At 40.5% G+C, this 72,089-nt stretch overlaps 1 protein-coding gene and 2 long non-coding RNA genes across 5 annotated transcripts; 1 reads left to right on the top strand and 2 right to left on the bottom strand.

Moving 5' to 3' along the window:
- Nucleotides 1–24,581: 24,581 nt before the first annotated feature.
- Nucleotides 24,582–26,473, top strand: LOC122986030. The gene is made up of 2 exons (XR_006404224.1): nt 24,582–25,456; nt 26,167–26,473. It is a non-coding gene; the product is annotated as an uncharacterized LOC122986030 (long non-coding RNA).
- Nucleotides 26,474–33,588: 7,115 nt separating this feature from the next.
- On the bottom strand, nt 33,589–58,211 carry dnajc24 (DnaJ (Hsp40) homolog, subfamily C, member 24). Of its 2 annotated transcripts, XM_044356681.1 has the most exons (5): nt 58,107–58,211; nt 56,530–56,649; nt 41,474–41,609; nt 34,863–34,931; nt 33,589–34,330 (listed from the first exon to the last, which is right to left on the bottom strand). In XM_044356681.1, the coding sequence occupies exons 2-5, from the start codon at nt 56,629–56,631 to the stop codon at nt 34,113–34,115; spliced, it is 525 nt and encodes a 174-aa protein (XP_044212616.1). In that variant the 5' UTR covers nt 56,632–56,649; nt 58,107–58,211; the 3' UTR covers nt 33,589–34,112. The 2 variants fall into 2 exon arrangements, with proteins under 2 accessions (XP_044212616.1, XP_044212617.1); XM_044356682.1 differs by lacking the exon at nt 56,530–56,649 and having other exon boundaries at nt 58,107–58,188.
- A 46-nt stretch (nt 58,212–58,257) lies between these two features.
- LOC122985785 lies at nt 58,258–60,497 on the bottom strand. 2 transcript variants are annotated; one of them, XR_006404192.1, is made up of 4 exons: nt 59,962–60,497; nt 59,465–59,565; nt 59,020–59,281; nt 58,258–58,720 (listed from the first exon to the last, which is right to left on the bottom strand). It is a non-coding gene; the product is annotated as an uncharacterized LOC122985785 (long non-coding RNA). The 2 variants fall into 2 exon arrangements; XR_006404191.1 differs by lacking the exon at nt 58,258–58,720 and having other exon boundaries at nt 58,727–59,281.
- Between the last annotated feature and the right edge of the window lie 11,592 nt (nt 60,498–72,089).

The raw sequence follows: 72,089 nt of genomic DNA, 5'->3' as shown, positions 1-72,089 counted from the left end.
ACAGTTTAATTTGGTTAAATTACCGCTACTTGGTCTTATCTGAGGTATATGATTATTGGTTATTGAGTCATGAAGAAGTTTGATAGCACTTCTATGGTGTTACAGTTGAACATTAATATTCATGTGGCTGATTTTGTTATTCCTAAAAAAAGGGAAAGATGTACTGATACAGCGTAGCCTACAGGTGGCGCTGCAACACTACTATTTGGCAATGCACTGTGATGTATATAGGTGGATAAGAATAACAATAAACAAGGCTCTATGTGAAAGTCATCTAGCGTGAGTAGCAGTCATTACAGCTACCAAGCCAACTTACTGGCAGAGGATCTCTGACCCCCACTCTGTGTCCGTACCTTTTATACAGAACAATGTGGCCAGACAGAACAATGTGACAGAACAATAAGGTGCAGCGCCCACTTTGAACAGACTGTGTAAAATGGGCTACAGTGAGAGAGAAAGAGAGAGAGAGAAAGAGAGTGTGTGTGTGTATGTAATGTTAACATAGTTATTTGTGTGTAGGATTAGAATGGCGGTGCCTGTGTGACAGAGGAAAAGCTAGGTGTCTCTATATTTCTATATTCTATATTTTACCAACCCACTATTATTTTGGGTTAGTAAAAGTTGTACTTTCATGGTTGGCATGTTTGAGTTTACCAGCAACTCTGACTACACTTACGTTACTGTTCAATATAGATGGTCTACCCTTATTCAAGAGATCCAAACTTCAGTTTTGGCCCATACTTGCACGCCTCAAATCTAATTATATCAAGTCTCCATTCATTGTTGGTATCTTTTGTGGTATAAGTAAGCCAAGGTGTGTTTTTGAGTACCTACAAAAACTTGTCAAAGACTACTGGCTAATGGCATTATTCATAATGGCAAGCAATTTAAAGTACAGGTCTCTTCCTTTATTTGTGATGCTCCAGCTAGAGCTTTTATTAAGCAGACTAAGGCATATAATGGATATTCAGGGTGTGACAAATGTTTTCAGTCAGGTGTGTGGAGGAAGAAAATGACATATCCTGAAACAAATGTGAGACTCAGGACAATCTCAAGTTTCACTGATATGGTTGATGAGGAGCATCACCTAGGGAACACACTTAGCCCTAGTCATTTATCTGGGATAGTTAAAATGGTTTCTATGCTCCCAACTGATTACATGCATCTCTGTTGTCTCGGAGTAACAAGGAAACACAAATCTGGCGACAAGGCCCCCTTCCCAAACTGTAGCAACCATTTCAAGAAAACTGCTAACGCTATGTTCCTGCACGCCTTGTGAATTTAATTTTTAGCCAAGGGGACTGTGGGAGATCAATCGTTGGAAAGCCACTGAAATGCGATCCTTCATGTTGTATTGGGGCCCTGCTGTTCTGAAGGATTGCGTGCCCAATGAGATGTACAACAACTTCATGTTGTTTTCTGTTTGCATGTACCTCTTGCTGTCTACTGGTATTTCTGAGGAAATGTTAGCCTTTGCACACAAGCTGATGGTTTCTTTTGTTGAACACTTTGGGCAGTTGTATGGAAGGGATGAAATTGTGTTCAATGTACACCAACTTATTCATTTGGCCAAGGAATACAGGCAGTTTGGTCCATTAGACAATATCTAAGGATTCCCTTCTGAGAACTCTCTTGGGCATATTCAGCATCTTCTACGCAAACCACATCAGCCTCTACAGCAGGTAGTCAAAAGGTTGTCTGAAATTCCAGATGTTGGGGTACCATATCCAAGAAATGATCCAATGTTATATAACATCCCCACTGATGGCCCTGTTCCCCCACAGTTAATTTTGTCATAACAGTACAGGAAGGTCTCCACTAATCTGTTTACTTGGTCTACAAAGAATGGAGACAATTGTATTGAGGTGGTAGATGGATTTGCATTAGTGGAGAATATAGACCAGTCAGATATGTATGTAATTTACAGAGAGTTCAGACACAAACGGCCATACTACATATATCCCTGTGAGTCATCATGCATCAGTGCATACAAGGTCAGCAGGTTGCAAGAGAATATAGGTAAACTTTACTATATCAAGCACAAATGTCTTAGTTATACCACTTCTTCATATGCATACTTCTTCATAAGTAGAGTTTAGCTATGGACTAGCTAAAGGGTGGGGGGAGGGTGGCTTGGTAGGCATTTTCATTTTCACCCCTAGAAAATACATTGAACTTTAAAGATGGAAGGTGAGGTGGTGCTGTGACAGTTCTACAGTTGCCAAATGGTGGCACAGAAGTAGTTCTGGAGGGTTGGTTTAAAGCAAAAGAAAATACATTGTCAAGATCCCCCAAAAACATTAAAGTCTCAAACAGCCTTCGAGATAGAATGAAACCAGATGATAAATGGATCTCGTATGAGGATGTCCGCCTCCTAATTACCTGTGATGAATAATCAGTGCACCACATACGTGCATGCATGTACTTAAAATTATATTCGTAACTAAGTATATAAAAGTTTTACAAACAAATGCCTCATGTTATATTTCAACCCTGTCTCCTCAAAATTACTCTCCCGCACAACTAAACTGCATTCTCAATTACATTTTGATGGAAACGCATTTTGTCCCAGATTACGTTTGTAATGTATTACAAATACGTCTCTAATCAACATATCTTAGCTTTCCTAAAATGCCCTCGACCACTCGCAGAGCTATTATTAATTCAAACAATCTTTCACTGGTCTGTTATTTTTCTAGGAATATTTTTTTCTGAGATGAGAGGTGATTTACAGCAGGAACATTGGTGACAGGCCTATGCGGTTAAGTTTTACTAGTGACTTGAAATCATTAACAAACCCGGCTTTGTATTTTTTCCATGTCACGGTACTAATATTAATTAATGCATTCATTTATAATTGTCGTGTATCTTGTATCTCCACTGACATCTGATGTTTTGTGCATAATGGCCACTTTTTGAATAGCCACCTGCTATTGCTGTGAGGAATAAAACGAGAAAAAAATTTTACTATCTTAAATTTTCTGGCCAAAGTTGTCTAACCTCTGAGGTTTAGATACACACTATACTGCAAAAAGAAACAAATCATCATCACTGTGTCAATGAGAATTCCCATTGACATCATGTGTAATATGGCCCCCCCCTTTTGCTGGCACTGATGATTTTATACTCGTATAAAGAGGGGGCTACCCACTGTACCTGAAATGGTTATCCTGCTAGATTCATGTTGATCAAATCTGTTGGACTAAGTATGCTGGTTACTGGATAAATGATCTCAATAGTGTTTTTTGTTGTTTCACGTCATATCTACACACTTTTTGTGTCAGGCTACATGGAGGTTTTTATTCAAAACCATTCTAGCTACATGCCAGCGTGTTTTTATATTTTAGGAGGCAATAAAAGCTTGTGGTCTCTGAAGCCTGAGTGTAGCATTTGAACTGTTAACCACCTGAGGTGTCACATTCCCAGTTAACAGCTCATCATCATGGATGTATCTGTGGAACAATGAAAACACACTAAAGCACTGTATGTGGTATTAAATATACAACAACATTTGTCAGTATTTCATTACTATTTAAAAAGTCGGAAGCATGACTTCTTAAACCAATTTTATTTTATGTCATCCTTGGTTTGAGACACTGTGAAATATAGTCACTAGATACCGCCTGGCAAGAGATACTTGCCAGGCGGCAAGAGATAGTTGTTGACCAAAAAGTAGTCTGGCAAGTATCTCTTGCCAGACTACAGAGCAGCTCCCTTCCTCAAACCGTGAGACTCGTGAATTCATCCTCTGCACTCCAATTTAATGAGTTTTATTTTTATGACTTATTTTTTATTAATCCATTTATATTTTTTCTTCATTTTTCTTTATTATACAGTCTTGTGTTGTAAAATGATAATGAATTAATCTTGAATCTTGAATCTTGAATAATGTAGGTGGTATTATGTATATTGCACAGGTATCGTAAGTACTTGTTGCTCTGTTTTTTCAAGAGCAGCTAAATCATTACGGGATGCTTTATGGATACATAGTTATGCATGTGAAATGGTTGGCTTTCATTATATTCTGTGACCTGAGAAGAAATTTTAGTTGTTTTGACACTGCAAACCTTTTTATCATACTATATCCCAAACAAAATTTCGATAGGTAGGCCTATTCGCAAAAATGCCCCCATAGTATGTAGACAGGGTAACACAATTTGATTTTTGTTGACCAAAAAATGTCACCTATATTTTCAGATGTTATATATGAAAATGCTGAAAGCACAAACTTTAGAAACACTCTGGTCTTTTTCATATATTTGATCTTTTTTTCCACAATCTGCTGGGTCACATAATACAAAATACTGACTTTCCCTATTTCTGGAGGGCTTATTATTAAAAGATATTTATTTTAGTCATTCATGGTCATTTACCTCAGTTGCTGAACTCCAACAATTCAAGGCAGGAGAGGGGCTCCCTGTGTTCTTCCAATTTGTTCTGCTGGTTTAAAAGAGATGGGGATAAGACACAACTAAAACACACACTAATATTATGTTCTTACTTTGAGGTAACGGCCCAATTACATAATGCCCTGCCAAAATAAATGGGCTGTGAAAATCTGTATTTATAAAAAGAACAGAGCATCATGCATATATCTCAAAGGGAATATAAATCTATTTGAATTGCTTGCCAGTACCACATTTTACTGGTGCAATGATTAACATATGTAAGGGTGTCAACAAATATGTTTCAACAGCAAGAGTAAAATTTTATGAACCTGCTGTGAGAAGTTCCCATCACACAGTCACATGATCACACCTGAGGAAGGGTGGAGAGACAGAGTATTCCTGCCTGTAAAGGGACATACCCTGCCAAGCTGCAATCATTTTCTCATCAAGCATGCATTAGGCTATATAGGATTGCCTCCCTCTCATTGTTCTGTCTTTGAATCCATACTGTGTTTTGAGTGTCCTTTAAGTAAATTCCTAATCGTTCAATTTTGTTATAACAAATAATTTAGGTTTGTCTTCAATCTTGTCTATACTTACTATACCTTACTATACCTGTCTTTTGTTCTTTCACAGACCGTATACCACACACACTACAAAGGAAACCTACAAAGAAACCTGTGAAAGTAAACTGCTCTGCATTATGAAATTGGGCTCCTGCTCCATGTATAAATTCTTGAGGTGACAAGCCTATAAAAGGAAGCCAAACATTACACTATCTAATCTATAATGGTAGCCTGTCTAACACCTGTCTAACACTGTTACCAATGTTGACTATTTACCAAATCTTTCCTCTCATCGCAAATTTAGGTGGAACATTATTGGACATTTGCCATGTTCCGCAGGGACACCACTGAAGAAGTACCTGCAATACACACATTGTATAGGTGATGGTTGGCCTTTTATATGAGATTTTGTTTTAGCACTGCTATCACACATTTACATACAATGTAGACATTTTGATTTTAAAAATGCTATATATTTACAACAGCATCATACAGTCACAATGTGTAAGCATTAACAATCCAGTGAAACGGAAGCATATCAGCATCATAGCCTTGACTTTTTAGCATATAAAATTGTTTTTGGAAAAACTGGCAACATTTTGGTACCTGAATCAGAATTGTAATAGCATATATGTTGACTTCTGAGTCAAATAGGCAATTCGATTTTTATGAAGAGTTAAATACATTAATTTGTTTTTAAGCATTGACATGCCATTGCTTTTACCTAGGCCACAAGCCAAGTAGACCTTTGGCTGTGTAGCTCAAAGTACTTTTCAAATATGATATATTGTTTGTTCCAAGCAATGCCAGTGTTGAAATATTGACATTAAGTGGCATTCATTTCTTTTTGTTAATTACCTGTTTTTTCTAACAAAACTAACAAATGTGTATTTCAAAATAAACATGTTATGACATCAGTAGTATGGAACATCAGTAAAGGGCAATATCCAACAATGGAATACAATGTATGACACTGCAATATTAAGAGTTCTCACAGTCAGACTAGGCTTTTGAAAAGACCCAATATCTACCAAAGAGCATGGGGACAGATCATGTATGTGCATGTGTCGTTTATAAAATATACAAATATTAATCCACCTTTTTCAACCCCTGTGTCAGTTGAATAAATACATAGTCGAATTCTCAATTTTCTAAAAAAATATATTTAATTCAGGTGAAGCTGAACTAATAATTGATTCTCAAAACATACCTGTATTTTTATTTTTTATTTATTTATTTTATTTATTTCCTTTTTCTGCATTTCTTGGAGGTCTTGCTCCCATCCTTGTTGAAGCCTCCCAGAACCATGTTCAATTGTCCTAGATAGTGGCTTTCAGGGTAATTTGTGACAGCTACACCTGAAGGAGCAAAGTTTTGTAGAGTAGGCGTCAAAAATATATGTAGTATCATTCATTAAATGTAACTCCACAGTTACGTATTGTATTATCTAAGTAGATTTTAACAACTTCTTATGTAATATAGCCAAGCAGAAAAAGTGGTCTTAGCGCACTTGCATACAGACAGGCACGTAGGAGACTACAACACTAAAAAAGACTATTGCACACTGTCAACTCCCTAACAGTCAAGACTTAAGGTGAATTCCTAAGAAATTTTTTAAAATTTATTTACAAATTACCTTCATCAGGCATTTACCACGTTTGAAATTACCATAAAATCTTCAGAGAGTACTCTATAGAAGAAGTAATAGCATTGATCAGCAAGAACAGAAGAGAAAACATCATCTTTGGATATATTTTTCAAATCAAAACAACTAGCTAGCTGTCAATTACTAACTGCTAACTGCTGTTACCAATATTCCAAAGGAGATACAGCACTAAAGAAGCTAACAGATGAGTATTTTTTTTTTGAAAACACGAAGAAAACTTAAAGGATCCTTGCTGGTAATGTAATCCACGCATGCTGGAGCCTTGCTATGCACCCTGGACTCGAGGTGGTAGCATATGACTGGGGGTCACTCATTGTTATGGGGAGATGGTCAGCTCACCCCCCTGCCAACTCTGCTACCAGGCCAGTCCAGGTTTTCAAATGTAAACATCAGATTAAACATCAAGTAAGACCATCTGTACATCCTCAACATCAAAGGAAACGGTCCTGGCCACATAGATCTTCTGAGGTTCCTAACCGCCCGGATGGCGGCCTTCTCCCCCTGTTGAGGTCGAGAGGAGGTTCCGAGTGCACCGGGCCAGTGCTGAGGGGCTTAAGAGGAGCTTCTGCCCTCTGGCCACTGGGATCCTGGATGGGATTGCTACATAGGACTGTCATACGAAGCCATTTATCGTACCACAGAGCATGCCTGTCAAAAACTGCATCAAGTTCAAAGCAGTGTTTCTTCAGCAAAAACACCTGGGCTGTGTTTCATGGAGTGCTTTTTGGACTACTGTTGGTGCTCACTGCTGTATTGCCGGTACGTGTCTGTCTGGCCAGAGCAATCAACACTGATGGAAAACAACTGGGACACTGAGTGATTGAGCTTGGGACAAATGCTGGCTCATGGCGAGTTAACGCTCCTACAATGAGTCTTCATCATAACTTACTGGGATATTTTGCCATCTATTCCTCTGTCCTGCAGCACGGACGAGCCCAGGTGCCAAAGCGAATCACTGATCCGGTGGGCCGGTCATCTGCCACCCCATCTATCTGATGGGACCGGAAGCTGAAACCGAGGGGGCTATTCAGTGGACATTTTAACAGCAGAAGCATTACTGCAAAGAGCAATCAGGTAACTCCTCTTGTGTCTGACTCAAATCTGGACTTTCTCTGTCTGACTGAAACATGTTTGAAACAAACAACTACTGCAAGTGAGTTCACAGTGCCCGGATACCAATGTTTCAGAAGAGACAGATCTGATGGAAGAGGAGGAGGGATGCTTTTTTATGTGAGAGACAACATCAATTGTGAACATGTGGTTTATAATGCAGGTAACATGTTAGAATATGTTGGGATAAAAATAATGTTATCTCAGCAAATGTCTTTTAACATCATAGGTATCTATAGGCACCCTTCTGCAGATGACACTTTCTATGATCAACTCACAGAAGTCTTGGAAGAGTGCAATCTCAACAAAGAATTATTACTCATGGGTGATTTTAATGTGAACTGGGAGGATAAAATTAAGAGGAAAAAACTAAAAATGATCACAGAGAAATTGTAGCTAGAACAACTAGTAAAAGGCCCAGCTAGGATTGCAAAGTGCTCCAGTACACAAATTGATGTGATATTTACTAACAAACCAGAAAGAATAACTAAACGTTATAATTTAATCACTGGCTTATCAGATCACATCCTAACCCTATGTGCGAGAAAACTGACTAAAAGTAGATTTAAGACCACGGCAACTAAAACAATGTTCCTTCAATGCATACCCAGAGCTATGCAAGAAGAATTTACCAATGAAATTAACAGCTTGAACTGGGATGATGTACTGATCTGGACTGTGGCTGTGATACTTTTACTCACAGAATCAACTCTGTGAGGGAAAGATTTAATATGAGGATACAGATCAAATCTAAAAATAAAATCAATTTACCATGGTTTAATGAAAATTTGTGGAAACTGATGAAATCTAGAGATGCTGCACTAAGGAACGCAATTAAAACTAGAGGAGACACTGACATGCTCATTTATAAAGGTTTAAGGAACAAAGTTATCCAAGAGTTAAGAGAAGCTAAATCTCGTTTTTATCTCAATATTTTGAATGAGGCAAAAGGCAACAGTAAATTGATCTGGAAAAACATTGATAATCTCACAAGGAGGGGTCCAAAATTTTTAGGAGATTTTAAACTCAAAGTACAGGGAAAATTAATTGAAGACCATTTAACTGTTGCTCTTGTCTAATAATTTTTTTCTTGAGTCTGTAAATGAGTTAGGAAAAAAAATTACAAAAAAGAAACTGGATATTGTTCCTGTAGATGCTTACAGGTCAGGTTTTTCGAGTTGGTAGAGACTAATGAATTACAAGTAAACAAAATCATCAGCTCCATAAAAAGCTCCAAAAGTAAAGATGCTTTCCAATTTGACACTATGTTTGTCAAATCACACAAAGATATTTTAACTCCCCCTATTGCTCATTTAATTAACTAGTCTTTTAAACACACCTCCTTTCCTGATGACTGGAAATGTGCCATTGTCACGCCTATTTTTAAATCTGGAGACTGCCTTGAAGCCAGTAACTACAGACCAATAAGTATACTGCCAGTACTCTCAAAGGTTGCTGAGAAAGTTGTCATTAAACTGACAACATTTCTTAATACAAGCAATTTTGGTCTACATTTTATGCAATCTGGCTTTAGAGCAAATCATTCCACTGAAACTGCTACCCTGCACTTAATAGAGCAAATTAAATCAAGACTTGACAAAGCCGGAGTAGTTGGTGCTGTATTTTTAGATCTGCGTAAAGCAATCGATACAGTCAAACGTGATGTTTTAATATCAAAACTCTTCACAAGGGTCAGTGTTAGGTCCCCTATTATTTAGCCTATATATTAATGATCTTCCTCAACAGTGTCATGATGTAGAACTACAAATGTATGCAGATGACACCATTGTGTATACACATGCAAAAGCAGCTGAGTTAGCTGCTTCTAAACTAACAATTGCATTGGAAAAGATCACACATTGGCTTGATCAATCTTGTCTGAGTCTAAATGTAAACAAGACAAAAGGTATGTTTTTCTCTAAAACTATGGTACAACCTCCTAATGCTGATATTTTCATCACAGGTGAAAAAATTGACATAGTTACTGATTTTAAATATCTTGGTGTGGACGCATGCTATGATTCTTTCCCATATGTCTTATTGCATCACATGTTGGGGGCAGGCTGGAGAAACAGCCATGAAACCTCTTGAGTCCTTATACAAACAAACTCTAAAAACTCTGGACAAAAAGTCAATGTATTTCCATCACTGTAGGGTACTGGATAAATACAATTTACTAATACAATAATACAATTTATTATTCTCAAATTTGTGCCTAGTTTATAAAATTTTAAATGGTTTGGCCCCTTCTCCACTATGTGACTTTCTCTGTGAAAGCCACAACTCAGTGGAATGCCCCACCTGATGATATGAAGAACTGTAGTTCCATCAATACATTCAAGGCCAAATTAAAAAAACAACTAAAGACGAATCAGCTGTGTGACCACTGAGTCTAGTTTACATTATTAATTTTTAGTTGACATTGTGGGTGTATGTGATGTGCTGTTGTGTGTAGCTTTGTATTTTGTATGGTGTGTTCTGTGTGTTTTTTGTTGTTGTTTTTTTGTTTGCTTTGTACTGTTTGTTGTTCTGCTGTTGTATGTTTTGACTGTGGAGGACTACGGATGCAAATTAGCTTCGAGCTAACTCCAGTGCAGTGCATCTTTAATATTTAAAACTGCACACTGTCCCAATCAATAAATCAAAAAAAGAAAAAACAACAGTTTTTGAAACAGCTTCTGAGTCCTGACTAATAGAAAAAAAGTGCTGCAGGCACAAAAGATGTTCCAAATGATATACATTAGTTTGAAAGTCATGCTGAGTCTCAAGAAAAAATGGAAATTTCGTGTCCATGAACACAAATAGATTAAATTTCGTGACTATTTCACCAACTGCCATGATATTGGTTGATGTCCATAGCAACCACCACAGCAACCTGGCAAGACCTGAAAAAATCTTAATAACCATGAATAAGTCCATTTGTAGCTTTCGGTAATACTTGACTGCATGGGGAATTGGCCGGGTTACTTCTTGGAAATATTCCACATACGTTTATCAGAAGTAAGTATGTTTGGTAAAAATAATAGTTATAGTAAGTAGTAGTAAGTATTATTGGAGTCAAAAAGCTATACACGTTTCACATTAGTATCCTCTGTAATAGGGGCGTTGCTAAGCCTATTTTAGGGGGGCTTCAGCCCCCCCATAAACCTTCTTTAGCCCCCCTAAAATAAATGTACATTATTAGTTTAAATCATCAATGGTTTTTTCTCATTGATCAAATTGTGCCATTGCGTCTCCAAATTCACATTCTCCATCATCTGTAGCTTCCCCCAAGGAACGGTCCCCCAGAGGCCGGTCTGGTGGAGGCAAAGTGCAGGCTCCCCGACGGGCAGGCATCTTAGCTGGCTGGTCAGGATGACACCGATGAAAATCAGCAATGAGGTTGGAGTTGATGATGAAACAAGCAGGAACCCAAGATCTCTCTTCTGGGCCATACCCCTCCCAGTCCACCAAGTACTGAAGGCCTCTCCCCCGCCGGCGGGAGCGCATCAGGCGGTGCACCGTGTAGACCGGACCCCCGTCAACAATGCGTGGAGGAGGTGGTGGCGGTGCTGCAGGGACCAAGGGACTGTCATGGACCGGCTTCACCTTGGAGACATGGAAGGTTGGATGGACGGGCATAGAGTGCGGGAGCTTCAACCGTACTGCAATGGGATTGATGACTTTCTGTATAGTGAAGGTTCCAATGTGTTTAGGTGCCATCTTCCTGGATTCCACGCGGAGGGGCAGGTCTCAGGTGGAGAGCCACACTCGCTGACCCGCTTGGTAAGTAGGTGCAGGGGTGCGGCGGCGGTTGGCAGCGGCAGTGTAGCGGTCCACAGACCGAAGGAGGATGGAACGGGCCCGGAGCCAGGTTCTGCGGCAGCGGCGGATGAAGGCTTGTACAGACGGGCAGGAAACCTCCTTCTCCTGGGTGGGGAACAACGGTGGTTGATAGCCGTATGCACATTGGAAAGGAGAGAGGCTGGTGGCAGAGCAGATGAGGGAGTTGTGGGCATATTCTACCCACAACAGCTGTGAGGACCAGGAGGAGGGGTTCTGGGAGGCCATGCATTACGAGACCCAGGGCGGTAGGAGAGGGTGAAGTTGAACCGGGCAAAGAACAGGCACCAACGGGCTTAGCGGGAATTCAGTCTTTTAGCTGATCGGATGTACTCCAAGTTCTTGTGGTCAGTCCAGACCAGAAAAGGCTCCTTGGTACCCTCCAACCAATGCCGCCACTCTTCAAGAGCCATCTTCACCGCCAGCAACTCCCTGTTGCCAATATCATAATTCCTCTCAGCAGGCGACAAACGCCGAGAGAAGAAGGCACATGGGTGGAGCTTCTAGTCAGTGGCAGAGCGCTGGGACAGGACACCCCCTATCCCCACATCAGAGGCATCCACCTCCACAATGAACTGGCGATCAGGGTCGGGCATCTGAAGGATGGGTGCTGAGGTGAACCGTGTCTTGAGAGTTTGGAAGGCTTTGTCAGTGGAAGGTGACCACTGAAAAGGCACCTTGGAGGAGGTCAGGGCGGTGAGAGGAGCTGCCACGGAGCTGTAATTGCGGATGAAGCGGCGGTAGAAATTGGCAAAACCCAGGAAGCACTGAAGCTGTTTGCGGGACTCAGGAACAGGCCAGGAGGTGACGGCAGAGACTTTAGCTGGGTCCATCTGTAAACTGTCTTTTGCAACTATGTACCCCAGGAAGGACACTGAGGAGGCATGGAACTCACACTTCTCAGCTTTAACAAACAGGGAGTTCTCAAGGAGGCGCTGGAGGACAGCTTGGACATGGTGAATGTGTTCATCTCTGGACTGGGAGAAGATGAGAATGTCATCCAGGTAGACAAAGATGAACCGGTTGAGCATGTCTCGAAGAACGTCATTTACCAGGGCCTGGAAGACGGCGGGGGCATTGGTGAGGCCAAATGGCATGACGAGGTACTCGTAGTGCCCTGTCGGGGTGTTGAAGGCCGTCTTCCACTCGTCTCCCTCTCTGATGCGGACAAGGTGATAGGCGTTGCGCAGGTCGAGCTTGGTGAAAATGGTGGCCCCCTGGAGCAGCTCGAAGGCGGAGGAGATGAGTGGCAGCGGGTACCTGTTCTTGATAGTAATGTCATTTAGCCCTCGGTAGTCAATGCAGGGTCTCAGGGTCTTGTCCTTCTTCTCCATGAAGAAAAAACCCGCCCCGGCAGGAGAGGAAGAAGGACGGATGAGACCCGCAGCCAGAGAGTCATTGATATAAGTCTCCATGGCTTTTCTCTCAGGCTCAGACAAGGAGTACAGGCGCCCCTTGGGGGGTGAAGTCCCAGGCAAGAGGTCAATAGCGCAGTTGTAGGGACGGTGCGGAGGCAGAGATGTGGCTTTGGCTTTACTGAAGACTAGGCAGAAGTCATGGTACTCCGGCGGCACCCTGGAGAGATCGGGCGAGGAGCTGGGGCTGGGGGAGTGAAGTGGCAAGGAGGCTTGCTGCAGGCACCTGAGATGACAGGAGGGGCTCCACCCTTGAATGGCCCCCGTGACCCAGTCGATGTGAGGGTTGTGAAGACGGAGCCAAGGATACCCCAGGATGAGAGGCAGACGGAGTGAGCTCAGGATGTGAAACTGGATTGTTTCGTGGTGGTTGCCAGAGAGCAGCAGATGGACAGGGGAGGTTTGATGTGTGACGTTGCCCAAGATGTGTCCATCTAGGGCTCTAGCGGGAACCGGTTGTGTCAAAGGAACCCGCCCGAGCCCCAACTGAAGGGCCAGCTCCTCGTCAATAATGCAGGCATCAGCCCCAGAGTCAATGAAGGTAGCCATGGTGTGGGGACCGTCCGGAAGGAGGAGCCGGGCCTGGAGCAGAGCTCTTTCGGGACGGGGAGACACTAGGGAAGTTGGGCTCACCAGGATCTCCCCCATTACTGATGAGCCCTGGCTTTTCTTTGCTGGACATCTGGAGATGAAGTGCCCTGCTGCTCCACAGTAAAGGCAGAGGTTGGCCTTACGGCGATGCTCCTTCTCCTCTGGGGTGAGGGAGGTGCGTCCCAGCTGCATAGGCTCAGGATCCCCTGTCTGCAGAGCTGAAGAAGAGGCAGAGTTGGCTGCGACGGCACCCCCATGGGAGCGGGACGGCAGAGGGCGATGGCCTCCCCCTTGACGCTTCTCTCGTCGCCGGGCCTGGATGCGGAGGTCGATGCGGGTGGCCAACTCAACCACCCCATCCAACGTGGTGGGCAGGTCATGGGAAACCAGTTCATCCTTGATGTAGTCGGCCAACCCGTTGAGGAATGCGTCGCAGAGGGCCGAGTTGTTCCACTTGCTTCGGCTGGCTCTGGTGCGAAAGTCTATGGAATAGTCTGGCACTGTTCTCTCGCCCTGTTTCAGTCCAATCAGACCTCCGATTGCCTCAGGACCACAGGTATCCAAGCCAAACACTTTGCGAAGCTCTGTGGGAAACAGGTCAAAGGAAGCACAGGCTGGTGACTGTCTCTCCCACTCGGCTGTCCCCCATAACCGAGCTCTGCCCGTCAGATGGTTGATGACGAATGCAACCCTCGCTCCCTCAGTGGCGAAGGTGCGGGGCTGCAGAGCAAACAGGAGAGAGCAGTTGGTGAGGAAAGGGCCACAGGTCTCTCAGTCACCCTCGTAGCGCTCCGGGATTCCCACCCGGGGCTCAGGGGCATCCATGGGTGGCAAAGGGGCTGGAGCAAGTGCAGGAGCGGTAGCAGGCGGAGCAGGAGGAGAAGCAGCCCCAGAGGCTTGAGGGGCTTGGGTTAGCAGGGCTGTTAACTGCTGCAGCTGTCCAGCTAACATTGTTAGCGCCTGCTCGTGGGCTGCTGCTGCCTGTTTGGTTTCAGCCACAGCTGTTGTCATCATGGCCTCATGCTGTTGAAGGACGCCTTCAATCCTTTCAAGGCGACTCAGCGGTGAGGGTTCATGCGCTGGATCCATAATTGGTCAGATTGTACTGTAACGGGTATAGGATGGACCCAATAGCAGCACAAATGACACTGGTATAAACTTAGTAGTCTTTATTTCACACGATGTCAAGGCAATATAAGCACGGTCGGAGAAACACAGTTCTAAGGAGTATGACTCCACTGGAAATTGAACCCCGATCTTCCACTCCCACAGCAGACAAAGACCAGGGAACAGGCAGGCAGAACTCAGAGTCAGGGACAGAAGGCTGGTGGGTTTACCGGGGCAGAGACGAGGAGCAATGGTCGAAGACAAGCTGATCAGAAACCAGGAGGGCAGTCCAGTGAAGAAAGCAAGATGACTGAGCATAGTAGCGTAGACAATCTGACAAGAAGGGAGTGGGCCGTGGCAGCTTATATACAGGCTTGATTGCAGATGATGAGCAGGTGGGAGCGCCAGGTGAAGGTGGTTGAACTAATGAGGGGTGTGGCAGAGCAGAGAGTGAGACTGAATGATTGGATAATTCCCACAGCAACAGGTGAGGGGGAGAGCAGACTCTGACAAAATCTGAGTCTAATAAAATAACGTGTTTCTAAAAACAGGCAAAGAGAGGGAGAGAAGGAAGATGGAGGAGACTGACAGGGCTGAAGGAGCAGGAGGTTAGTGATCAAGAAGAAAGTGAGTGGGAGTTGTTTAAGCTTTCAATTAAAATTAATACAGAATTTTATGACATAGGCCTATTACTCATACTAGGCATAAACTAGCCTAAATGATTTTATGACATTTTTAGTTTTAGAGGTTCACACAACAAACATCAGACTATGTATGAATAACATACTTAAGACCTGCAACTTATAGAGAGGAGGAGCATTCCTTGACTTCAATACCTTTGCTTGATCTGTGCCTGTTGTAAGTGGAGGGATAGTATTTAAAGGTCCAGTGTGTAGTATTTAATAACATCTAAAAGAACACACTTGGTAAAAATTGAATAGATTATTTATAAGTATATCTTAATTTGTGTCTAATCAGCTGAAAATGATAATTGTTGTGTTTTTGTTACCTTAAGAATAAGCCCTTTATATCTACATGGGAGCAGGTCCCCCTCCACGGTGGCTGCCATGTTGCATCGCCATGTTTCTACAGTAGCGCAGAACAGACAAACCTAACACTGGCTCCAGTGAGGGCCTTACGCGTTTTAGATTCAGTGGGCGACTACCAGAAATGCACCAGTTTTAAAACGAAGAAGAATGGACCAAACATTTTGTATTGTGAGTTTTTGAAACCAAAATCTGATAAATGGAGGATTATACTTATTTAGAAAATAACAGGAGTGTGAATTGTCGTCGTCAAAGAAACGAAAACACGAAGAAGCTAAATGAAATCGGGACAAGCAACGGCATAAAACGAGGATAAACCCAGATGGAAATCCCTTATAAGAGAAATGTTTGCAAACTAACGCTGAAGTTTCCTGTTTTCTGCTGGACAGGTAAGAGTGTAATGTATATTTATTTTGCCCCACTGGTAATGGTTCAAAACCTAGATGATGCACAATGTTTACTAGCAGCACATTAGTTTCCCTGAAAAGAAACGCCACCACGTAACGTTAAATATTAGCACACTTTAGCCTCAGTTTGTGCCTCTCAGTTTGTGCCTCTCAGTTTTCTCACATTTTCTGTGGCAGTAAAACAACACTTAGCGCTGGTGATGTGCTAAAGACAGTAAGTCAGAGTAATGAGTTAGTGTGAAAGATAAACTGAGGAGAAGTCTGCTCATCACCCAGTTAATACATCCTGTGAATTTATATTTATATTTTTCACAGTGCTCCATGATTTCATTGTTTGCTCCTAATTTCTCATTTAGGAGCATATGTACACATTGGGGGGCAAAGTTAGCCTATAGTCCAACACAAGTAACATTTTCCCCGTTTCAATGTTGAAAAACATGTAATTGCTACCAGAGTTTTAATTTTACATTCATCAGTCAGAATTAGAATTTTTATTTATTTATTTTAGTATGTTTATCCAGGCCAGCCAAGGCTCCCAGCATCTTAGGACGTAACATAATGCATTACAAGGGTTTGTGACTGTGTCATAAAGCACTATTTTCTTGATGTTGCTGTTGTTTCTCCAGCTATGAGAGAGGTCCTGTAGCATCAATGCATGGTATTGCCTTTATCTTCATCCTAAAGTGACTGTGTAATTGGTCAGGGGTATGTCACCATGTGCCATTGATGGCTGGGAGTACGTTGGTTTTCATTACAACCAAAGAAAACAAAAGTTGTCACTGAATAGCTACTCGTCTCTGGCTGAAAGTGTGTTAATCAATTAAATAATCTGATCTAGTCTGTTGTTGGGATGAAAATCTGCATGGAATAAGGTTGAACAGTTTCTGGTGAGCACATTAGATAAATAGATGGATAGATGATTTATAATACTAAGTTCATTCATTTGTGCTGTTTTATTTTTCTCAGGCACTATGGGTTGGCATTATTCAACATGTCTTTGACATTCACACCCGCCATATCAGAAGTATTGCAGACCAAGTCAGGAGAGGTCTAAGTAAGTGATACACATTTGTTTGCCTATGTAGCATATTAACTTACCCTGTAAGTCCTACTCTTGGTTAAATAGCACTATTTTCACATGTACAACTGTATAAAATGTATGAAATAGTAAATTATCTCTCTGTGTAATGGTACTGTCTTCCACAGAAGCAGTCTTCCATGCAGCTGCTGCTCTACACACAGCTCCTGGAGCAGATGAGGGACAGTAGTGACAGTGAATCATGGGTGTTGTTCCTGCCATGAGAGCATCTTCATCCAGAGCAGTAAATTGAATACTTTTGGTGTGCTATTGGTCTGACCCTTGTCAGCTATTAAATGTGCCGCAATTTGACTGCTGGAAGGTGATCGGATAAGTTTAATCACACTGCTTTTAGTGTTCAAACAGACTAATGATTTGATAGATTATTCTGTCTTTATCAGAATCAACTCTGAAGAACACTGAATAAGCTGTCAAAATGTTTGTTTGAACAGTAAAAGCTGCATGTTTATGTTATTCTTTTATTGTCCAGATTGGAAAGGATGTCCAAAAATGTTTCTGTTAAATAAAAGATATTTTTATTACAAATATCATTATTCTTAGTGTTGTTTTTTTATATTTTTATTTTGTGGTTCAAACTAGTGAATTACAGTTAACATAATCTGAAGTGGCAATGAAAATTAATCCATAACATCTACTACAATGCTCTGTTCTGAGGATTAGTGGTATTCCAACTTCACTGCTGTTTTATATTGTTTTATAAATATAAATAATGACAATATAAATTAATGGTGGAAGTGGTAATGACAATATACTGGCTGCAGGGAAATACTGTCATTGTATAAGTATATATTAATATGTTTATCATTGCAATTATCACAGCACATCTGATGAATATCTTTTATTTGATAAACTTGCACATTTAAGTTGAACAAATGTGAATATATAAACAAAAAGGTTTTTTTATTTTTATTTTTACTGGTGATACTGTTGACAAGACATAGTGGAAAGGAAAAAAAAAAGACAAATCAAGCAAATAGACAAACAAACAAAAATAATGACAAACAACAGCAATGACAACGTCATATTACAATGAAATAGATAGTAAATGTAGAAAGCAACTAAGCAATATGGATTGATTGTGGGAAAGGGGAGGGGGGGTGAGTGAATGAAAGTGAGAAAAGAGAGAGAGAGGAGGGGAGGAAAGAAAAACTGAGAGCGTCAATAATTATTATAATAATAATGATAATAATAACAATACAGCAATATAATGTAATAATGATAATAGTCTTGTTTGATAGTATACTGTGGCGGCGGTAGCGGCAGAGGCAGCCACAATAACAGTGAAATGGGGTAAATAATTAGCTATTTATATTAATTTATATCAATTTATATCTATTTGAGTGTATATCAATTAAATTAATTTAATATGGCTATGGGGGGTGGAGCCAAACACACAGAGCCCAAGGAGGGGAGGCCACCATCACCCTCCCACACGACAGCCAGCCTCCCCAGCAACACAGCCACAGCCCAGGGACCAGACCAGCTGAGACCAGCTAAGGGGTATTCCTCCTGTAATATTTGTTTGTTTTGCTTCTTTCCCCTTTTCCCCTTCTCTGTCTTTTGTTGTTTGTTTGTTTGCCGTTCTGTTTTGGAGACGGTCCAAACAAAAAAAACAAAAAAAGACATAAACAAAAAGTTTAATAATTATCCAGAAAATATAGAAAATGTATAGAACAAGTATAAAATAAATAAAATATCAGAAATGTAACAAATAAATATGAGATGATTTGATGCCTTGATGATGAATAGGCAGGTGTGTGAGTACCTGAGATACTGTGTGGACGTTCCAGAGGACCTAGAGGGAAACTCAGTGGCCAGGTGTGAAACCAGTGTGATGTCTTTGGAGAACCAGGGAACTTGTCCCTGATCCTCCAAACAGCAACTGGGGATGGCAAGTCAGTTTCCCTGGCCTAAAGAGCCATGCTGTCAATAGATGAAATGTCTATAGGCAGCATAACGGTACTCCCAGTTGTCATCCCCAGGCTTCCTGGTTTGGCCAAATACCATAATGTCCTCCCAGTACCGCCTGTGAATGCATAAAAAGCATTTTCAAGACAGTACTGGGAGAAGTGCGGTATTATTATTACACAATCTGCAGGGTACTGGCCACAGCATTTCCTCTCCCGGTCCGTAGGCATGTCTGTACTACAAGTACACCATGGTACCCCTGGCACTCCAGCAAACGGTGGAACACCATGCCTGCACTGATGCATCATCAAGGCACAAACCACCCCTTACCATCCAGCCAGCAACGGGCAGTGCAAACAATTTAATAGGATGCTTCATGACCTATTGAGGACATTGCCAGGCTCCTGGAAGCGGGATTGGGTTTCTTGTCTTCTGCAAGTGTTGTTTTGCTATAACACTACGCCACATCAGAGTACAGTAGAGTCTCCTTTTTTTCTGATGTTTGGTCGTGAGCCTAGGCTCCCCATGGACTTTCTTTTGGGTCGGGTCCGGGACCCTGAGCCAGGGGAAGTACAGGACTGGATGACTGAGCATCAGGCGAGGCTCAAGGTGGCATTTGAGAATGCTCGTGCAAGGTTGTTGGCGGCTGCAGGCAGACGGAAAGAGCGGCACGATCAGCATGTTCGGGAGGCTCCTCTGCAGGTGGGCCAGCTGGTCTACCTCCGAGACCTTGGTGTTAGGGGTCGACACAAGCTCCATGACGAAGGCTCAGCAAGTGCACAGAGACATGCTGAAGGCTCAGATCAGCCCTGGTGCTCATCCTCCCAGGGCACTGCCTCCACCCGCTTCAGCAGCATTCACAGGCTCCTCTGCTTTGTCCGAGGATGGCGAGCTATGGTTGCTAGCCCATGGAACTTCTGCACCTGTTGCCACCGAGGCACCAGTCCAATCCTGCTCTACAGGCCTTGCAACTCCAGGGGATGCTCAGCCCAACCCACACCCAGGTTCAGAATCGGAGCATTCCCACTCAGTGGCTGCTTCCTCTAGTGGTCACACCAACCCCTCTCAGTCGACTTTGTGTCAAACTGGCCGGTCCACCGCCAGTCAACATTCCAATCAATTCAATCAATTTTTATTTATATAGCGCCAAATCACAACAAAAGTCATCTCAAGGCACTTTTCACATAGAGCAGGTCAAGACCGTACTCTTTCATTTACAGAGACCCAACAATTCCCCCATGAGCAAGCACTTGGCGACAGCGGTAAGGAAAAACTCCCCTTTAATGGGTAGAAACCTCAAGCAGAACACAGCTCTTGGTGGGCGGCCATCTGCTTTGACCGGTTGGGTTGAGAGAGAGAAAGAAAGAGGGAAGGGGGGGGGGGGTTGGGGCGGCAGAATAGCAACAATCATAACAACAACAGCAACAGCAACAGCCAGGGAAGGATGCCAACAGGTCTGTGAAGGACTGAGAAGGCTCGGCCCAGAACCCAGGGTTTCCTGCGAGATGAGAAAGCACAAAAAAACTCCAGGGAAGAAGCAAAGTTAGTGACATGCATTGATGTTACATGAATGCATACAGATGTAGAGGAGGAGGAGGAGAGAGGAGCTCAGTGCATCATGGGAAGTCCCCCAGCAGTCTAGGCCTATAGCAGCATAACTAAGGGCTGATCCAAGGTGAGCCTGGTCGGCCCTAACTATAAGCTTTATCAAAAAGGAAAGTTTTAAGCCTTCTCTTAAACATAGAGAGGGTGTCTGCACCCCGGACCTAATCTGGAAGATGGTTCCACAGGAGAGGAGCCTGATAGCTGAAGGCTCTGCCTCCCATTCTACTTTTAAAGACTGTAGGAACCACCAGTAAGCCTGCATTCTAGGCGCACAGTGTTCTACTGGGATAATACGGTACTATGAGCTCTTCAAGATATGATGGTGCCTGACCATTAAGGGCTTTGTAAGTTAGCGAGGCTAAAATGGGAGAAATGTGATCTCTTTTTCTAGTTTTAGTCAGTACACATGCAGCTGCATTCTGGACCAGCTGGAGAGTCTTTAGAGACTTGTTAGAGTAGCCTGATAATAAGGAATTGCAATAATCCTGGTCAAAGATAACTCCCAGATTCCTTACGGTGGTGCTGGAGGCCAGGGTAATGCCATCCAGAGTAGCTATATCATTAGATAATGTGTTTCTAAGGTGTTTAGGGCCAAGCACAATAACTTCGGTTTTATCTGAGTTTAGAAGTAGAAAATTGCAGGTCATCCAGGTCTTTATGTCCTTAAGGCATGCTTGGAGTTTGTTTAACTGATTGGTTTCATCAGGCTTCACTGATAAATATAATTGGGTATTATCTGCATAACAATGAAAATTTATGGAGTGTTTCCTAATAATATTACCTAAAGGAAGCATATACAAGGTGAATAGAATTGGTCCAAGTACAGAACCTTGTGGAACTCCGTGTCTAACTTTTGCCTTCACGGAGGATTCATCATTAACATGTACAAACTGAAATCGGTCTGATAAATAGGACTTAAACCAGCTTAATGCAGTTCCTTTAATGCCAATTAAATGTTCCAGTCTCTGCAAAAGGATTTGATAGTCAATTGTGTCGAATGCAGCACTAAGATCTAACAGGACAAGTATAGAGACAAATCCTTTGTCCAATGCAGTAAGGAGGTCATTTGTGACTTTCACCAGTGCTGTCTCTGTGCTATGATGTGCTCTAAATCCTGACTGAAAATCCTCAAATAAACTATTGTTATGTAGAAAGTCACATAACTGATTGGCAACTGCTTTCTCAAGGAGAAATGGAAGGTTAGATATAGGTCAATAATTGGCTAAAATGCCTGAATCAAGAGTAGGCTTCTTAAGAAGAGGTTTAATTACAGCTACTTTAAAGGACTGTGGTACATAGCCTGTTACTAAAGACAGATTGATCATATCTAGTAAAGAAGTGCTAACTAAGAGTAAGGCTTCCTTAAGCAGCCTAGTTGGGATGGGGTCTAAGAGACAGGTTGATGGTTTAACTGAACAAATCATTGAAGTTAGTTCAGAAAAGTCGACTGGAGAAAAACAGTCCAAATGTATGTCAGGATTTACAACTGTTTCTAAGGTGCCTGTGTTTGGGGAGAAAACGGTGCCTGTTGAGGGCAGGAGGTGGTTAATTTTGTCTCTAATAGTTAGAATTTTATCATTAAAGAAGCTCATAAAGTCATTACTACTGAGAACTATAGGAATACATGGATCAATAGAGTTATGACTCTTTGTCAGCCTGGCCAAAGTGCTGAAAAGGAACCTAGGGCTGTGTTTATTCTCTTCTATTAATGCTGAGTAATAGGCGGCTCTGGCATTACAGAGGGCCTTCCTATATGTTTTAAGACTATTTTGCCAGACTAAGTGAGATTCTTCCACTTTGGTGGAACGCCAAATCCTTTCCAATTCCGTGATGTTTGCTTTAATTTGCGGGTTTGGGAGTTATACCATGGAGCTAACTTCTTATGTTTTATTATCTTCCTTTTTAAGGGGGCAATGGAGTCAAGTGTTATTCGTAATGAGCCTGCAGCACTATCAACAAGATTATCTATTTGGGAGGGACTAAAGTTAACATAAGAGTCCTCTGTAGTACTGAGACATGGTATTGAATTCAGTACTGATGGAATTGCTTCCTTAAATTCATCTGCAACACTATCAGATAGACATCTAGTGAGGACATTTTTGTCTAATGGTGTGTAATCCAGTAATAGGAATTCAAAAGTTATTAAAAAATGATCTGATTATAAGACAGACAAGGAATAGGATTTTGTGGAAAAATTATTAAATGTTCAATTTCAATCCCATAAGTCAGAACAAGGTCTAGGGTGTGGTTAAGACAGTGAGTGGGATTATTTACACACTGAGAGAAGCCAATTGAGTCTAATAATGAGATAAATGCAGTACTGAGACTGTCATTATCGACGTCCACATGAATATTAAAATCACCTACTATAATCACTTTATCTGTACTAAGGACTAAGTTTGATAAAAAACTCTGAGAATTCAGATAGGAATTCAGAGTACAGGCCAGGAGGATGGTACACTATAGCAAGTAGAACTGGCTGTAAAGTTTTCCAGGTTGGCAGAGAGAGACTAAGAACAAGGCTTTCGAATGAGTTATAATTAAGTTTAAGTCTAGGGTTGATGATTAGGCTTGAGTTGAAAATGGCTGCAACTCCTCCTCCTTGGCCAGTGTCTCGAGAAATGTGAGTATTAATATGACTGGGGGAGTGGATTCATTTAGGCTGACATATTCTTCATGACACAGCCAGGTTTCAGTAAGACAAAATAAATCAATATGATGATCTGAGATTAAATCGTTTACTAATACAGCTTTAGATGACAGAGATCTAATGTTCAAGAGTCCACATTTAATTATCTTATTTTGTTGTACTATTGCAGTAGTGGTTTTAATTTTTACTAGATTTTCATAAATGACTCTTCTTTTGTTTACTTTGGATTTAATTGATTTAAGTGGTCGGGGGACAGACATAGTCTGTATGTGGTTTTGGGTGGGTAACTGCTCTAATGGAAGCGCAGAGAAGCGTGTAGGACTGCAGCTCTGCTTCCTGGTCTCAACTCTGGGTTGTCATGGTTTTGGTCTTCTAATAAACTCAGCCATATTTCTAGATATGAGAGCAGCTCCATCCAAAGTGGGATGTATGCCATCTCTCCTAATCAGACCAGGTCTCCCCCAGAAAGTCTGCCAATTATCTATGAAGCCCACATTGTTTGCTGGACACCACCTCGACAGCCAGCGGTTGAATTGTGACATGTGGCTATACATGTCATCACTGGTCAGATTAGCCAGTGGTCCAGAGAAAATTATGGAGTCCGACATTGTTTTTGCAAATGTACACACCGACTCAACATTAATTTTGGTGACCTCCGATTGGCGTAATCGGGAGTCGTTGCCACCAACATGGATGACAATCGTACCATATTTACGTTTATTCTTAGCCAGCAGTTTTAAATTTGACTCAATGTCGCCCGCTTTGGCCCCAGGAATACATTTAACTATGGCTGCTGGTGTCGCTAATTTCACGTTTCTGAGTATGGAGCTGCCAATAATCAGAGTTGGTTTCTCAGCAGGTGTGTTACTGAGGGGGGAGAACCTGTTAGAAACATGAACTGGTTGGTGGTGAACCGTGGGCTTCTGCTTAGGGCTATGCTTCCCTCGGACAGTCACCCAGCCACCCTGGCTTCCCGGCTGCTCAGGAACTACCGGGGGAGTGGGAGTTATGCTAGGTCGGCCCGCACCGGCTACTGAGGGCTGGCTAACTATATTAGCTGATGATTGTTTTTCCATGGTGCGGAGCCACGCTTCCAATTCACTGAGCCTCGCCTCCAGTACTGCAAATAAACTACACTTATTACACGTACCACTATCACTAAAGGAGGCAGAGGAATAACTAAACATTTGACACACTGAGCAAGAGAGAGCAGGAGAACGACAGGGAGAGAGAGAAGCCATCGCTAACTGCTTAGTTTAAGTTAGCTGCTAATGCTATCTGCAGAGCTGAAATAACAAACAACTGTGCGATTGGCGTGAAAAGTCGCTAAGAGAAAAGCACTGAGAGTGCTTGTGTAGAAATAGCGAAAGTTTAAATATACAGCAGGTATTAATCCACAGTAATGTGATATCTAGAAAAATCAACTGAGTTGAGAGCAGCAACAACACTATCAGTAGACACAGTCGGCAACCGGAAATGACACAATACGCTTACCGTAGCACGTCAGCACGCCAGCATTTCCAATGTTCACCGCCTCCCCCAGCCTGTTGCCATCAGGGCTAATGGCATACTCCAACCTGCACAGGCTGTGGTAAATACTCAGTCAGTCCTGTTTATACCTTGGTCCTAGCTTTGCTTCAACTAGTAGTTCGTCGTCGGGGCGACGACACAGAAACGGGGGGTGGAATGTGGCAGGTTGAGTGCTGCTCCACCTCCACTTCCATCTCCCAATTAGTTTCACCTGCGGCTGACTGCGCCGCGGTGCCACCTGGTTTATTAGTCCTGCTTTCACTCGAGTGCTCAGATGTGCCTGGCGTCAATCAGGTGAGGACTCTGTCTGGTGTGCTCCAGTTGACAGCACAAAACAACTTGTGAGTAGGCATAGGTGCTGCTATACATGTTTTATGGGACATTATGGTGTGACAGCGGCCGTTGTGTGACCATTTTACAGCGGTGTTGGCCGAGCCGGTTTGGTGTGCAGCTGTGAGGATTTGAGGGAGCGCGGCATCTGCTCTACGCCTGCATCATGAGGTGGTGATTGTATGTTGAGCCAGGTGTTAAGCTCTCTTTGCTTGGGTAAGACTGACAGTATTTATAACTACTATATGTTAAGGGTAATTGCTGTATATAAAAATGGTCCTGCTTTCTGTCTGCTGTAGCTGTTAAGGCCACAGTTTGTGCCTCCTCTCCTCCTGCGCTCTGTGTGGGGCTGCATTGTGCAGCCAGGTGATTTGTGCCACCAGCTGGGCATCCTGAAGGACGGCTTTCCACGGCCTCGAGCCCTGGTGCAGCCTCTCCATCTCTCTCTCTCTTCTTTGCTGCTGCTGCTGCCAGTATTTACACACGCTGCTTAAAGTGCACAGTGTGTTTCTGCAGCTTTGGTTCTCCATCCCATCACAACTCCTGTTTTGATTCAGTTCTCTTCTTTTTGCTTATTGATTTAATTGTTGTGGGTTAATTATTTTCTTTTTGTTTATTTAGTTTAACATTAGCTGTTAGGGTTACTGCTACCACTCCTGGTCTCTGCCCACAGCTGAGTTTGGGTTAATTTTGTTTTGTTATTATCTGCTGCTTTGTGTTTTCTTTGTTTGTATATTTTTAGTTAGTGTCAGTTACTGAATTAGTTATTTTGCTTATTCTTTTTTTTTGTTTGTGTGTATGTGGGTGTGAGTGCTGTGTGTGTGTTTTAGTATAGCCCTCCTGTTTTAACTGTGTAATTTACTGTATCTGCCTGAGTGTCCCCCTATGAGCAGTATTATAATTTTGTTTCTTTTCTTTTCTTTTAGGACAGGCGCTGGCGAGGTGTGCAGCGAGTGTCCCCGGTGGTGGTTCCCCTCTCGTCCCCTGTACTTTGGCGTGACACATGATGGTTTGGTTAATAGTGTTTTTTTTTTAGTTTCAGTTGTGCTTCCACCCCCTTTTTTTGTTTTAGTCTGCCCGCTAACTAAGCCCTAGCCTTGTTCCTACTATTTATTTTAGTTATTTCATACCACAATTAACTTTGTTGTTTTGGCACTCAGGCTGTTTACCAGTGACATCTTTCTGTTCTTTTAATTACAGTAAATCTTAATCAATACATTTTTGTAGTTGGAAGTCCATCTCCCGTCCTCTCAGTGTGGCGAATCTGTGTGACCTCCTATTATTAAGGGTACTCATCAGTGTATTTCCTGGGGTGCAATTCCCCAGGTGGCGTAGTTGTGAAACTTTCCCTGTCCTACCCATCTTTGGCCACAAGGGTAAACCTAAAACAAAATGTTATCTGGATGCTGACGTGCTTTACCAGTAACTTACATGACAGAAGGTGACAAACATGACAGTGTGAGTGGCTCACAGTGACATACAGATGGCTGGTGTTATAGATCATTTTGCTATAGTGAAATCGAATTTATATTATATTTTGTTAGCTTTATTTTTTCATGGGTGGCTATGATGTGATGCTCACTTATACAGTCATATTTGCGGCAGTAGCTATGAGATGTAATTCAAAAATCACCAGTTATATGTTTGTGAATGTGTGACGAATCTGCTGACAGAGGCAGACTACAGCTGCTGCTGTTAGGTACAGAAACCAGTTAGCTTGAAAACCAGTTGGGACATAACACTGGGATGGTGTGCAGGGTTGGGAGGGTTACTTTTTTTTTCCATAACACCATCCCCGGCATCACCACCTACAGTCCGAAAATACTTTTCAGTGGTAGTAGTAGTAGTATTGAAAGGTTAGCTAGGTAACTAACATTAATTTTAACCAACTGGATTTCAGTGTAGCTAACATTAGCAGTTGGTCTTACCTTTAAATGTTTCTTCAACTTGGATGTTGAGTACTTGGATGATGACAGCATTTTCACAGCTGGATGGCATGACTTGCTTGCTTCCTATTCTGCTTTAAATACAAAATAATGGTGAAATTTCCACCAAGTGAAAGCATTTTCTTCACTTGAGGCCATGTTGGCAACTGCAGGGTTTCACAGACCAGAGTCATGTGAGACTCATTAAGTGTTGTAATGTGTGTGCATGTATGCATGGTAGAATATTCTTTATTTTAAAATGCATTTTAAAATTGTAATCTTGCTAATAATCCCCATTTTTACAAAATGTATTGCTAATCTGATTACGTCTTTTTTTTCTCTAACTGTAACAGTATAGTTATTTTTTGTATCCTAATTACGTAACGCCATTCCATGTATTCCGTTACTCCCCAAGCCTGGGCATAAAATATGCACATTTTGTCCTAAATGGTTATATGGTCGGCATCACTGTATAAAGATAAGCAATATATTCAAATGCTGACATTTCTTCTTTGTGTGGACTTTAACTTGAAAAAGAAAAATGAAAAAGACATGACCCTGATGGCCAAATGTGAGCATTTCTCATTGCAACTTGCAAATCAAAAATGGTGGCATATCAGCAGATCATAGCTTGTGATCTCAAGTACTCAGAGGATGCCACAACAGTTGGAGAACATTGAGAGAGCAGACTTTGAAAGTATGTACGTGATCAGGATTGGTTGCTCAAATCTTATGCTACTCTTAAGTCATGCCTGTGTGCCCTCAAATCTGACTGTGATCAGAAACTAAATAGATTTGAAAGTGTACGCATATTACATTTTTACAAATAGGTTTTTACCATCCAGTCTATTATAAGAATATTATGATAGAATATTAAGTGCTTTTACTGAGTACAGAATGACCATGTATATTAAATGTGAAATACTTCCATTTCTGAGAATGTACCATGCCCTCACCTGCTATAACTCTGCTCCTGGTTTTTATCAGAGACAGGTAACTTCTGGTTATCTGTGATATGGATGATGAGCTTCAGTTATGCTAAGCAGCATCATGCCAGCCAGCACTCAGGTTCAGACATGTAGCAAAAACCCTAGAGAGCACAGACACCCCTCACACTGCCAGAGTAAAACGTAATAGGTAGACTCTCCAGGGGATAGACCATCACTTTCTACTGCTTTAGCATCACATTACATTACCTCATAGCAATTCCCACGATGGCATCACTGGTCCACCTGACAACCTCCACCCCATGGCACTGCTGAAAGCCTGGCAGCACACACAAGCCTACAGTAAATATACTGTATCACCTGTTCAGGGTTGGTGTTATTAGGTGAAGAAAAGGAAGAACACTATTGCAGAAAATTAATTTAAACTGGCACAAAATTCTATTTGGGCCTCACACCTAAGCAGATGCATTTCTAACTGAGCACTTTTTCCTGACTCAATTGCCCCTAAAACACATTTCCCATATTTCCATGTCCCTGTATTCTGATGAGAATAAGATTGCTTCACCTTACTCTTGATTGGAGGGACCTAAAATGCTATACCTGCTCCATCTAGCCCTGACTTTCCCAAAAGGACAGAAAAGGTGTTTATTTTATTTTCTTTTAATTGCCAAAATAAGTAGTGGCAGCAATTCACTATAAATGAAGTACTCAAGCTGTCTCTAAAGCTGGCACTGTACAGATTAGCTCAATTTTAATCCTGAATTGTTTTTAGAATTGGGATGAAAATCTGTGAGATTGGTTGTCATTTCACGTGCAGTTTGAGGTCACAACACCTGAATAATTACCTGAACAATCAACGATCTAGCTATCGGACAGCCAGATGAATTTCTTGCATGTAATTTTGGTCAGCTGTCTTGCAGTTTGAGCAGTTCCATGGTCCAATTTCCCACAATTCAACATAGTTACCTCACTACGCTTGTGCAGAAGTAAACAATAACAAATATGGTGCAGACAAGTGCAAGTGTATTGCGTGAACATAATCAGTGGAGATCTCTGTGGTTGTAGAGTAAAAGTAAGCTGCCTTTCTCTTTTTTGACAACTTTGAGGATGCAGCAATCTTGTTTGAATAGAACTGTGTTGTAATTGTGAATTGACAAACCCATTAATGAAAACCACAGTGTGTCCTTATTCAGAGCTGGTATAGTGCAGTGATGCATCTCTGTGCATTCATCAAGACAGAAACTATGGAGTCTGACTTAACGCCATGCCAGCACATGACGTTGAGTTGATGTAGTATAATACCTCATCTGGCATTAACCTTTGATCTGTATCTGAATATCTGGATAATGGAAGTCTATATGCATGTAGAACATACTGGGATTGGAATGTGATCAGAACAACAAGACTGCTTCTAAACATGGACACACTATGATCAGATCTAAGCAGGTGTAAATGCAATCTGTACAACCTGTAACTAGCAAGTCATCCCTCGCAAAAGATGAATGACATCTGCACATGGAATTGCTTCTCTTGACAAGGGGCCCGTTCCATGGATGTATAATAAGAGCTGGATACTGAACAAAAAATGGCACCCATTCAGTCCAAGAATTTCTCAGCTAGTGCATACACCAAAGAAAGTTTCTAGCTTCCAGGTTTGCTTCTGCATTGTGTGGCCTACTGAATATGCACAGTAGTGTTTCCCTCACTGGCCCCACCTGCGAATTCCTGCTTGGCCCATAGACTTTTCATTGTGATGATTTCATGGATTTTTAAATCACTTTTCTAGGCTTGAGGAAAGTTTTACAAATATAAAACCTCCATGGATCAAAAATTCATAATAGAAAGAGTCTTAATTGACCTAGTGTGCAGTTTGAGGTGTCCTGTCAACAGTTTTACAATGTCTCTTTTACAACGTGGTCTACGGGGAAAATGCTTTTTGGGCCGCAGGGGCATTTTTCACTGCAATACCACAAGTGACCACAGAGAAAAATTAGCTAAAAGGCTGAGCAGCAGAGCCCTATCCAGCTCTTGTAATACATCCATGGTCCATTCTAGAAAGTAGGTTCCACAAACTCTGAGTCTAACACTGAACTCTGAGTTGATGAACCCTGAGAAAGGAAATCCTGAGTTTTTGGTTCCAGAACAGCTGATCAGAGTCAGTTCAATCAACTCTAAGGATGTTCACTCTGAGTTATGCGTGTGCGTGGTAAAAAGGAAAAAAGCCATCATCAATGAAGCTCCGATACTACGGTTCACCATGGCAACAGGTAAATAAAAGGCAGAGTCTCCATTTTAATCTGGTGGACATAGAGATATTAATGCATGTGTATGCAGATGGTGCACATTTAACTTTAAAAAAAGAGCCTGAGTCAGAGCGGGAAAAGTGTCAATAAGTTATCAACATAAAGTTTTAATCAGTGTTGTCCATTAATTCATCATTTACCAGACTTACATTTCCTTCATGATGATAAAGTGGAATCTGACTGTGTATTAGGCTGTAACCTGCATTACATTTTAAATATATTTGTTCACTTTTAAACTTAGACAAAACACAGGAGGCAGTAACTGAAGATGAAAAATATAGTTAAAGATTTAAGAAACATTTAGATCAAAGACAGAGACATGATTGTAAGCTCACAGTCTGATCCATTAATAATGTGTTTGGTGATCTGCACATGAAAAGGCGTCAAGGTTAAAATCAGTAGATTTTAAAATTTTAGACATCCATTTGTATCTTGGCTCAATAGCATTCAGTGATGCTGCTTGATCCTGCTCAGTTAGAAATATTAACATCTAATGTCCAATATAATGGGAATTATGTTCCATCAGTGCAACCAATCACAACATGAGTGATTGAGATAATTATTCACTGATTTGATGTATCTAAAGCTTCATAGCAATTGTTTAAATTTAAACAAAATTGAGATTAAGCATGCAATAAACATTTCAGTGCAGGAGCTGCTCTAACAAAGTGACAGCTGTCTTGTGTGCACAGTCTCACAATGTTATAACAGAAGGACATAGAGGCAGAGGTTTTATTCTGAACTGAGGGTTAATTCATGCTGTTATATTTAAATACGAAAGCAAAAACTGCTGTTCAAAGAGATGACTCATGTGCATAAAAGCGGTAACTTTAGAAAGTCCTGAGTATCTAAATCCAACCAGGATTTTGATTCTGACAGACCTCCACTAATTAATGCGCCTCAAAATGCACTTTGATACGGACTGAATGAATGATGACATGAAACATTGTGTCTGGCTCTGTAAAAGAGAAGAGACAGAGAGAAACTCAGTTTGTTGAAGAAAACCTAACAGTGAGCAGGTTAGGTTCACAGAGTAAGTTACCATGGTAACTGACCCAGAGTTCTCTTTCTGGAGTATTTCTGGAGTTTCCCTCATCTCAGAGATAACTCAGAGTTTTCACTAAACCCACTTTCTGGAATACCACCCAGAGATGGGCTATGCTTGTTGACAACTCTTCCAACCCCACCTAACTAATCTGCATATTAAGGTCAGATCACAGTGCAGCAGGTCTAAATGTAAGGGAATGTTGGTGGTGGAGTGAATGTTTTTATCCAGATAATGTATCCAGATACAGATTAGTAGATGTGTGTGTGTGTGTGTGTGTGTGTGTGAATATGGGTGCTACCTGTGTATATCTGGCTGTGCAGATACATTTGGATTTATTTGGTGAAGATCACTGTGGTTACCCCAACATAAATTAATGAATTTGTATTAAATGAATGAACTTTGGTTTAAAGCAAATGACATGAACTCAACAGTAACAAACTGTCCAGAAACCTTGCCATTAACAGCTTTAATGGTAACTATTCATGCTGGTATTATGGTGGTTTTGTCCATAACTATGGTCCAGGGCTACAGTCAAATATTCATTTCATTTTTGAGATTTGAGGAACTGGTAACTTCACTAGACACAGCTTTACAAAGGAGTCAGTCAGGCAAACAACTGTGTGTTCTGTAGGTTATCCAGAGTGGCAGCAATACTGTTTCTGGAAACACACATTGTTGTGTTGAGTTTTTTTAGTGTTGTTTAGTTAAGTTTTTTGAGAAACCTGGATATGTTAGCTGGAGTGTTCTGATAGAAACCAGGACACTGGCATGTAAACACCTTATCCAGGTTTCCAATCATTCTCTGCTATGTTCACAGGTGTATCATCAATGTTAAGTTATGCAGTAGTTAATCAGTAATACAAAAAATAGGATGGTCTGACTTCAGTAAGGCAGATCATGAAATGTGTTGTCACTCATGTTTTCTACTACTGGTGATCAAATGAAGAGACTGCATACAGCAGAATAAATGTGTCCAGAGACTGTGTTCATTCTGAGGTAACTCAGTCAGTATAGCAACGAGTCGCTGAGATGTTCAGGAATCAACACCTGCTGTCTGCTGACACACCTGCTATCCGATGGTCAGATACCTTGATAATGTCTTGATCATAAAAACAGGGATATCCAGGTTTCTCATGTTCCATGTGTAGTGGATTAAGAAAGTATTCAGACCCTTCATTTTCTGCACACTTTGTGTTAAAGATTTAATTTTTTTCTCATCAATCTACACCCAATGACAAAGTGAATGCTCATCAAATGGGTAATACCACCATGGTGGTGGCAGCATCATGCTATGGGGATGCTTCTCAGCAGCAGGGAGAGTTGAGAGAAGGATGAATGCAGCCAAATACAGAGAAGTCCTTAAAAACCTGCTCACAAGTGCATGAGACCTGAGACTGGGGCAATGGTTCATCTTTCAGCACGACAATGAACTGAAGCATACAGCCAAGACAACACTGGAGTGGCTTTAGGACAAGTCTCTGACTGTCCTTGAGTGGCCCAGCCAAAATCCAGACTTAAACCCCATAAAACAGCTGTGAAGAGACCTTATGATGGCAGTTTAGACGCTTCCCATTGAATCTGACAGAGCTTGAGATGATCTGCCGGGAAGAACGGGATAAACTGCCCAAATACAGGTGTTCAAAACTGTAGAGACTTACCCAAGAAGACTTGAAACTTAAATTGCTGCCAAAGGTGCTTATACAGTAATAAGTTTGCAAAGATTTCTTGTTCTTTCATTATTCCAAAAATGTAAATTTTATGCATTTAAAATTAATCTACAACACAACAATGTGTGCAAAAAGTGAAGGGGTCTTATTACTTTCTGAATCCACTGTAAATGCCACATCCTGAATATGATCAAAACCAGGATACTAATGAGCATGTAAACACAATCAAAAATGTAAATACCTTCCTTTACATTACATTCTGTCAAATAAAACTATACCACTACACTACCAGTTCAAATTCAGTTTGGTATACCATGAGCAAAAAGATATAAATTCAACTAAAGCAGGTGACCAATGGAATTTTAATTATGACATTTTGATGAGAATTTGTCATTTAAATGCTAACCTGTCTGAAAAGTTGTACTTGTATTATAGCTATAAATAGTACACACTTGGACAGATTTAAAAAACAATTTATTTTAAGTAATTTGAGGCTGTTTCACAAAGTATAGGTGATCCTTAGTCCTTAGATCCATAGTCTTGATCAATTAATATGGATACTGTTAATAAGTTCAGAATATATAAACATTGGGAGATTTGTGTGATTTTAACAGCTTTTAACAGTCCATGGAGTTCATGCTTCACTAAACTCATCAGAAGAGGAAAAAACTGACTAGTGGATCTGATGGAGCAACATTCACCTTCATGTGTTTTTCAACATACAGTAGGAGCTTCCGCATATGGACGCAGTCTGTTCTGCTGTTAGTCAGCAAACTGTTTTGCTGCCTTGCTTCAAGAGCACCTAAACAGAAGTTTGTGATAGAGATCTTGCACATCCCAAGAATCTATCTGAGCTCCGAACCCCTGAATCCCGCTGTCCTCCCCCAACACACAGTACACTTTGATGATGATTTGGTGCTATCTCCCATGGAAGGATGTGTTGACATAGTTTCAGTTCCAGGCTCCCAACTTGAAAGTATTCTTACTGACATTTTAAGCTCTGAGTCTTTGTATGTAATGACCATGTGACGTACACACAAAGGGAACAGGTGTCACAGCATACAACGACTCCTCTGTGCTGTCCCTCTTTTGTTTCCTCCTTATCCTCCTGTTGCCTCCTCTGAGTCTCCTCCTCTACTTCCTCCTCTGAGATGCTGAATCCCCCTCCACAGCGACAGCAGTATGTATACACACACTCATCTGAAACAACACACACATTCTATATGAAGAGGTACAATTACTAGATTGTTTTTTCCTATTATAAAAACACTTTCATACATGAACACCATAAAAATCAGTTGAAGAGATGGTATTACTGAACAACAACAGAATTGTGAAAGCAAAACTTCAGATCTTAAATATTCAGATTTTAGGGGCACCTAGTGCCTTGCCAGTGGTAAAGGTAAATATGTAAAGGTAGTATACTTTTATAGAGAGGTAAGATAATTAAGATAATGTGGAGTTTTCCATCGTAAAACTACGTTTTTTTGCAGCATCCAAACCAGCAAATAAAATACATTGTTATATTTATTAAAAATTGCAGGGTGGGGGAGAAATTTTATAGACGGCAATCTTAGTATTATGCATTATTAGACTGATACAGCTACTAGTTTACAAGTTTTATCCCCTTAACTACTGATTACATTTACTTTTTTATTTTATACTTACAGGTATTCTGCTGACCAGTTTCAAATGCATTCTATGTGTTTTAGTGTGCATGTTGTGTAGTTACCCTGGTCCCAGGTCATGCCCTCTAGAAAGACTGTAGAATCAATTGGCCAATCCTGTTTCAGCTCCCGAGCTACAAGAGCATGAATGTATTATTAGAACAGAGGGAGGAAGGCGAAGTAGTACAAATCAAACTAGTCACAAAAGACAACATAAGAAAGACATACTGCACCAACAATAACATCATATAGGCAGACCATATGACGCACCTAAAAACAGGACCAGTAATACAAACAATGAATATGAAATAAAACCTTAAAATGAACAGAGGCAAATAAAATACATGTGAAACTAGACCTCACAAATTATGTTGAAAAAAAACCCAGTCCATATCAAAATTTAGAATTAGAAACGGGTTTATTGCCAAGTATGTTTGCACATTGTATCCATACAAAGTAAGAGAAAATACAAATACCACAAAAGGCAGGTGATCATAAATATATACAATAAGTATAAAAACATTTCACAATTTTTTAGTTTAACAATTTAACAACAAAACAAGATATTGACCAGGAATGCGCACGTTCATAGTATAAGCAGTAGAAACAGTACATGCAATGAACAATGTAATAAATGTAGTAAACCAAAGAATTGCGTTAATGTAACATGATGGGTTCACAGATGTGCAGTTTATGAGATTTTTATGTTAATATAACATGTAGTGTCCATGGGTGAGATAAGAGTCCATGCCAGTGGCAGTCCCACTGGAACCCTGCCGGAAAGAAACTGTTCTTGTGGCGAGAAGTTTTGGTCTTGACGGACAGTCCTGGAGGCGTGCTGGTCCTGGAGAGACAGCAGATTGCATCCAATCACCTTTTCGGTGCAGTGGATAATACGCTGCAGTCTGCTCTTGTCCTTGGCAGTTGCAGCAGTGTACCAGATGGTGATGAAGAGGTGAGGATGGACTTAATGTGGTGGTGTAGAAGTGCAACCGTCATTGACTTTGGCAGGTTGAACTTCTTCAGCTGCTGCAGGAAGTACATCCTCTGCTGATGTTAAGCTCCCACTTCAGGTCCTGGCTGATGATGGTGCCCAGGAAGCAGAAGGACTCCGCAGTGTCGACTGGGGAGTCACACAGGGTGATGGGGGTAAGCGGGGCTGCGTTCCTTCTGAAATCCACAATCATCTCCACTGTCTTTAGAGCGTTGAGTTCAAAGTTGTTTTTTCTACACCGAGTCACCAGATGGTCAATCTCCCACCTGTAGGTGGTCTCATCCCCACCAGAGTTGCTAAGGTTTTACATGTGTTGTTCACGTTGTCCACGTTCATATTTCGGATCGGATTCCGGCTCAAACAAGTACAGATGTATTTGAGAAGTTGATATTTGGACTAAAGAATGAGGAAAAAGTAGTCAAATCCTGCTACTATAGTTTGTTTCATAGTTTGTTGATGCAGCCTCTTGAGTTGCCAGAGGTCAGCTGTGATGCAGCTTCCAGAAGCTCACCAAGCTAACACTTGATTCAATACATGTGAATCTACTGAATCAACTCAACTCAATGTTATCTTTGTCTTCATTTTCATCTTCACTATCGTCCTGAGTGTGAGGCTTAGGTATAACCTTCATTTTTCTCATATAACATTGGCCTGTTACTTTGACAACACTGCCTGTTTTAGTGTGTGTTTGCAGTAGAAAGCGTAATGTTGTCCCCTGTGTCATCAATGCAATTCTTAAATTTGTTTTGTCATCAATTATTTTGCTAATATTTGTCAAACACTGAAGACAATTCTCCGCTTAGCAGTACACAACCTCTCAGTTGAGTGCAAGTACACATTCATATAGAGCGTGTGTGGGCATGCATTGTTTTGAAGCAGAGGCTAGTGGTTATAAATGTGCAGGGATAGGGATCACAACTTGTTCATCAAAACTATTTTATTTAAATCAAAAATTAATATAATAAAGTAGCTGGCTGAACTTAAATGAGTAGTTGGCTGTTTGGCCAGCAGCCGGTGCTTATGGAAAGCTCTGGTAAAATCTAACTGCACCTGACCAACTGACCCAAATTACCAGAAAAATGATAGAGGACAGGAGCTCAAGATGGATGGATTACAGATGTAAGAATGGACGGACAGCTGCTGATGATTGCAGGACTGTTGCACAGATGAACTGACAGATAGATGGAAGGATGGACAGTCAGCTGAACAGATGGATGTTCACACTCTGTTTTACAGTTCACTCGAGGAAACAGTCATTATCAAGTTGTACAATTTGATAGCGATTATGACTTTGAACCATGAATAATTAGTGCTAAACTTTGCTTGGGTTTTAATTAGTGTTACACTGTGTGAAGAATAATTGCTGCTAAACTAGTGATAATTTAAAATAGGATAAATGATGAGGTAGGGGCTGTAACTTTGACAAAGTATATAGTCATACAGGTATACACCAACAGATAAACATCTCATTCATTTGTTTTACAATACAATTACAGATTTACTGTATATCTGAAAGAGCAGTGAGATTAAATGTTTTTTTTCCTTCACATTAGAATCCATTGTTTGTGAATCTAAGCTAACCACAGCTGCTGTCCTCCATGAAGAGTAAGATACAAACTTTTCAGAGCCACCTTTCCAGCCTGCAATACTTAAAAGCAGGGCTGATTATTGTACAGCAATACTTTTTTGTTTCCGATCATGTCTGCACTGCGTAGAGACTGATACATCTGTGGGCTGATTTAAGCTTATTGCAGATAACATCAGCTGATAAGTAACAAGACACTAAAGTAATGGAAAGCCAAAGATATGTGTAGAAGCTATTTGATTACCAGTGTTGTTATTGTGTTCCTTTGTTGACAGTTTGCTGGGAACACACTAATCCCAGTGAGTTTAGTGACAGCATCAGAGCTAAGCTGATTGGTGTTTTTGCATCTGTTAAGTGTCTTCATGGTAAGGTGCTCATTAAAATAAATTACAGCCAATGTAATAAGTGCCCCTATTTAATTCAATATAATCAATACAGGGTTATTTGTATTATTGTGTGCTGTTTAAAGGCAGGCCCCTGGAATAAAATTCTGTTGTTTTGTAACTCAGTTTTGTTATATTCTGTGCGACTTGCAGTGTTTTATATTTTTGGATGTGCTTTCTGTTTTTGTTTCTTTGTGCCTTCTCACTTTGCAGCATTTTTCTAAAGGCTGCGCATATGCTGTCAAATTGGTTTGTCTTTTTGCATGTGTTGATCTTTTTTTTATTTGTTTTTTGTTTGTGTTCTCTGCAACTCTTAAGCTGACAGCGCTGTCAGCTGCCGGGCAGGAGGTGCCCTAGGTGCAGTAGGAATTTATGACTGAACAAATACCAGGACGCACTATTTTTATTTCTCAGACTGTATGGACATCTGACAATTTCACATCACAGACCCCATCCCAACTAGGCTGCTTAAGGAAGTCTTACCATTCATTAGCACTTCTTTACTGGATATGATCAATGTCTTTATTAACAGGCTATGTACCACAGTCCTTTAAAGTAGCTGTAATTAAATCTATATTATATATAAATAAATAAATAAAGTTTTCCCTTTAATTTGTCACCCATCCTTGTATATATATAAATGTTGGGCCTAAAACCATGAGGTCACACAGAGAAGGCCTACCATGTAACCTGTGAGGCCTGACCACGAGGTGCTTTTTCCTTTGTTTCCCCCAAGACAAAGGAATAGCGCCAAATTGCTTACAGACAATGGGAGTCCCTTGCAAACTCCATTTCCAAGGATGCTTTGCGATTTTCACACCTCAGCAGGGAACAGTCAACATACAGTCTCTCACTGGTGGAGACGCTCCTGCACAGCGGAGCGTCCTGATGACGCAGCCATGACATCACCGCCCCTTTAAAAACTGAACGTGCCCTGAAGCACACGCCTTTCCCATGTCACTGAGCTAGGGGTAACTTCTGTTCCTCTGTGAGTCAGCTTGACTAAAGGGGGTACCCCACGCACGTGTTTTCCCCTCATCGAAGACTCCCCTCGCCGGACGAGACGAGATGAGACTTCGCCCGTGTTCACCCTAACACATTCCCGGATCCGAGAGAGACCGCTGCTGCAACCAGCGTCCTCAAATTCCCTCGAGAAGGAAGAAACGCTCAGCCCTTCTTCACCAAATCGACTCTCCTGTTCTCTCCGCCACGCCGCTGAGAGCCAGCTGCCATGCTTTTCGCTGACCGTGCGAGAACGGCCACCGTCTGCATCCGAGCCAAGGACAAAGCCGGACATAAAGATGCACCACACACATCCTGCTCGCTTTCTAAAGCGACCAAGTAAGAGGCATAAGTCTGGGCAGAGGCAGTGTTAATTGTGTGTTCTTTTCAGCATCAGTTGCTGTTGTTTAGCATTTAGCTTTTAGCTTTATTGCTATTGTTCGTTGTGTTGTTGACGGACCGCCGATCCATTTTTCTCTGTTTACTCTCAGGAGTAAGTTTGCTTGCCTGTTTGGTTGTGTTCACCACGCTAGACTGTTTTGTGTTTGTCCCGCTCGGGACTACTGCTGTGTTTGTGCCATTGTGAGTGAGAAAGTAAGTTGCTTTGTCGATCAGAAACCAGACTAGGAGCGTCTGAAGCAGCAGTAGAGTTGCAGCAAAAGTAGCAGAGTCAGATGTCTGTTCTCCGTCCTGCTGCTGTAAACAAACATAACTAGCTGTTAGCAAGCAGCTGCTCTCATGTCTCTCCGGGTCTCTGTGCTTGTTTTCAGCAGCAACTCTACCGCTCCCTGCCTGCTCAGCCTGCTCTCGGTGTGTGTCTCTCTGGATGGCAGGCGAGTTGCTCTGGTTCTGGTTCTAAGCGGTCGTCCTCTGACTTGTCCCCGTCTGTGTGTGCTGCAGCCCGGCTGTACACGGAGGACGACCCCCGGCAGCAGCCTGAAGCCCACCATCACTAAGTCTTAAATAAGGGGAAGATCTAAACTAAGAATCTAATGTTAAAGATCAAAGTAAGCACTCTACGGATGAACATCATTGATGAATATCTTATTTTGTAAAATGTCCGGTGTAACCGGTAACACTGGTGTTGTCACAAGTTTATTAGTCGGTGGGAAAATTTCCTCACCGTGGCATCCCTAGTCACTACTGATAGCATGAGGCGGTACCTGCAGCCCAATCAGGTTGCACAGGTAGTCCAGCTCCTCAAGGATGGCACACCCATACCTGCGGTCGCAAGACTCTTTGCTGTGTCTCCCAGCACAGTCTCAAGAACATGGAGGAAATACCAGGAGACTGGCCGTTAAACGAGGAGAGCTGGACAGGGCCATAGAAGAGCATCAACCCAGCAGCAGGACCGGTATCTGCTCCTTTGTGCGAGGAGAGAGAGGAGGAGCACTGCCAGAGCCCTACAAAATTACCTCCAGCAGGCTACTGGTGTGCATGTTTCTGACAAAACTGTCAGAAACAGACTCCATGAGGGTGGCATGAGGGCCCGACGTCCTCTAGTCTGAACTGTGCTCGCAGTTGGCACCCTGTTCTCTTCATGGATGAAAGCAGGTTCACACTGAGCAATGTGATAGGCGTATGGAGTCTGGAGACGCCATGGTAAATGTTATGCTGCCTTTAACATCATCCAGCATGACTGGTTTGGCGGTGAGTCAGTGATGTTCTGGGGAGGCATATCCTTGGAGGGTCACACAGACCTCCATGTCATAGCCATCGTTACCCTGTCTACTGTTAGGTACCAGGATGAAATCCTCAGACTGATTGTCAGACCTTACGCTGGTGCAGTGGGCCCTGGGTTCCTCCATGCAGGACAATGCCTGGCCTCACGTGGCCAGAGTGTGTAGGCAGTTCCTGGATGACAAAGGCATTGACTGGCTCTCTCATTCCCCTGACCTAAATCCAACTGAGCACCTATGGGACGTTATGTATCAGTGCATCAGATGCCACAAGTACTGCCACAGACTGTCCAGGAGCTCGCTGATGCCCTGATCCAGGTCTGGGAGGAGATTCCTGAGTCTGACTGAAACTAAAACAAAGTAGCCCGTAGATGTCTTAATCAGTTGGGTTCCAGCCCGACTGATACTGGATTTTTGGGGCCCTACTGGCTTCCTGTAAAATCCAGAATAGAATTAAAATCCTTCTCCTCACCTACAAAGCCCTTAATGGTCAGGCACCATCATATTTAGAGCTCATAGTACCCTATTACCCCAACTAGAACACTGCACTCACAGAATGCAGGCTTATGCTGAAATTATACTTTCCGAGTTGGCAAGGGTGTGCGTGATGTAAATTTCGTCAGAGGGTGTATGCGTAGGCTCTGTGCAGACATTCATGTACCTGCAAATTGTTGTGTCCGCACCAGTCCATGCAGTCACAACGCTCCTGTAGACCGTGATCTACTGTGCATGTGTGGAACGCGTCTTCCAAGAGAACCCCAGAAGGTAGTACGCAGCTGTCCGTGTACGCATCCGCTCGGGAATATAAATGAGGCTTTACTTGTGTTCCTAGAATCTCCAAAAGTAGAATGGGAGGCAGAGCCTTCAACTGCCAGGCTCCCTGAACGGGGGCCAATAAAAAATGTATTTGTTATAATTGTAGGTGAGTTGTATAGAAGAAAAACAAATTAAAAGTTGAATATTCAGTAAAACCTGTGACTCAGAATAGATTTGGAATTTTCTGATTCAGGTACAGTCCTAGTTAAATTGCTACCTCTCCTCTGCTGGTCATAGTGTCTCCTGCTGTTCTGGTCACTCAGGATCTTCCAGGCTGCATCAACTTCAAGAAATGTCCTCACACCAGACTCTGCTTCTGAAGGACACACACTTCCAAGACGATCTGGGTGATACTGCATGCCCATACACACACACACACACACACACACACACATACAGAAAAAGGAGCCAACAAATGTTATACAGATATGATGAAAATGCAAATCAAAAGTAGAGAAGTGTGAACAGTTTTTCTTTTCAAAACAATGACTCACAAAAAATTAAAACTCCCACTGAAATTTAAAAAGAATGTCAAATGCAACAGAAACACAACCAGGAAAGTATAAAATGTCTCCTGTGGCTTATTTGGTCAAAAAGCACCAGTAAGTGGTTCAGAATGTCATTACACTGAATAATTCTTTTTCATCAGAAAAAACACACAAAAAAATCCCCTCTTCTTGCCCTCTCTCTGTCTCGCCCTGCTCACCTTAGCACCATTTCCTCCTTGCTGTACTCTGGCTCAAACTGATACAGTACAACAGTTGTTCTATTGAAAGTGTAATCACCTTCTCTCATCACTGGATGAATTGGTATACTGCCCAGCACTACTCTGCAGAGTTACTTTTTTACTAACTACTGGTTGTTCTCTAAGAAGTACGCATGTCTTTCAGCCCTGATCATCCAATGAGAGTGCACATGCAAGTGTGACAAAGAGGAATGATGTGTCTTTCACTCTTCACTTTGTCTGATAATTATTTGATAGCTTATGAGTGCTATGTGGAAACTTAATGGAGAAGCTCTGTTGTCATCTAAAATTAAGTAACTTAAATGAAAACTAGTGTGTAACGTGTGTTTCACTATAATGCTAAATATATAATATTTATATTTTGGGGCTCTACTGGAATATCTTTGTATGATTTACAGTTAAAAACTCCTTATTTATCTTATACTGACCCTTTAGGCAGCCCCTCAGTTCAACCTCTGTCTGAAACAGGTGTTAGACCCACAAATGTAACAACGTCCCACAAACATAAAAAAAACAAATGTAATACAAATCTGCAGCTTTTATGTAATAATCCCACAAATGTAATAGCAGTTGTCTACCACAAATGTAATTCATCATTTCCTACAAATATAACTATTACATTTGCAGAGATTTGTTACGTTTGCAGGAAAGTGAAAATCTTAATCTTTCAAAATTGTAATAACTTCCCACAAATGTCTTCAACAGCCGATGATATTTTCCTCTTGCCTATTTAGACTGATCAAGTGTTGTGTATACAAACAAGCAATATATCCCAATCATATTTATTCTAGACTACTTCAAGGTTTTACTACAAACGCAAGTGCAAAAGTATGGGCAAAAACATTGTCATGTCACTTTTGTAATGAAAGGTTTATAATCAATCACAGTAACCCTACACAAAAGCTTCAGTATGAATTTGCTCAACAATTATAATATTTCCCTAAATTATAATATTTAATATATGTATTTAATGCAAAGTATTGTTTTAGTAACAAGAGGTCAGTAACTGGATATTATTTCTTCACTAAACACAATAGTAGCCTATGTTTGAACCATGTGATGACCAAATAAAAGATATGATGATTGAATATGTATTTTGAACAGTATTTCTCAAAATTTATAGTCACGTCCGCATCGCAGACCGACGACGTCATCACGTCAGGTCCCATCGCCATCTTGTCGCGCACGCACGCGCACACACACACACACACACACACACACACCCCTGCATGTGTCCAACCCTGTACATAGCTGTTGTGTTTTGTTTGGTAGAATTAGATTTCAGAATAGTTGTTTTTTATGAAGCATTTGTTAACTTTGTTAATTTTGCTAAGTTTACTAAACACTGTTATATCTTTAAAGAGAAGTTCTTTTGTCATTATTGTGTGTAACATGTTGTGAAAAGTGGCTGATTGAAGGAGTCAGAGCTCGAATTCAACCCTTCTTTGTTCACCCTTGAATGTTGATATCTCTCAGATATTAACATTCTAGGTGAACTCCCATTTATGAGACTACCTTGTTTGGTTATTGGTCCCGGTTTCTGGGTGGTGCAAACAATCATATCAGTGGGCATAGATTGTTGTTTATAATCAGTTAATGTCAGTGAAAAGGTCACATTGTGTTGATCATAACGCAATTTTAGATCCCTCATTTCCTCAACATGTAGATGGATATACGACATTTCTTCAAAAAGGTGGCAGGTCCGCCGAAGGCCAGTCATGTGAGAAGATTTTGCCAGTTCAGACAAATACAAATTTAAACTGGTTGATCACTCATTAAGGCTTGAGTTATTGTAAATCTGAGTTCAATAAAATAACATGTTACTGAAAACAGGCGAGGAGAGGGAGAGGAGGAAGATGGAGGAGACTGACAGGGCTGAATGAGCAGGTCTGATGGAGGTTAGTCAAGAAAAAGGGAGTGGGAGTTGTTTAAGCTTTCAGTTAAAATTAATACTGAATTTTATGACATAGACCTATTACTCATACTAGGCATAGACTAGCCTAAATGATTCACACATCAAACATCAGTCTGTGTATCAAAAACATACTTAGGACCTGCAACATATCTAAGAGAGCGGAGATAGCATTCCTTGACTTCAATAACTTTGCTCGATGTGCCTGTTGTAAGTGGATGGATAGCATATAAGTCATATTTTTTTAAAAAATCCTCCCCCCAGCTCCCCCGGTAAAGGCTCAGCCCCCCTACCCATAAATCTCTAGTGACACCCCTGTATTTTACATTTATTTTATAATAAAAGCTGTAAGTGTCATCCAAGCTCAGGGGTGCCATCTCAATAGTTTTTTATCCAAGATTTTTATTGTCTCATTATATAGTGATATGATAGGTTTTTAAGTTAACTGTGAGGCTTGTGGCCAGATAGTGATGCAGTATGATAGGTGTGAGAATATCATGGCATGCATATAGAGTTGGGCTGTGCTGAAAGGCAGATACTTTCTGATGAGTCTGAAGCAGTTGAGATTTGATTTAACCTTGTTACAGATATTATTCAATTGTTTCTCAAATTTTAGATGTGAGTCTAAGATGATTCCAAGTATTTGACTTTGTCAACCGCACTCATGACCTTATTATTTATTTTTACCATGAATCTTTCATTATATCATTATTTTATCATCCAGCCATTGCGATACAAATGTAGGGATTAAGTAAGCAGGTCAGTTGCCTTGTTAGATGTTCTAGCAGATGTATAAATGACTGTATCATGTGCATACATTTGGCAGTCAACCCCAGGACATCTCTCAGGTAGGTCATTGATATACATGTTAAATGGCAATGGACCAAAAACCAACCCCTGGGGTATCCCTACGTTATTGGCATGGAGGGTGGACTTTTCTCCATTCACTCTTATATATTGTACTCTTCCCCTAAGATATGAGTCAAACCATTGTTAGGCATGGTCAGAGAACTGGGATTTCAGAAATCTTTTTCAGGTCTAAAAAGACTGCTCCTACAGCATGACCTTTATCCAAAAGACCTTTTATTTTTTCAATTAAATAGCAGTTAGCAGTCTTGGTAGAATGTTTCGGTCTGAATCCAAATTGTTGATGATGCAGTAACTGATTTGTCTCAGGCACCAGATGCAATGTATGAGTTGCTCTGCTACAATTTTTTCCAGTGTCTTGTACACAACTGGGAGAATGGCAATGGGTCAATAATTACATCTCAAGTCTTGCTCACCAGATTTAAATATTGAACTGATAACAGCTGTTTTCCAGGTCTCAGGGAAAGTTCTTGTTTTAATTGATAAGTTCACGAGGTGTGTTATTGGTTTACGTGGTTGGGTTCTGTATTTCTTTATCAGTGCAGAATAAAAATTATGGATGTCCTTGGCCTTTGAGTTGCTAAAGTGACTCATGATTTTGTTTACTTTTTCAAGATTGACCTTTTTGATGTAAAATAGATTTTGAGTGTTCTGGTCCACTGTGTTGGGTTGCAGCTCTACTGGTTTAAAATTATTTGCAAGTTCTAAAAAAAAGCATTGAATTCATTTGCAATTGTAGCAATCAGAGATACACTATATTGCCAAAAGTATTGGCTCACCTGCCTTGACTCACATATGAACTTAAGTGACATCCCATTCTTAATCCATAGGGTTTAACGTTGGTCCACCCTTTGCTGCTATAACAGCTTCAACTCTTCTGGGAAGGCTTTCCACAAGGTTTAGGAGTGTGTTTATGGGAATTTTTGACCATTCTTCCAGAGGTGCATTTGTGAGGTCACACACTGATGTTGGACGAGAAGGCCTGGCTCTCAGTCTCCACTCTAATTCATCCCAAAGGTGTTCTATCGAGTTGAGGTCACGACTCTGTGCAGGCCAGTCAAGTTCATCCACACCGCACTCTCTCATCCATGTCTTTATGGACCTTGCTTTGTGCAGTAGGGGCCATCCTCAAACTGTTCCCACAAAGTTTGGAGCATGGAATTGTCCAAAATCTGTTCGTATGCTGAAGCATTCAGAGTTCCTTTAACTGGAACTAAGGGGCCAAGCCCAGCTCCTGAAAAAAAATCCCACACCATAGTACCCCCCTCCACCAAACTTTACACTTGGCACAATGCAGTCAGACAAGTACCGTTCTTCTGGCAAGTGCCAAACCAAGACTCGTCCATCAGATCGCCAGATTGTGAAGCGCGATTCATCACTCCAGAGAACACATCTCCACTGCTCTACAATCCAGTGGCGGCGTGCTTTACACCACTGCATCCGACGCTTTGCATTGCACTTGGTGATGTATGGTTTGGATGCAGCTGCTCGGCCATGGAAACCAATGCCATGAAGCTCTCCAGTTGACTGTGGAATATTTAGGAGCGAGGAGATTTCCCGACTGGACTTTTTGCACAGGTGGTATCCTATCACAGTACCCCGCTGGAATTCACTGAGCTCCTGAGAGCGACCCATTCTTTCACAAATGTTTGTAGAAACAGTCTGCATGCCTTGGTGCTTGATTTTATACACCTGTGGCCACAGAAGTGATTGGAAGACCTGATTTCAATTATGTGGATGGGGAAGTGAATACTTTTGGCAATATATTGTGTTTTAGGTATGCACAACATTGGATTTTTTGCCAATATTTCCAACTCGTTGGAACACATGCAAGCATAGATTGTACTAAGTATGATCAAGAAAGACAATATATAAAGGAAGAACTTAGGAAGACTGGAGTTCAGGAGCTCAGCGTTAAAACTTTAATGAACTTGCCAAGTGGGTGCAGCAGTAGAGTTTTCTTTGAGTTCATTAGACAGACAGGATTTATGTGCAGGATTTAATCTCTGGTCCACACTCCAGAGCAGAAGGTGGCAGTGATGCACCTAATACGCTGGTTGCCAACTGCCATTATAAACCAAAAAGATTTTCCCCCCCCCCAACAGAGTGGTACATCCTGTCAGCCAAGGTGTGTCCTATCTGTGCAGCCGAATGTAGCAGTTCTTCCACGGACTATTTTACCCTGACGGTCCTGGTGTTTCCTCTGCAGGCTCCACTTCACTCAAGCTGCACTTCACTCATGGATCCACATGAGGAGCCAGGGCTAACGTTAGCTGAGAGGCTAGCAGAGCGTTAGCAGCAGCACGGCCGGAGGTAAGCACAGCCAGCTAGCCTCTGCTAGAAGACGCAGCTGGTCTGATGGGCAGTCAGTCCGTGGAAGGAAGAACAGTTATGCAACGGAGGAGCAGGCAACACATCAGCCTCTCATAATCGGCAGAAAATGTTCATTTCAGCCGATGCAGATATTTCATTTTAGAGCTTATATAGATATCGATATCAATAACGTGCCGATAATATCGTGCATCCCTAATATGTTTATTTATTCTCTGATGTTTATGGGTGTTTGAATTGGTTAAACAATTGATGTGTTTCCACAGTTTGGAGCTACTACCCTTAGCCTCTTCAATAAGATTTGAGAAGTAATTTGTCTTAGTCTTGCGTAGTTCAGTGACAACTTTGTTTGTTAGGCCTGTGTAAATGAGATGATCGGTATCTGTTTTTGTGACTAGAAACCTTTTGAGGGCAAAAATCACATTTCTTCATTAATTGCCAGATAACCATGGAATTAACCTCTTTTTAGGGCTGCTCTTCCATGTTTAGTGTGTCTGTCTATTAAACCATTAATTGCTGTCATAAAATTACAGCTGCCTTTGTGTTTGTTTTTGCCATATTGTTTTGGATCAAATTTTAAGTTCTTTATTTGATAGAGATATGTGATCAGTTGGTAGATGGGAATAAAAATAGTTAAGAAGGCTTGGAGTTGAGTGGAGCCTGCCAAACCACTCACTCCTCCACTAATATGTGCAAATGCTGCAGTTTGGGTGGGTGATAGACTACCTCCTTGTAAGACCACCATATGTAGAATTCCAAGTCAGATAACCTTCTGAGCAGCACTGGAGACCCTAGGTAACTGCTCCCTAAACCTACCTCTTCACTCTCTATACCACGGATTTCCAACAAAATACTGCCTCATGAAAACAACCACAATCCAATAAAACAACTTTTGGTAACGCTTCATTTGAATGGAGTATACATAAGCATTCATAACACCTACAAACGCACTACATGACACCTGACATACATAACCAGTCATAAATACTTGTTCCACCTGGTCATAAAGGTTTATTATGTCACTTTCAATGTCAAATTGACATTATCCTCTATGTCAAGTGACTTAGTGGTCAGTTGACATGTACTGTCATACACAACTGTCATAAGTTGACACTGCATCAAAATGACATAGTCCTTTCTGACAATTGACATTGTTGTTCTGCATGTTCTTCATTAAGTCAAAAATAATATAATGAACAGCCAGTCATTCTGGCCCCTAGGTGGACCTCTAGTGGAGATAAACTGAAAATACCTCCAGCACTAGCTACACACTGCATTGAAGTTTTCTCCCTGTAGGATATGATCACTTGGCAAGGTACAGTATGAAATTTCACAGCATCAATTCCTGCAGATTTCTGTAGGATGTTAGAAAAGAGTTTGATACGATATGAGGATAAAGTGGTAGGCTGCAAGCTAGTTTTTTTATTGACCACATGTTACATGCTAATTATAAGTATTTTAGACATAATAAGCAGTACTTTGTATCAAATTAGACCCAAACTAGAAATGTTTATTATTATTATTACTATTATTATGTTTATTAGACAGTAAACCATTGATAGGGATTTTAGTTTAATGCATCTTTGCCTGATAACAATGTACCACTTGCTATCTGTTGTAAATTTCAAATTCAACATAAAGCCTAGAGTTTTCATTTCCAAACCTTAAATCAGTGACAAATATTAGTTTTCAGTAGGCTAACATGACACTAACAGTATTATACATTTTGTATACTTGCACACTCCAAGACAAAAAGCATACTTTTTTACATTACTACATTATCCGTCAAAATTACATAATCAGTTTTGAAACAAAAAAAATAGAGGTTATTACAATATCAGTCAGCACATTTTATTACATTATTGGTCAAGTTATAGCCTTATTAGCTTTTATTACATTTTCGATCAAGTTAAGCACAAATCTTTTTGCTCTCCTCTGCCTCCTTTAGTGAAAATGGTACGTGTAATAAATGCAGTTTATTTGCAGTGTTGGAGGCAAGGCTCAGTGAATTGGAAACACGGCTCCGCACCATGGAAAACCAATCAGTAGCTAAAGTAGTTAGCCAGCCCCTAGTAGCCGGCGCGGGCCGACCTAGTGTAGCTCCTACTCCCCCGGTAGTCCACGAGCAGCTGGGAAGCCAGGGTGGCTGGGTGACTGTCTGAAGGAAGCATAGCCCTAAGCAGAAGCCAACGGTTCACCACCAACCAGTTCATGTTTCTAACAGATTCTCCCCACTCAGCGACACACCTGCTGAGAAACCAACTCTGATTATTGGCAGCTCCATAGTGAGAAATGTGAAGTTGGTGACACCAGCAGCCATAGCCAAATGTATTCCTGGGGCCAGAGCGGGCGACAATGAATCAAATTTAAAACTGCTGGCTAAGGATAAACGTAAATATGGGATGACTGTTATTCACGTTGGCCGGAACGACTCTTGATTATGCCAATTGGAGGTCACTAGAATTAATGTTGAGTCGGTGTGTACATATGCCAAGATAATGTTGGACTCCGTAGTTTTCTCTGGGCCCCTGACAAACCTGACCAGTGAAGACATGTATAGCCGCATGTCACAATTCAACCACTGGCTGTTGAGGTGGTGTCCAGCAAACGATGTGGGCTTCATAGATAATTGGCAGACTTTCTGGGGAAGACCTCGTCTGATTAGGAGAGACAGCATACATCCCACTTTGGATGGAGCTGCTCTCATGTCTAGAAATATGGCTGAGTTTATTAATAGACCCAAACCATGACAACCCAGAGTTGAGACCAGGAAGCAGAGCTGCAGTCCTGTGGACTCTTAAACATTAGATCTCTGTCATCTAAAGCCATATTGGTAAACGATTTAATCTCAGATCATCATAATGATTTATTTTATTTTACTGAAACCTGGCTGTGTCATGAAGAATATGTCAGTCACTCCCCCCAGTCATATTAATACTCACATTCCTCAAGACACTAATATTCATGTGGACGTTGATAATGACAGTCTCAGCACTGCCTTTATCTCATTGTTAGACTCAATTGGCTTCTTTCAGTGTGTAAATAAACCCACTCACTGTCTTAACCACACCCTCGACCTTGTTCTGAATTATGAGATTGAAATTGAACATTTAATAATTTTTCCACAAAATCCTATTTTAACAGACCATTACTTAATAACTTTTAAATTCCTATTACTGGATTACACACCATTAGACAAAAATGTCCTCACTAGATGTCTATCTGATAGCGCTGTAGCTAAATTTAAGGAAGCAATTACATCAGTATTGAATTCAGTGCCATGTCTCAAAACTGCAGAGGATTCTTATGTTAACTTTAGTCCCTCCCAAATTGATTATCTTGTTGATAGTGCTGCACGCTCATTGCGAATAATACTTAACTCCATCACCCCTCTGAAAAAGAAGATAATAAAGCATAAGAGGTTAGCTCCATGGTATAACTCAAACCTGCAAATTAAAGCAAACATTGCGAAAATTTGAAAGGATTTGGCGTTCCACTAAAGTGGAAGAATCTTGCTTAGTCTGGCAAGATAGTCTTTTAGCATATAGGAAGGCCCTCTGTAATGCCAAAGCTGCCTATTACTCATTAATAGAGGAGAATAAAAACAGCCCAGGTTCCTTTTCAGCACTTTGGCCAGGCTGACAAAGAGTCACAACTCTATCGATCCATGTATTCCTGTAGTTCTCAGTAGTAATGACTTCATGAGCTTCTTTAATTATAAAATTCTAACTATTAGAGAGAAAATTCACCACCTCCTGCTCTCAACAGGCACCGATTTATCCCCAAACTCAGGAACCTTTGAAACAGCTGTAAAACCTGACATATATTTAGACTGTTTTTCTCCAGTCGACTTTTCTGAACTAACTTCAATGATTTGTTAATCTAAACCATCAACCTGTCTCTTAGACCCCATCCCAACTAGGCTGCTTAAGGAAGTCTTACCCTCAGTTAGTGCTTCTTTACTAGATATGATCAATCTGTCTTTAGTAACAGGCTATGTAACACAGTCCTTTAAAGCAGCTGTAATTAAACCTCTTCTTAAGAAGCCTACTCTTGATTCAGGCATTTTAGCCAATTATAGACATATATCTAATCTTCCCTTTCTCTCTAAGATCCTTGAGAAAGCAGTCTCTAATCAGTTATGTGACTTTCTTCATAACAATAGTTTATTTGAGGATTTTCAGTCAGGATTTAGAGCGCATCATAGCACAGAGACAGCACTGGTGAAAGTCACAAATGACCTCCTAACTGCATTGGACAAAGAACTTCTTTCCATACTTGTCCTGTTAGATCTTAGCGCCGCACTCGACACAATTGACCAGCGCATCCTATTACAGTGACTGGAACATTTAATTGGCATTAAAGGAACTGCATTAAGCTGGTTTAAATCCTATTTATCAGACTTATTTCGGTTTGTACACATTAATGATGAATCCTCCATGCACGCAAAAGTTAGACACGGAGTTCCACAAGGTTCTGTGCTTAAACCAATACTATTCCCCTTATATATGCTTCCTTTAGGTAATACTATTAGGAAACACTCCATAAATTTTCATTGTTATGCAGATGATACCCAATTATATTTATCAGTGAAGCCTGATGAAACCAATCAGTTAAACAAACTCCAAGCATGCCTTAAGGACATAAAGACCTGGATGACCTGCAATTTTCTACAACTAAACGGGGATAAAACTGAAGTTATTGTGCTTGGTCCTAAAGACCTTAGAAAAAAATTATCTCATGATATGGTTACCCTGGATGGCATTACCCTGGCCTAAAGCTCCACCATATGGAATCTGTGAGTTATCTTTGATCAGGATATGTCCTTTAACTCCCACATAAATCAATTTTCAAGGATTGCCTTTTTTCATTTATGTAGTATTGCAAAACTCAGGCACATCCTGTCCCAAAAAGATGCAAAAAAAACTAGTCTACGCATTTGTTACTTCTAGGCTGTATTATTGCAATTCCTTATTCTCAGGCTGCCCTAACAAGTCTCTAAAGACTCTCCAGCTGGTCCAGATTTCAGCTGCACTTGTACTAACAAAAACTAGAAAAAGAAATCATATTTCTCCCATTTTAGCTTTGCTGCATTGGCTTCCTGTAAAATCTAGAATAGAATTTCAAATCCTCCTCCTAACTTACAAAGCCCTTAATGGTCAGGCGCCATCATATCTTAAAGAGCTCATAGTACTGTATTACCCTACTAGAACACTGTGCTCCCAGTATGCAGCTTACTGGTGGTTCCTACAGTCTTTAAAAGTAGAATGGGAGGCAGAGACTTCAGCTATCAGGCTCCTCCCCTGTGGAACCATCTTCCAGATTTGGTCTGGAGGGCAGACACCCTCTCTACATTTGAGAGTAGGCTTAAAACTTTCCTTTTTGATATCGCTTATAGTTAGGGCCGGCCAGGCTCGCCTTGGATCAGCCCTTAGTTATGCTGCTATAGGCCTCGACTGCCGGGGCACGTCCTCTCTCCCCCTCCTCCAGAGATGACACTCTGATTGGTTTGTTGCATGTTACGCCGAGGACAACCCCTTTGAACCATGTGCCTGGCGCATCGGCCATTTTTCCTCTGTTAAAATAGACAAAAGTGGATTTGGACACAAACTAAATGCACTTGCACCATGCGCTTCAGACCATGCGCTTTAGATTGTTAAAACAGGGCCCATGGTGTTAGTGACTGTAGCTGTTTTAGTAGCATTGGGGGGATACAGTTTGCAGTTATACAGTTAGGGTATACAGTCACCCTCGCAGAATAAACCCAGATAGGGTGATTAGGATGCTTACAATAAGCAGCGTAAGTTACATTTCTTACAAAATTAATATTCAGATGGAATATTGATAGTGAATTGAAAATTATTTTATTAGCAATATAACTTATTAGCAAACATGACAGGCAGACAGTGAATGCCAACAGTAGTGATTTGTAATCTAAACTCAATGGTCATAATTGAGACATTAAAGACTGTTAACTTGATTGACCAATTAGAATAAGACTTAAATTATTGTACATGTTGAGTGTGATTAGATATTTATACCATGTCATATTGGTATGTCTCACAGATTGAAGATGGTTCCGCGCATACTTCTGTTGTCCACATTCTGGATATGTACTGGACAAGGACAAGGCCTAGGCCTACGGCCTATGGATAATGAGACCTACAGTGTTATATTGCAGGTACTCAGGGGGAATCTGATGTCCTTGTTGCAGACAGGACAACAAATCAGCGGTCAGTTCTGGTCAGAGTATGGAGAAATAAGTACTAGTATTCCTTATGTGATGACAAAGAGTCCATTTTGTGCAACAGGAAATTAGTGGTAAAGAAGTCTGCTATCCCAGAACTGGTTAAGAGCAGATTTGATGCCACTAAAGGTTCTAATGCATGAAAAGTAAACAGACTTCTCTCTCAGACTGAGAGAGAAGTACTCTGGGATGAGTGAGAAAGCTGTTCAACAAGCAGTGGATTTATCAAGACAGCACCAGTTGCTGAGAGCAAAATTTAAAAACAGGCCACCTTTGAAGCCATTAGAGCTAAACACGTTCAGGAAAGACACCAAATAGACCTACTTACATATGTCAGGCTGGAAAGTTACACATGGGAGAGCAATCTACAAATATGTCCTCACTGTACAGGATGTGTTCAGTAGATATGTGTGGCTGAAGGTATTAAAAGTGGAAAGCAGTTATGAAATAGCTCAGCATTTGGCAGATATTTACATGGAACATGGACCACCTAAAGTTTTACAGCATGACCAGGGATGAGTTCAAAGGTGCCATGAAAAGGCTTATGGAAAGCATGAAGGTAAAAGTCACACAAAGCTCACCACATCACCCTCAAAGCGAGTAGAATGCACAGGTCATTAAGAAAAAAGATGCTGTTTGATCTTATAAATGTAGAGAAAGGAGGGGTAAACTGGGTCACTCATTTATCCAAATATGCTCAAGTCCTTAATCAAGATCCCAAAAAACAGGTGGGTTGGATGACACCATTCCATGTATATTATGGCCCGTAAAAGCAACAACATACTGCTGGCTCAAAGCATCCACCCATCATCCAACTTCGTAGTGGACTGGCCAAATAATGCAGACATTCTTTTTCCTTCAAGAATACAAAGGGCTTCATTTGAAAAAAATCCACTACAAATCTACCACAAAAGATTCACTTCATACCTGGCAGGTGGATTGCTGGGGAAATGAGGAAGTGCAATGTCAATGTGTGAAGTTGTTTGGATAAGTGTTTCTTGAGAAATATATAATATACCTCATAAATATTAATGTTGATTTGCATCTTCTTCCTCTGCATGTGGAGTCAATGAGCAGAAATACGGACAGCACCAATCTGACATTTCAACCCACACTGTGGTTGGAGGTGGGATTACATCCATAGTGTTCATGACTTGAAAACATTTAAGAGACTTAAGCTCTACTATTGAACTGTGTAACGTTACTGTGAATGAAAATTGGCATGTACTTTCAAGACTTAGTGCTAGATGTCTCAGGCATGTTCAGAAATATATAAAAATACCTCATTAACAATGTTGCCTCTACAACGTTGATTTGCTGCTTCTTCTGCCCGTGGAGTCAACCAGCGGAAATACTGACAGTGCCACTCTGCCATTGCAACCCCCACTGTGGTCAGAGGTAGGATTACACCCATACTGTTGATGACTTGGAAAGCATTATTAATAAAGGAGGAATAAACAAGTGATCAGGGAGCCGCTCCACTCTGCAGCAGTGGAGTGGGGCTGCATTTCATGGAGAGGACATATCTATTTGATAACGTTAAAAGTTAGGCTTTGTTGTGGATTTCCCAAGTCATTTTTAAAAAGACAAGAGAAAGAAGAGAGAAGGGTGAGCAAGCCGCAGCGAGACAGCGCTGAAAAGTTTTCTCTGACAGAGAAAGTCTGTGAATGACAGAAATACGTTATTTTCTAAGTGAGCCACACAAGCTCTGCAGCAGGGGGTCAGGCCCTCTGGGCTCCATGACTGCATGAGAGAGGAGGGGACAACAGAAAGCCTGTGAATGACATAAATACCTTATTTCTGATTGTTTCACAGCGGTTACATTCTAAAGCACAAATAAACAACCTTCAAACACTCAACAGATGATTAACTGTAGAGACAGACAGTCTTAGTTTCTGTTTCATTTTCCTCCTCTGCATTTCTCCTTCTCATTTATATAACTATCTAATCTAACTGGTGGGTGCATTGTTGTGGACCTGGGGGCTGGCTTCAGGGCTCTGCAGACTGAGTCGAGCCTGTCTCCAACTGCGTCCGCGGCAGACAAGCGAACAACGCTCTGTGCAGCAGTGGAGGCAGGCTCTGTGGATTAAGTCGAGCATGTCTTCACCTATGTCTGCAGCAGGCCTTTACAGGCTGCAGCTTATTAACTGAAGTTCACTTTCATGGCTGGATGCTTAACCTCGACTCAGCTGATCTTCCTGAAGCTCTGCTGCTGCTTAGGATTTACAGTTTACATAAACGGGACTAAATCATTGACAGGAGAAACCTGGACTCGACTGATCCTCCTGAAGTTCTAATATGTCTATAGTTTCACATTTGGTGCTTACTTTTTAATGCAAAGTTGACCATACATTTTGTTAAACTGTTGCATTAAAATGACTTGGAAAGTCTTAAATATAACCTGTTACATGGAGCCTTTTAACATCATGTGTAAATACTTATGTATATAGTTGGGTTTTCATATTGTTATTGTATACAAGTAAGTTTTTAAATACTGTATTTGTGTTCAAAGAAACAATAAAATCTGACTCTTGTGTAGGGATGTCAGAATGAGGAAATTTTCCCTCCAACTAATTAACTCATGACAACACCGGTGTTCCCGATTACACCAGACATTTTACAAAATAAGATATTCGTCAATGACACTCATCCGCAGAGCACTCACTTTGATCTTTAACATTGGATTTCTAGTTTAGATCTTCCCCTTATTTAAGACTTAGTGACGGCGAGTTTCAGGCTGCTGCCGGGGGTTGCCGGAATTACAACAGTAATTAGCCAATTTAGTATCATATTGTTTGTCTTTTCCTTTATGTAATGACATGATGTTTGATTTGTCTTCTTTATTTAGTCTGGCAGTTCATATTTCAGAACTTTGGCTGATGGAGTTAAATATGAGAAATATGAGAGTGGACAACACAAATAACCTCAGCAACAAAGATTACAGATCAGACAGCCATTTATGGACCTGTTCAATGAGCTGCTGTCATCTCATCGGGGAAAAAAACACTGCAAACGAAAAGTTCAGGGCAGCTGAAACCTGAGCCTTGTCATACACGGAGCATTTTGGAAGTTTTGGAACTTTGCCAAAAATGTTGTATAAATATAAATATACATTTGTACATCTATTATTGCTTCAGGCTGGTCCAGAGACAGACAGAGCAGTGTGTTCACCTGTAAAGCCAGTTGCTGGTATCTGTGTCTGAGCTGCTGGAATGAGTCTGAGGGGCTGGCTCCCAGGACAGCGTATAGGTCATTCTCTGCTGCTTCACACATCTCTGCTCAAACACAAGACTGACACAAACTGATAGATCAATAACACAAACCTCCAATAACAGTCATAATCTTTTCACAACATCACATTGTTCTAGCCTATCCAATTTATTTCTTCAACAACACTTAAAATCTGCAAGATCAGAGATGACTACACCAGCTGGAGGGCCAGCAAGCATGCCCCACTGGACTCCCTTAAAACACTTAGCCTAAGTGTATTTGTAATGCTTAGAACTATGAATATGTGAACAACAGAGATCAGATATCTACTTTAAAGCCCTTTTCAGACATGGAATATGTAACATTGCTGGCTTCATCAAGCTGTTTAAGTACTGGCTTTCTGACAGAAGTGAGAGAGAGAGAGAGTTAAAATGTTATGGTTATGTTATGATTCTTCCTCAGTCTGCATCACTGATGGATTTTAACACTTATTTTGCTGTTGATGCCTTAATTAAAGTCCTTTGAGAGCATGAAGGACGCTCATGAATTAATTCACTGTAACACACCAGTGGCGTGACCAATAAACGACACGAAAATGTGAACTACTCGCCTGCAAATAGTTTGCATCAAAACTATTCACACCAGCAGCAATATGAATTTGCAACAGAAACATAGAAACACGAATTTGCCAAAGAATTTGCGACAGCTCATTCCGCTGTCAGTCAGCCTGGTGAAGGCAGTCTGTCCGGCCGCTGTCCTCTCAACTCCCCAGGATCTGCAGCTGACAGACAGCTGCTTCTGTGGACAGAGATGCTGAACACAGGTCGGAGTTGGTGTGGATTTCATGGATGTAACGCTCTCCTCTTCTTTAGTTGAGTGAGGAGAACAAGATCATCATCACTTGATGATGTTGACATCATCGAGTGATCTCCGACCTGCGTTCAGTGTCTCTGTCCACAGAAGCCGTCTGTCGGCTGCAGCTCCTGGAATAGTTTTGATGCGAACTATTTGCAGGTGAGTGTTTCGCATTTTCATGTAGTGTATTCGTCATGCCCCCGGTGTGTAAAAGTCTTAAAGGCCTTTAGAATCGTCTCTTTCAAAGTGTTTCCTAGTTCATTAAACCAATTGTGTGCATGAGATGATGATTGAGATATTACACTTGTGAAGTTGGCGGACGAAATAAGACACATTTCTCTCTCTACATGTTCTATCTTGTGTTGCTGCAGACGTTCACAGCATTATGTACAGGCTTCTTCCGTGTTGAAAGTGGTATGGAAATGTTACATAAGATTGTATTGATCAAAAGTAAGACAGCTACAGCTAAAGACGATGATGTGTAATTAAATACAGGCTCACATTATCAAGTGAACTGAGGGCAAGGATCTGTGTGTGCCGAGCTAACCCTTTAACCTAACAGGAGATGCGGTCGTTTATCTGAAAACACAGCGCTTTAAACATAGATGTGGTCATTCTTTCTGTCATAGGGCGACCTGAGGAAACACTGAGTAGATAAATCTGCGTGAAAAGCTTTGACATACCTGTTGTCGCTGCACTATCTGCGTCGACCGTCGATGTGAATCGCGCATGCGCGAGCTGCTCCGCCATCTTGGACATCTAGGTACGGCAACACCACTTGGAAAAACCACATACTACCCCGACAAAATCGCGATTCGCGAGGACACGCGAAAGAAGAACTTTTAAATGCTTTCTAAATACGACGACTGAAGGCTTGTTACATTAAGGTAAATCCAACAACTAACCTCGTAGTCACACTTATTAAGTCACACATCTTAACATACTTTATCTCTAAAAATACAAGTAATGTCATTATTATTGAAATTAAACATAATTATCACAGCCAAATCATCTAACTTATGAAACCTTGTGCTGGTGTGTTTTTAAATTTAACATATTTTATATTATATTTCTATTTTATTTTCCATATTTTACCAGTCTGTAGTGTGCTCTGTGAGTGTATAACAGATGTAATTTAATGTTTAAAAGTTCAGTTAATTTATATCATTCTCAAATTAAAAAGTACATTATGCTGAAATCACAACAGGCAAGGTCTGATTTCCAGATATTTCCATGATATTTATAATCACTCTTGGCTTCTTTGGAGGATGTCAAGCCACTCAATGATGGCATATTTCTTTGTCAAAAATGAGGATAACAAAAATAAAACAATGACTATCCATTCAAATATATCAACTCTGTATGAGAAAAGCAGAGGTGTGTTGCATTGCTAACTACCAGCTGCTAACATATTGAATGCATGTGATAACCAAGCTAGAGCATAGACTGTATGAGCTAAAGAGAGATGATTTGGCTGTGATAATTATGTTTAATTTCAATAATAATGAAAATGACATTACTTGTATTTTTAGAGATATAGTATGTTAAGATGTGTGACTCTTTAAATGTGACTACATGGTAAGTTGTTGGATTTACCCTATTGTAACAAGCCTTCAGTCATAGTAATTGGAAAGCAGTCAAAAGTTATTCTTTCACGAATCGCAATTGTGTCGGGCGAGTATGTGGTTTTTTCCAAGTGGTGTTGCCGTACCTAGATGTCCAAGATGGCGGAGCCACTTACGCATGCGTGACTCACATCAACGGTTGACTCAGATCGTGCAGCGACATGGTTCTCTCCAGCGGGACTCAGGTGGCAGGCGGATGTTTGTGAATAGTGCAGTATACAAATCATCTTCCTCTTTTTTTGAAAGTACACAAAAGTAAAGATATCAGTACAACAAATAATATTATACCACAAACAATAAATAATAAACAACTCAAAACTATATGGCACTGTCTTGTATATGTTTGTCCACACACTCATAACAGATACAACAGTCAATAAAAACAAATTAAAGTTCTAACTCATATTGGTTATTACCTCAGTGTCTTGTGTTGGGATGCTGCATCTTCTTCTCAATTCCTCTCAAGAGCTGGCTGTTGTCACTGTTGTCATCACTGTAGTCACTGTAGGTTCTTCACCTGAGAAAAATAAAAATAATCATTTTTGGTAATCAAAAACAAGATATTTGATGAAAACTTGGACTATTAAATGGTAAAATAAATTTATTTCAAAGATATAACCAAGAAACACTCAGACATGCCTGAAATAACATAAGGAATGAATACAGGTCATTTTTGACCCATGTGCTTTAGAAGGGTAGTGATATGAAAATGATTTTTATTCAAAAACGAAAGGAAAAATGAAAATAAGGATTTATGATGATGAATGTGATGACAAATTCAGGGGTACATGGAATACTGAATGATGAAATTTATTTATTGCAAAAATATAGAAAATAAAAACTCAGTCTGGTCACTTTTGACCCATTATGTGCACACGCATGATAATCGACATAAAATACATAGCTATGTTACCTTTCAAGATGAAATTACTTGCTGACTGAGTAATCTTCCAGCTTGTCAGCTTTTCCCCAACTGTGGTGAACTTTCCAGCTTCAACGTAAGCTCGGAGTTGATGGAAAAACTGAAATTCACACATTTTTAACTCTCATCCGTCTCTGTCTTCTCACATGTACAAACGTTATAGCCTATAACAAATAGATGAAGGTACATAAATTAGCTGTGCATGCATGTAAAACGGCACGAGTGACTCATATCAACAGTTTAAACTTATATCGTGACATGTGGTTTGTCCAAATGGTGTTGCCATACCTAGCTGTCCAAGATGGCGGAGCGCCTCGCACATGCGCGGCTCACATTGACAGTTGACTCAGATTGTAAATGGTAAACAGACTGTACTTGTATAGCGCCTTTCTAGTCTCCTGACTACTCAAAGCGCTTTTACACGACATGTCACATTCACCTATTCACACACATTCATACGCTGAATGGGTACAGGGGCTACCATGCAAGGTCCAAACCTACTCATCAGAGGGAGCTAACCATTCACACACATTTATACACTGATGGCACAGTCATCAAGAGCAATTTGGAGTTCAGTATCTTGCCCAAGGACACTTCGACAAGAACAGCAGCAACAAGAACCACACAGCAGTCACCATCTTGTTGTTGTTGTTCTTCTTCTTCTTCTTCTTCCTGTTTAATGGTGAATTGCCACCATTTGAAGCACTATCGCCACAAATTGTTGAATTACAGTACATAGTTCTTCAATCCCTATTAAACTCATGCTTTGTAGATAAATGAAGACATGTTTTAAAATGTCCAGTCATTTGTAAAGAGTGTTTTCAAGTCCATGCGTTCAATCCCTTTATGTTCCAGTTCATTCTTTAACAGCTATCTTTGTCTTGTATATTTGAGACAATGAAAAAAACGTGATCCACAATTTCAGTATTATTCTGTATAAGTTCCGGTTAGATGCTTCACGATGAGGTGTAGAGATGAGCTTAGTTTTGTGTGTCCCAGTCTTATTCTGCTGATCAGGCACTCATGTCTTTTGTTTTCCCCCTGCAGGAAGAGGTTGGAGAGGTCCAACCTCTTGTTGAATCTGATATAAATGCCTTCCTTTAGTATCCCTGTCCCACAGCCTTTGCCACTGTGCCTCAATCCTGTTCCATGTAAAAGCCTTTGCCTCTATCTTGCTTATTGCTATTGAAACTTCTACTTGATTTCTATCTAATCCATTTTTGGTAAAACGATCCATAACCTCATTTCCCCGGATGCCCGTAGGCACTGGTACCCATAAAAACTGTACATCAATTCCTAATCTAATAATTCTATATCTCATAATGTCTTAAAGGATATCCTGTCTGCGTCTTGAAGAAGTATGCTTGAGACTAGCCAGGGCTGAACTTGAATCTGAGTAAAGCAGTATATGCAAAGGTTTGACTTCCACGATCCATTGTAGGGCTAACAAGATTGCCATAATTTCAACTGCATATACAGATATATGATATGTAGTTCTCTTGTTCAACTTGACTTTTAACTCTGGGACATAAAATGCACTACTTGCTTTCCCATTCTCTGGATTTTTTGACCTATCTGTAAATATATGTACATATTGCCCATATCTCTCATGTAATACAGTGTTCACGTAATGCCTTTTTACTTGAATGAACGTGATCCAAAATTGAGAAATCAACAGATGGTTGAGGCAATAGCCATGGTGGAACAGCTGGCATTGAAACAGTTTGACTGATAGCCCAATTATTAACTTCCAGTTCCTTAGTTATATCTGATATGATTGTGCAAAAACTCTCCTTATAGATTTTGCCCATTTCCCAAAACCTATTCATAACCATTTTAATATGGTGTAAATCTTTCATAAAATCAATTTTATAGATTTGCCCAATAATAGGCCATTAATTGTCTCCTTCTTAACTGTAATAGCATGTCCCCAACTTCCACCTGTGGTGCTGACAACTGTGTTGATTTGACTGCCCCACAACCAGGGGCGTCACTAGAGATTTATGGTTAAGGGGGCTAAGCCTTTACCAGGGGGGACTGGGAGGAGGATTTTTTTTTAAATGACCCCAGTTTTTCATGAATTTTTATAGCAATAGGTGTAAAATCAACACAGTAGATCTGTCTCTTCATAGTTTGTATTTGACAAGGATCTAATATGAATTAAATGCTTTCCATCCACTTACAACAGGCACAGATCAAGCAAAGGTATTGAAGTCAAGGAATGCTATCTCCTCTCTCTAAGATATGTTGCAGGTCCTAAGTATGTTATTCATACACAGACTGATGTTTGATGTGTGAACCTCTAAAACTAAAAATGTCATAAAATCATTTAGGCTAGTTTATGCCTGGTATGAGTAATAGGCCTATGCCATAAAATTCAGTATTAATTTTAACTGAAAGCTGAAACAACTTCCACTCGCTCTCTTCTTAATCACTAGCCTCCATCAGACCTGCTCCTTCAGCCATGTCAGTCTCCTCCATCTTTCTCCTCTCCCTCGCCTGTTTTTAGTAACACGTTATTTTATTAAACTCAGATTTACAAGAACTCAGGGCTTAATTAGTGATCAACCAGTTTAATTTTGTATTTGTCTGAACTAGCAAAATCTTCTCACCTGACTGGCCTTCAGCGGAGCTGCTGCCTTTTTTGAAGAAATGTCGTTTATCCATCTACATGTTGAGGAATTGAGAGATATAAAATTGTGTTATGATCAACACAATGTGACCTTTTCACTGACATTAACTGATTATAAATAATAATCTATGCCTACTGATATGACTGTTTCTGAATACTTGAGAGGCAAAAAAGTAATGTAAAGAGCTGTCAATAACATTATTTCTATCTCTTTTGCTCATTCACACTTTGGCTGGATGGTTCGTCAGCTGGTTAGTACAGTGGAAAACGCTTATAGTGATCACGTCCATCTGGGTCAAATTAATCACCATAAGTGGATGATTATTATAACCGATTTCTTTTCTTTTTTTAATTTCTCATGCAGATTACCATCTAATTGACATCTGTATATTTATTACATGAATGAAAACGTAATGAAATGGCCAGCTTTGCTATTTACTGTAGCTGTTTCACAATACAGTACAGCTGTTTCAAACGCTTGTTTCACTGCTGACGCCTTCCTGACTCATTTTAACATGAGAGAGAGAGAGAGAGAATTAAACTGTGTTGTACTGTATTGTAATGCAATCAAAGAATGGACTGCATCAGTGTAATACAGAACCTGCATGTAACACCTGTGTATTCAATATGTATATGTAGTATGTAACATATGAATCTTCTGTAAACTGCTTTGTCAACATGTTTCTTTGTTCATGCCAATAAAGCTATTTGAATTGAATTAAATTGAGAAAGAGCGGTGGTCAAGCGAGCTAGCGATTGAGCTAGCGAGTGGATGAGAGCAAGCAGTGGTAGCGATTTTTCTATTTTCTGATTGTTTCATGGTGGTTACAAATAAACACACCCAAACCCCTGATAATGGTACAGCAGACGCTAATTACAATATCATATGTGTATCATAGGAGTAAGGTAAAAAATAAAAAATAAAAAGAGAGTCACCATAACCCCCCCCCCCCATGTTTTCATGTGTTGAAAGACACAAAATGAACACTGTAAACGGACTATTGATTACTATAAGAAAATTACTTAAACAGCGTTTGTATAGGAATGATTCTGTCCTGAGCTTTTTGATCCATGTAAGCGGTTGATCACTGTAACTGTGATTATATAAGCGGTTTCCACTGTATAACGTTAGTGTTATATAGCCTATTCTCTTGTCTTGTCCTCACTTAAACTTAAAGTTAGCTAACGTTAAGCAAGAAACAAATGAGTAACAATTTGATAGCTCGCTACAATGACCATTATTTGCCACAAATTCAGATTGGAGCTAGATAATTTCACTCTGTAACTGCTTACAATTTCACTCTGTATTTTATGTTTATCTAAGTAAAGTTTTAGCCAACATCTTGTCACAACTTCTGTGGTTTCAGACTACCGTTACGGTCTCTACCAAAGATGGTACAGGAAGTGCACCCTGTCAGGCATCTCATAATATTCAAGACCTTCTTACATTTATCTTCAATTTTGTCTATATGACTCTTCCATGTGAGGAATGCATCAAACCATAATGCTAAAAACTTCAACATTTTAATTTTTCCTAATCTTTGATTATAAAGTTTAAGGTAAATATCTTATCATTATCCATCACATAAAAAGCAGTTTGAGATTTTTCTACAGATAATTTAAATCCCCACATCAGAGACCAGTTTTCAACTTCAGTGGTAGCTTCCTGAACTTTTTTTAATAACATACTCTATATTTCCTCCTCTTTTCCAAATTGCCCCATTGTCTGCAAAAAGTGATTTTCCAATATCTGGACTGACTTGCTTATATATATTATTCATTATGATTGAGAATAACAGAAGACTAATAACGCTGCCTTGAGGAATACCTTTGTCATCTAAATATTTCTCTGAGAAAGAATTCCCAACACGAACCCAAATGGACCTGCCAAATGAAAACTGCTTTATCCAATTATACATTTTGCCCCAATACCCATATTATCTAATTTTATTAAAAGACCTTCCTTCCACATTACATTATGCCTTTTCTATATCAAAGAAAACAGTTACCACCCCTTCTTTATTTGCTTGAGCTTTCTAATGTCAGATTCCAGGCACATTAATGGGATCATTATAGTACACCCTCTTCTAAATCCACTCTGACATGGTGTAAATAAATCGTTTTTTTTCCATATGGTATGTTAATCTTTCCGTTATCATCTTCTCCATGGTCTTGCAAATATATGATGTTAGAGCTATAAGCGTATAATTATCTGGGCAGGTAGGGTCTTTCTTGGGTTTTGTGATTGGAATAATAATTGCTTCTTTCCATACTACTGGAGGCTTACCTTCCTCCCAGACCTTATTATACAGTTCTAGTAGTTTCTCCAATGCAAACTCACCTAGATTAGCTATCATAACATATACTGTCTTACCAGGAGCCATCCTTTTACATTTACTCAGGGCCTTTCTAAGCTCATAAATAGTGAATGGTACATTCATAGTACTCTGAGTAGCATTTCTTTTCTCATACACATTAGGAAATTTATTTAGCGTTTGCTGTCTCTTAACCTTACCTTCTTCTGATACATTATCTGAACTGAAAACTCTTAACAAAGTTCTTGGCAAACATTTCTGCCTTCTCCATATTCTGACATGCAATTTCTAGGTCTTTCTGTGACACAAGTAGATGTTTATCTTGTCTTATTCCCCTCATCTGTTTTATCATTTCCCAAACTTTATCTAACAGTGTTCTTCCGATGCTTGAACAAAATCCTCTCCAGTATTATTCCTAACTACTTGCTTAAGCCTTTCTAAAAGGGGGGGGGGGGCAAGAGAAGGGTACAGCAGGCCTGACACCAAAAAGCATGCACTACACACAACATCTAAAATATCCAAAATACCATCTAGTGTTGGTATTAAGTATACACACAACTACAATGTGCCAACCTGTGCAGTCCCGCCACAAGGAAGAGGGGGTGTGTCAGCATGGACCCGGCCTTGTACAGAGTCAAACTATTAAGACGGAGGAGAGGAAAGCAACTATTACATGAGATCATCATCCAAAATATAACATACAATAGGAGCGTTGCAGCTGAAGCCTAGCCTAGCCTACACTACTAAAGGTAAGCCTCAAATGCCAATATAATGGCCATAGTACTGAGTGAGCAAACGGCCAATGGGAATTGGGGATCAAAGAAACTAACAAAACAAACAAACAAAAAAAGGTAAAATATAAGTAGAAAACAGTGGCTGGCCTGGTCCTTTGCTAAGATAACCAAACTCTAACCTCTAACCCTAACCCTTTATTGTTTAATTGCTGTAGATATTTCTTAAACTCTTGACCATTCATGATAGGTCTTCTGGCATTCCATCAAAGAATAAAGAAAACCATGATATTAATCACTACACTGCAAGAATCCATTGGGAATAGGGAGTAACATCTCATGCAGTATTTCTACAGTCAGATCTTTTATGCCTGAATATTCATCAGCTGCATCAACTATGGTCTTCAGTATTGATGTTTTCTTCGTTTGTTGCATGGAGATGCTTACAACCTTCCCAATGAAGGCCACAAAGTTAAACTATCCACAATCAGGGTGTTTTCTTTAACTGCACACTTGCGTGAACACTTCATGGGACTTGGATTATGCACCTGTGGTGGTATAGAGAAGTCACTTGTAGAGTCTGTGTTTGGGGTGAATGGATAGGACTTCATTGTCATATTTTGTGAAATTTGCCAGCATATGATATTCTGTTTTGCACTTCATATCTTTGAATTGCTCTTTTTTTAACTTCACAATGTTGATAAGCAGCATTATGCTCCCCACCACAGTTACAACATTTCAATTTAGCATCAGCTGCACAACCACCATATTCATGCTCACCAGTACATCTGGCACACCTCGGTTTTGACTTGCATTGATCTACCACATGCCCAGTCCTTTGACATTTAAAACATTGTAGAAGCTTAGGAACATATTCTCTGACTGGAAAACCCATGCACCCAATCATTACTTTCTCAACCATGTTTTTCTCAAACTGAGGGAGAACAGACGAGCTGTTAACTATTTTACCTTGATACCTAGTTGGACGGCGTTTCACTACAGTTACGTTACCCCCTTTAATTTCTACTACAGTTTCACTACAGTTATGTTACCCCCTTTAATTTCTTTCCTGAGGTCTTCCAAACTAATTTCTAAAGGGACTCCACTAATTACTCCATGTATCTTGCAGTTTGCCTCTGGGACATGACTTTTGACTCAAACTCAATTCAGTGTTTTCCTCTTCAATATCTTTCCTTGTTGGACGCTATTTGCTGCTTCTATCAACATCCTTCCTCTACTCAAAAATCCTCTCAAAAATGCATGCTTAATCGGACCAATTTCTTGATGTATAGCCTTTGTAAGTCTCACTGAATGCAAGATGTTACTGGAATGTTGTCCAAACTCTACAATTAATTTCCATTCTTAAATCTCATTTGCTCTCTTTACTTTTTTCAAATCATTGTAGTTTTCTGACTCAGAATTCTTCTTCCTTGCAATATTAGGTCTTACAACAATCAATGAGTTGGATGATCGTTTTTTCTGGTGAGTACATTTTGTTTTAACGGTTTTACGCTTGTTTTTCGCTAGCAGAAATTAGCACTAGCATTAGCATTATCACTTTTAACCATAGATTGTAAATGCACCGTGCTAACCAATCTAGCAGCTAGCGCTATGGTCAGCTCCACCCTCTCGTCCAAATATGGTCACTTCTGGCTCCAAAAAATCAATCATGGCGACGGCCAAATCCAAGATGGTGATGATCAAATCGCTACACTCAAGGCTTCAGAATGGCAGTTCGCAAACCAATAGGTGACGTCACGGTGACAACGTCCATATTTTCTACAGTCAATGGTCTAGACCTATAGAGCATAACTAGGGGTTGGTCCAAGGCGAGCCTGATCAGCCCTAACTATAAGCTTTATCAAAAAGGAAAGTTTTGTCAGCCTACTCTTATATGTAGAGAGGGTGTCTGCCCCCCGCACCGAATCTGGAGGATGGTTCCACAAGAGAGGGGCCTGATAGCTGAAGGCTCTCTCTCCAATTCTACTTTTGGAGACTATAGGAACCACAAGTAAGCCTGCATTCTGGGAGTGCAGTGTTCTAGTGGGGTAATAGGGTATTATGAGCTATTTAAGGTATGATGATGCCTGACCATTAATGGCTTTGTAGGTAAGGAGAAGGATTTTAAATTCAGCTCTGGATTTTACAGGAAGCCAATGCTGTGAAGCTAAAACGGGAGAAATATGATCTCTTTTTCTAGTTTTTGTCAGTACAACTGCAGCTGCATTCTGGACCAGCTGGAGAGTCTTTAGAGACTTGTTAGGGCAGCCTGATAATAATGAGTTGCAATAAGTAACAAATGTGTGGACTATTTTTTCTGCATCTTTTTGAGCGAGGATGTGCCTTATTTTTGCAATATTACGTAGGTGAAACAAGGCAGTCCTTGAAATTTGTTTTATGTGGGAGTTGAAGGACATATCCTGATCAAAAATAACTCCCAGATTCCTTACGGTGGTGCTGGAGGCCAGGGTAATGCCATCTAGAGTAGCTAAATCATGAGATAATGTGTTTCTAAGGTGTTTAGGGCCAAGCACAATAACTTCAGTTTTGTCTGAGTTTAGTAGCAGAAAATTGCAGGTCATCCAGGTCTTTATGTCCTTAAGGCATGCTTGGAGTTTAGTTAACTGATTGGTTTCATCTGGCTTCATTGAAAAATATATTTAGGTATCATCTGCATTGCAATGAAAATTTATGGAGTATTTCCGAATAATATTACCTAAAGGAAGCATATACAAGGTGAATAATATTGGTCCAAAAACAGAACCTTGTGGAACCCCGTGTCTAACTTTGGAGGATTCATCATTAACAAACTGAAATCGATCTGATAAATAGGACTTAAACCAGCTTAATGCAGTTCCTTTAATGCCAATTAAATGTCCCAGTATCTGTAATAGGATTTGATGATCAGTTCTGTCAAATGCAGAACTAAGATCTAACAAGACAAGTACAGAGATAAGTCCTTTGTCTGATGCAGTCAGGAGGTCATTTGTGACCTTCACCAGTGCTGTTTCTGTGCTACGATGCGCTCTAAATCCTGACTGAAAATCCTCAAATAAACTATTGCAATGCAGAAAGTCACCCAACTGATTGGTGACTGCTTTCTCAAGGATCTTGGAGAGAAATGGAAGATTAGATATGGGTCTGTAGTTGGCTAAGATGCCTGAATCAAGAGAAGGATTCTTAAGAAGAGGTTTAATTACAGCTACTTTAAAGGATGGTGGTACATAGCCTGTTACTAAAGTGAGATTGATCATATCTAGTAAAGAAGGGCTAATTAAGATTAAGACTTCCTTAAGCAACCTAGTTGGGATGTGGTCTAAGAGACAGGTTGAAGGTTTGGATGAAGAAATCAAGGGTTAGTTATTTCAAGAACATCAATTGGGGAAAAACAGTCCAAATAAATGTCAGGTTTCACAGCTGTTTCTAAGGATCAATAGAGTTATGACTCTTTGTCAGCTTGGAAAGAAACCTAGGGCTATTTTTATTCTCCTCTATCAATGATAAGTAATAGGCTGCTCTGAGGGCCTTCCTATATGTTTTAAGACTGTCTTGCCAGGTTAAGCGAGATTCTTCTAGTTTGGTGGAACGACAAATCCTTTCCAATTTTCGCGATGTTTGCTTTAATTTGTGGGTTTGGGAGTTAAACCATAGAGCTAACCTCTTATGTTTTATTATTTTCCTTTTTAAGGGGGTGATGGATTTGGGTGTTATTTGCAGTGAGCCTGCAGCACTATCAACAAGACTATCAATTTGGGAGGGACGATGATTAGCATAGGAGTCCTCTGAAGTATTGAGACATAGCACTGAATTCAATACTGATGGGATACATTTCTTAAATTTAGCTACAGCACTATCAGATAGACATCTAGTGAAGACATTTTTGTCTAATGGTGTGTAATCCAGTAATATGAATTCAAAAGTTATCAAGTAATGGTCTGAGAAAATGGGATTTTGTGGAAAAAACTATCAGATGTTCAATTTCAATACCGTAAATCAGCACAAGATCGAGAGTGTAATTAAGACAGTTAGTGGGTTTATTTACACGCTGAGAGAAGCCAATTGAGTCTAACAATGAGATAAAGGCAGTGCTAAGACTATCATTATTGACGTCCACATGAATATTTAAGTCACCTACTATAATTACTTTATCCGTCCTAAGGACTAAATTTGATAAAAACTCTGAGAATTCCAGGTTTCAGTAAGACAAAATAAATCAATTTGATGATCTGAAATAACATCGTTTACTAATACAACTTTAGATGATCAGGGTACCGTCAGGGTAAAATAGTCCGTGGAAGAACTGCTACGTTTGGCTGCACAGATAGGAAACACCTTGGCTGACAGGATATACCACTCTATTGGGGGGAAAAAAATCTTTTTGGTTTATAACGGCAGTTGGCAACCAGCGTATTAGGTGCATTACTGCCACCTTCTGCTCTGGAGTGTGGACCAGAGATTAAATCCTGCACATTAATCCTGTCTGTCTAATGAACTCAAAGAAAACTCTACTGCTGCACCCACTTGGCAAGTTCATTAAAGTTTTAATGCTGAGCTCCGGAACTCTAGTCTTCCTGAGTTCTTCCCTCATATATTGTCTTTTTTGATCATACTTAGTACAATCTATGCTTGCATGTGTAATAGTTTCCTCAGCCACATGAGAAAAAATTTGTGCATATATCGGCAATCGCCAAAAATGATAGTCAAAAAGTAATCGTGTTAAATAACTGTGATGTCAATATTGAGCAAAAATAATTGTGATTATGCTTTTTGCCATAATCAAGCACCCCTAAAGAGAACAGAAATTTTGATTTACATACACACACACAAAGCATTTAAATATGTATGTGATAAACTGTTGTCTTTAATAAACAGTTACTTGAACATTTTTCAGTGTGCTCCTAGTTTTTTTCATTTAGGAACACATATACTCTTTGACAAAAAAGTAAGCATTGAACACTGCTGTCAGATGTGTAGAGACAATATTTCTGGACATAGAAAAATACTCATATATTTGAATGGAGAGTGTGAGTGAACTGCTAGGTGCTTGGGCCCTAATACAGGAAAAATTGCAGGACAGAGCTACAACTTTTAGTTTTGATTTTATTTTTCTGAAGCACTTTATCACTAAACTGTCACTCTCACTCCATTCTTTCCCTTCCCCTCATAGGTCATCCCTACTACTGAATTATACATATAAGACTCATAATTATTGTTATTATTATTATTATTATTGATAATAACACCAAACTTCATACAAAGTTTGTATATAATGTACTGTATGTATATAGACCTTTCTGCTCTATCCTTCAAAAATGAGCTGCATTTAACCGTGACACCCATCCCCCCACTTCCCTCCTTCTCCCTCTCAGCTGGTGAGCAGGATTTCAGAGCACTCTTCTTGTGAAATATCCTCATAAATCCCATGACTATGACCAAATCTTACATTAAAAATCACATTTCAGTAGGAATTTTCGTCGCAAATCCATTGATACAGGTTTGAAAGTGGTCTGACTTATAGTTTAGACGTCAGACACCTCAGTTTGGCACAAAGTCCATGCCCAGAGATTGCCTCCCCATTGGTTTACATTGTAAGGTGTGATATGGCACTCAAACTGAAGTGGCGAGATAATAAAGAAAGAAAGAAAAAAACAGAACAACCTTGAAATGTTCCCACTCACCAAGAAATGGCAAGATGTTAACACTGCTGCATTGTGTGAGACAATAGTTAAACATTTGAAAACTCTTGAGGAGAAAATGTCATTTTATTTCTCTTCATATATATAGCTGCTGAGCTATATGGGTCCCTAACTCAGTTGTTGGAAAGGACATGACTTTACAGGAGCAGGAGGAACTAACTGAACTGAGACAAAATCATGGTTTAAAGCTAAGCTTTGCTGATCTACCTTGTCAAGCCTGACTGCTATAAAAACTAAAAACAGAGAGAGACTGAGAGCTGTTGAGGAAGAGCTTTGTGTGTGTCTTTCTTCGATTCCCGCCAGGATATCAGCTCTGTGTTCATTCAAACAGGCCCAGGTTTCACACTGAGTGAGTAGAAATATGAAAGATTATAAAAGACTTGTGTTTATTTGATTCCTATTCAAGACACTTTGATGAGAATGACTTTATATTGTTAGTGCCTGAGCCCCAAAGGGGCGAAGACCCTCTTGTATCTGTTCTATTTCTTTCTTTCTTTCTTTCTTTCTTTCTTTCTTTCTTTTTTATCTCGCCTCTTCAGACCTAAATGTGAACCCCTAAACATGTTCAAAAACCCACCAAATTTGGCACACACATCAGGTCTGGTGAAAAATTTGATAAAATGTAAAAATTATCCCCCAAAGTGCCAAAATGTGCTCTATAGCGCCACCTATGTCACTAAAATGGCTGCCACGGCCCACAGAAATGTCGTAGAGAGATCGAACCAAAACTCAATTATTTGTCTCA

This window comes from Thunnus albacares, chromosome 7 (assembly GCF_914725855.1).
Source record: "Thunnus albacares chromosome 7, fThuAlb1.1, whole genome shotgun sequence".
Lineage (NCBI taxonomy): Eukaryota > Metazoa > Chordata > Actinopteri > Scombriformes > Scombridae > Thunnus > Thunnus albacares.
The sequence above is the reverse complement of the archived record's forward strand: the minus strand, read 5'-3'. Positions and strand labels throughout refer to the sequence as shown.

Bases quoted from the DNA above. Each gene is read 5' to 3' on its own strand.
- dnajc24 (XM_044356681.1), bottom strand. From the start codon at position 56,631: ATGTGTGAAGCAGCAGAGAATGACCTATACGCTGTCCTGGGAGCCAGC. The intron at 34,932-41,473 runs GTAGCAATTTAA...ATGCTCTTGTAG, and splicing joins CTATGACCAGCAGAGGAGAG to CTCGGGAGCTGAAACAGGAT. The intron at 34,331-34,862 runs GTAACTACACAA...GTGTTGTTTCAG, and splicing joins GGGCATGACCTGGGACCAGG to ATGAGTGTGTGTATACATAC.